General features: G+C 45.1%; 3 protein-coding genes, 1 long non-coding RNA gene and 1 pseudogene across 15 annotated transcripts; 2 read left to right on the forward strand and 3 right to left on the reverse strand.

Annotated features, from left to right (window-relative positions):
* Positions 1-2,946: 2,946 nt before the first annotated feature.
* Positions 2,947-4,464, reverse strand: LOC116366314 (E3 ubiquitin/ISG15 ligase TRIM25-like; annotated as a pseudogene). Its single transcript, XR_004208265.1, has 2 exons — positions 3,678-4,464; positions 2,947-3,254 (listed from the first exon to the last, which is right to left on the reverse strand). The product of XR_004208265.1 is annotated as an E3 ubiquitin/ISG15 ligase TRIM25-like (transcript).
* A 612-nt stretch (positions 4,465-5,076) lies between these two features.
* On the forward strand, positions 5,077-13,305 carry LOC116366312 (tripartite motif-containing protein 16-like). 2 transcript variants are annotated; one of them, XM_031818492.1, is made up of 6 exons: positions 5,077-5,757; positions 6,181-6,276; positions 8,268-8,501; positions 11,548-11,707; positions 11,833-11,892; positions 12,124-13,305. In XM_031818492.1, exons 1-6 carry the CDS (start codon positions 5,161-5,163, stop codon positions 12,639-12,641), a joined length of 1,665 nt encoding a protein of 554 aa, XP_031674352.1. In that variant the 5' UTR covers positions 5,077-5,160; the 3' UTR covers positions 12,642-13,305. The 2 variants fall into 2 exon arrangements, with proteins under 2 accessions (XP_031674352.1, XP_031674353.1); XM_031818493.1 differs by having other exon boundaries at positions 5,088-5,757; positions 11,617-11,707.
* A 6,264-nt stretch (positions 13,306-19,569) lies between these two features.
* On the reverse strand, positions 19,570-32,055 carry LOC116366311 (tripartite motif-containing protein 16-like). 9 transcript variants are annotated; one of them, XM_031818489.1, is made up of 8 exons: positions 31,763-32,055; positions 27,197-27,587; positions 26,678-26,773; positions 23,185-23,418; positions 21,598-21,757; positions 21,413-21,472; positions 20,679-21,181; positions 20,189-20,244 (listed from the first exon to the last, which is right to left on the reverse strand). In XM_031818489.1, the coding sequence occupies exons 1-8, from the start codon at positions 32,038-32,040 to the stop codon at positions 20,233-20,235; spliced, it is 1,734 nt and encodes a 577-aa protein (XP_031674349.1). In that variant the 5' UTR covers positions 32,041-32,055; the 3' UTR covers positions 20,189-20,232. The 9 variants fall into 9 exon arrangements, 3 of the variants coding, with proteins under 3 accessions (XP_031674350.1, XP_031674351.1, XP_031674349.1); XR_004208264.1 differs by lacking the exons at positions 26,678-26,773; positions 27,197-27,587; positions 31,763-32,055 and adding exons at positions 23,614-23,933; positions 24,317-24,563; positions 24,848-25,649 and having other exon boundaries at positions 19,570-21,181; XM_031818490.1 differs by having other exon boundaries at positions 19,570-21,181; positions 21,598-21,688.
* A 3,835-nt stretch (positions 32,056-35,890) lies between these two features.
* LOC116366313 (tripartite motif-containing protein 16-like) lies at positions 35,891-43,951 on the forward strand. The gene is made up of 6 exons (XM_031818494.1): positions 35,891-36,561; positions 36,985-37,080; positions 38,580-38,813; positions 42,209-42,368; positions 42,494-42,544; positions 42,776-43,951. The coding sequence occupies exons 1-6, from the start codon at positions 35,965-35,967 to the stop codon at positions 43,291-43,293; spliced, it is 1,656 nt and encodes a 551-aa protein (XP_031674354.1). The 5' UTR covers positions 35,891-35,964; the 3' UTR covers positions 43,294-43,951.
* Positions 43,952-57,321: 13,370 nt separating this feature from the next.
* LOC116366315 (uncharacterized) lies at positions 57,322-58,313 on the reverse strand. Of its 2 annotated transcripts, XR_004208267.1 has the most exons (4): positions 58,270-58,313; positions 57,980-58,137; positions 57,795-57,854; positions 57,322-57,563 (listed from the first exon to the last, which is right to left on the reverse strand). It is a non-coding gene; the product is annotated as an uncharacterized LOC116366315 (long non-coding RNA). The 2 variants fall into 2 exon arrangements; XR_004208266.1 differs by lacking the exon at positions 58,270-58,313 and having other exon boundaries at positions 57,980-58,159.
* Between the last annotated feature and the right edge of the window lie 1,819 nt (positions 58,314-60,132).

A 60,132-nucleotide genomic window follows, 5' to 3' on the forward strand; every position in this document is an offset into this window, starting at 1 on the left:
CTCTTTGGGACGTCCAGCCTGTTTGACAAAGATAAAGAAATATTTTTTTCTAATTTTTGCAGCCATTACTGGCAAAATATCAAAATGTAATGTTTTTTACCAAAAACTCCGACTGGAAGCAGAAAGCTGTGATCAATTAAATACAACGTTAACTAGATATTATCTGTGTCATTTATAGCCTGGCACAGATAGTAAAACTACATTAAATACAACGTTAACTAGATTTTATCTGTGTCATTTATAGCCTGGCACAGATAGTAAAACTACTGTAGCGACCCGCACAGACAGCTGTGTGTTATGTGTTCGGCTAGTAGCTGGTTGTGTTGTACTTACCAGTTCCCAGTGTTCGCGGGGTCCGACATGCCTCAACCTGCTATCTGCCAATCACAGGATGCCTGGATGTCTGATCCGGGCAATCCTGGTGGTTGGCGGAGTGGCGTGGAGGGGGCGGGGCATTGGAAGTTAAGGTTCAGCCTTTGTTCTCTCTCTTCCGCTGGGCTTCACAAAGAAGGTCCCGATTGGCTTGTGGGGTATCTTTCATTTATTTGGCGTGAGCTAAGGCCAAACAGTAGCCTGTGTAAAGTTGCTAATAAACCGTCAATTCGTAACTCAATCCTCTGTCTGGACAATTGTTCCTTTATGATCTAGTCAGGTCATTACACTACATTAAACAACGTAACTAGATATCATCGCCACATAACTTATGTCGAATTAAAAGACACCGTTACCGTTAGTACGTCTGTACACTGTAACTTACAGGCAGCCTCACATAAAACCTATTGGTTACAAAGCTTTGATTATGACAAAGTCTATAGTAGTGAAACTCTCTCTCTCTATTCTAACTTACCACACATTCACATCACTGCCTCGACATGAATGTGTCCTGTCAGAGCCGTTTCCTGTCCGTTTAACTGTTAACAGGCTCGAGCCCAGCTTAACCAATGAGCTACAAGGAGGACTGACAGTCACGAGCGGTGCAGCAGCCTCTGCAGCAGCAGCCTCCCCTGGGTCCTAGTGGCCGCCCGGTAAGAACGGTTAAGATGCGATGGAACGGTTGACGGAGAGAAAATAAATCACAGAGAAAATATATTGACTGATATATTGAATTGTTTAGGGAAGCTTTAGCTTGGCTTTAATAAATTCTGAAAATACTTGAAAACCAAAGAGAAAAGAATAGTAGCCCTCCTCAGGAACAACAAAACCCTCACAGACCAACTTCTTCTTCTATGATATAATGGAGGTCCTCAACCAACGTTAAAGGTGCATGGCGCCACCTACTGTTCTGGAGTGTGTTCAATCACACGGTTTCACCACTCTAATCCTCCTACCTAACTCAGTACTTCTGAGAAAATAAAGAGAGTCCTACTAACTTCTAATAGACCCTCCCCCATCCCCCAAATCCCTTCCAAACTCCCCCAACCCCGTCCAACCCCAATGACGCTTCAATCTTTCCCTCTCTTCAACATCCTGACAACAATATCACAACACATACAAGTCTTGATATGAAACTCAACTAACCGATGACCCCCGTGCATTGACTCTGTACCGGTTCCCGCCTGTATATAGTCTGTTTTTAGTCTCACTATTGTTACTTGCTGCTCTTTAATTACTTGTTACTTTAAGGTAAAAGGTATAAGGTAAAAACACCTGTTGTATTCAGCATTTCACTGTGAGGTAAAAACACCTGTTGTATTCAGCATTTCACTGTGAGGTAAAAACACCTGTTGTATTCAGCATTTCACTGTGAGGTAAAAACACCTGTTGTATTCAGCATTACACTGTCAGGTAAAAACACCTGTTGTATTCAGCATTTCACTGTGAGGTAAAAACACCTGTTGTATTCAGCATTTCACTGTGAGGTAAAAACACCTGTTGTATTCAGCATTTCACTGTGAGGTAAAAACACCTGTTGTATTCAGCATTTCACTGTAAGGTAAAAACACCTGTTGTATTCGGCATTTCACTGTAAGGTAAAAACACCTGTTGTATTCAGCATTTCACTGTGAGGTAAAAACACCTGTTGTATTCAGCATTTCACTGTAAGGTCTACCTACACCTGTTGTATTCAGCATTTCACTGTAAGGTCTACTACACCTGTTGTATTCAGCATTTCACTGTGAGGTAAAAACACCTGTTGTATTCAGCATTTCACTGTAAGGTCTACTACACCTGTTGTATTCAGCATTTCACTGTGAGGTAAAAACACCTGTTGTATTCAGCATTTCACTGTGAGGTAAAAACACCTGTTGTATTCAGCATTTCACTGTGAGGTAAAAACACCTGTTGTATTCAGCATTTCACTGTGAGGTAAAAACACCTGTTGTATTCAGCATTTCACTGTGAGGTAAAAACACCTGTTGTATTCAGCGCATGTGACTAACCTACACTCATTAAAACCCACTACTCCATTCCACTACTTTGACCCTATCTGCTCCTGCACCATGACAACTAACCCTACACTCATTAAAAACCCACTACCCCATTCCACTACTTTGACCCTATCTGCTCCTGCACCACGACAACTAACCTACACTCATTAAAAACCCACTACCCCATTCCACTACTTTGACCCTATCTGCTCCTGCACCATGCCAACGACCTGGGAGGACTGGACACCACCACTCAACACCCCCTGGAACTCTTCTGAAGTCAAATCTCATATGACCAAATACTTCTCTGGTTCTGAACTCTTCTCCACACCTTCTACCTCACTGAACTGAGTCGTCATGGTTACTCATGGTTATGTGATGAGGCAGCCCAGTCGGTTACATCCCCCAAATCCCTTCCAAGTGTAATGTTTAATCTACATTTCTGATTGTTTATTTCATTTTGTTTATTGTCTATTTCACTTGCTTTGGCAATGTAAACATATATTTCCATGCCAATAAAGCCCTATGAATTTAATTCAATTGAGAGAGAGAGACAGTTCCATGTTAATGTATAGGGGACATGAGTCGTCATGGTTACTCATGGTTATGTGATGAGGCAGCCCAGTCAGTTACATGAACCAGTCTATTCTCTGAAAGAGGTCCAGACAGCCTGTTCCCAACAGTGGGGTCAGTAGGATTGGATAGGGGCCCCTCTCTCTCTCTCTCTCTCTCTCTCTGACTGGAGGGGAGAAGTGAAATGGTGTGTCTCCTCTGGTCAACAATACTCACCTTGAAAGACTCCACAGCCTGTTGGAGCTCCTTCAGCTCCTTCTTTCTCTCCTGGAATCTCTGCTGGACCTTCTGCTGACTCATCCCCAGCTGCCTCTGTGGAGAATCACTCTTCAATGAGCTATCAAGCTTTATTAGTCCAGTAGATCAATAGTATAGTAATGTGACATAGGACCCATAGAGAGGAAGGTCGACAATCCTGACGAAGTCCCTTTACAATATTATATTATGTTGCTATGTGAATCATTATAGTTTTAATGGTAGGCCTACATGTATCAAGGTGTTGAGACTGAACTTTGGACTCATAAAAGGCCATTCAGAATGATAATAGTGTTTGACTTTAGAAAATGGTGATACATTTGTGGCAAACTCAATATACTCAAGGTTTGTGTTCATATTTGTGGATCCATTTCATATTGTATATAATATAATGATCTCATATTCAAACAGATTTAGTTCCTACTGTATCTTTAATTCTTTGTTTATCAGACAGCCACCAACAAGTTGTTCTGGTCTTACCTGTTTCTCAGTCCTCTCTGCTGCAGCTGACACTGTATCATGGCCTTTATGTTCATCCATCACACACAGCAGACAGATACACTGCTGATCGGTACGACAGTAAACCTCCAGCAGTTTGTCATGATGAGAGCAGATCTTCTCCTGTAGTTGTGCCGTGGCTTTGACCAGCTTGTGCTTCTTGAAAGCAGGAGATTCATAGTGAGGTTGGAGGTGAGTCTCACAGTAAGAGGCCAGACACACCAGACAGGACATGAGGGCTTTCTGCTTTCTGGTCCCAGTGCAGACATCACACGCCACATCTCCAGGTCCAGCATAGCACAGAGCAGGAGGGGGAGCAGCCTGGAGTCCTGTCTTCCTCAGTTTCTCCACCAGCTCAGCCAACATGTTATTTTTCCTCAGATTAGGCCTTGGAGTGAAGGTCTCTCTGCACTGAGGACAGCTATAGACCCCTTTCAGAACATCCTGGTCCCAGCAGCCGTCAATACAGATTCTACAGTAACTGTGTCCACAGATAGTAGTGACCGGCTCCTTCAGTAGATCCAGACAGACAGAACAACAGAACTGGTCCTGGTCCAGCAGAACTCCCTGTTGAGCCATTTGGACGGTTGTTCACTCTCACACAGACAGACGACAGACAGACTCAGATCAGTTTTGTTTCCTTAGAAGAGAGTTTGTGGGAAGGGGAGGGACTTCCTGGTTCTGCCAGAGGGCTGGGGTTAGAAGGAGGGAGGGGTTAGAGGAATGGAGGAAGAGAGAGAGGAACTGCATGCAACAGCAAGAGGGAGACAAATAGTTTTGTTCCAAGGTTAGAGCCCTTAACATGGAACAAATGACATAATGAATCTTAAAATGTGAGTTGTTAGAATATATGAAGGGTAACAGTTTCTATGAAGTACGTATGTATCATTATTTTAATGACCTTTATAATGCCTTATAATACACCTATGTGTTGTAATTAATCAATAAGGACTGAGGAGGTGTGGTATATAGTTAATATACAGTACCACAGATAAGGACTGAGGAGGTGTGGTATATAGTTAATATACAGTACCACAGATAAGGACTGAGGAGGTGTGGTATATAGTTAATATACAGTCCTACAGTCCTCAGTCCTTATTGATTAATTACAACATATAGGTGTATTATAAGGCATTATAAAGGTCATTAAAATAATGATACATACGTACTTCATAGAAACTGTTACCCTTCATATATTCTAACAACTCACATTTTAAGATTCATTATGTCATTTGTTCCATGTTAAGGGCTCTAACCTTGGAACAAAACTATTTGTCTCCCTCTTGCTGTTGCATGCAGTTCCTCTCTCTCTTCCTCCATTCCTCTAACCCCTCCCTCCTTTCTAACCCCACCCCTCTGGCAGAACCAGGAAGTCCCTCCCCTTCCCACAAACTCTCTTCCGAGGAAACGAAACTGATCTGAGTGTCTCTGTCGTCTGTCTGTGTGAGAGTGAACAACTGTTCAAATGGCTCAACAGGGAGTTCTGCTGGACCAGGACCAGTTCTGTTGTTCTGTCTGTCTGGATCTACTGAAGGAGCCGGTCACCATTCCCTGTGGACACAATTACTGTAGAATCTGTATTGAGGGCTGCTGGGATCAGGATGATCTGAAAGGGGTCTATAGATGTCCTCAGTGCAGACATACCTTCACTACAAGGCCTACGCTGATGAAAAATAACATGTTGGCTGAGCTGGTGGAGAAACTGAGGAAGACAGGACTCCAGGCTGCTCCCCCTCCTGCTCTGTGCTATGCTGGACCTGGGGATGTGGTGTGTGATTTCTGCACTGGGACCAGAAAGCAGAAAGCCCTCATGTCCTGTCTGGCGTGTCTGGCCTCTTACTGTGAGACTCACCTCCAATCTCACTATGAATTTCCTGCTTTGAAGAAGCACAAGCTGGTCAAAGCCACCGCACAACTACAGGAGAAGATCTGCTCTCATCATGACAAACTGCTGGAGGTTTACTGTCGTACTGATCAGCAGTGTATCTGTTATCAGTGTACAATGGATGAACATAAAGGCCATGATACAGTGTCAGCTGCAGCAGAGAGGACTGAGAAACAGGTAAGACCAGAACAACTTGTTGGTGGCTGTCTGATAAACAAAGAATTAAAGATACAGTAGGAACTAAATCTGTTTGAATATGAGATCATTATATTATATACAATATGAAATGGATCCACAAATATGAACACAAACCTTGAGTATATTGAGTTTGCTACAAATGTATCACCATTTTCTAAAGTCAAACACTATTATCATTCTGAATGGCCTTTTATGAGTCCAAAGTTCAGTCTCAACCCCTTGATACATGTAGGCCTACCATAAAAACTATAATCATTCACATAGCAACATAATATCATATTGTAAAGGGACTTCCTCAGGATTGTAGACCTTCCTCTCTATGGGTCCTATGTCACATTACTATACTATTGATCTACTGGACTAATAAAGCTTGATAGCTCATTGAAGAGTGATTCTCCACAGAGGCAGCTGGGGATGAGTCAGCAGAAGGTCCAGCAGAGATTCCAGGAGAGAAAGAAGGAGCTGAAGAAGCTCCAACAGGCTGTGAAGTCTTTCAAGGTGAGTATTGGTGACTAGAGGAGACACACCATTTCACTTCTCTCCTCCAGTCAGAGAGAGAGAGGGGGGCCCCTATCCAATCCCACTGACCCCACTGTTGGGAACAGGCTGTCTGGACCCCTTTCAGAGAATAGACTGGTTCATGTAACTGACTGGGCTGCCTCATCACATAACCATGAGTAACCATGACGACTCATGTCCCCTATAAATTAAAATGGAACTGTCTCTCTCTCAATTGAATTAAATTCATAGGGCTTTATTGGCATGGAAATATATGTTTACATTGCCAAAGCAAGTGAAATAGACAATAAACAAAAGTGAAATAAACAATCAGAAATGAACAGTAAACATTACACTTGGAAGTGATTTGGGGGAGGGTCTATTAGAAGTTAGTAGGACTCTTTTTATTTTCTCAGAAGTACTGAGTTAGGTAGGAGGATTTAGAGTGGTGTAAACCGTGATTGAACACACTCCAGAACAGTAGGTGGCGCCATGCACCTTTAACGTTTGATTGAGGACCTCCATTATATCATAGAAGAAGAAGTTGGTCTGTGAGGGTTTTGTTGTTCCTGATGAGGGCTACTATTCTTTTTTTATTCTGGTTTTCAAGTATTTTCAGAATGTATTAAAGCCAAAGCTTCTCTAAATAATTAAATATATCAGTCAATATATTTTCTCTGTGATTTATTTTCTCTCCGTCAACCGTTCCATCGCATCTTAACCGTCTTACCGGGCGGGCACTAGGACCCGGGGGAGGCTGCTGCTGCAGAGACTGCTGCACCGCTCGTGACTGTCAGTCCTCCTTGTAGCTCATTGGTTAAGCTGTGGCTCGAGCCTGTTAGCCTCCTGTTGTAATAAGTTGTATTTAATGTAGTTTTACTATCTGTGCCAGGCTATAAATGACACAGATAATATCTAGTTAACGTTGTATTTAATGTAGTTTTACTATCTGTGCCAGGCTAGAAATGACACAGATAATATCTAGTTAACGTTGTATTTAATGTAGTTTTACTATCTGTGCCAGGCTAGAAATGACACAGATAATATCTAGTTAATGTTGTATTTAATTGATCACAGCTTTCTGCTTTCCATGTAGAGTTTTTGGTAAAAAACATTACATTTGATTATTTTGTCAGCAAAAATTGGAAAAAATTTTTGTTTATCTTTGTCAAACAGGCTGGACGTCCTCCCAAGGATATGCTTAAAGTTCTGAATGATGATATGAGATATATATATATATATATATGATATACCAAGAGGTGTTCTGTACCTGTCTGTCCAGGAGGGAGGAGAGTAGAGCAGGACCAAGAGGTGTTCTGTACCTGTCTGTCCAGGAGGGAGGAGAGTAGAGCAGGACCAAGAGGTGTTCTGTACCTGTCTGTCCAGGAGGGAGGAGAGTAGAGCAGGACCAAGAGGTGTTCTGTACCTGTCTGTCCAGGAGGGAGGAGAGTAGAGCAGGACCAAGAGGTGTTCTGTACCTGTCTGTCCAGGAGGGAGGAGAGTAGAGCAGGACCAAGAGGTGTTCTGTACCTGTCTGTCCAGGAGGGAGGAGAGTAGAGCAGGACCAAGAGGTGTTCTGTACCTGTCTGTCCAGGAGGGAGGAGAGTAGAGCAGGACCAAGAGGTGTTCTGTACCTGTCTGTCCAGGAGGGAGGAGAGTAGAGCAGGACCAAGAGGTGTTCTGTACCTGTCTGTCCAGGAGGGAGGAGAGTAGAGCAGGACCAAGAGGTGTTCTGTACCTGTCTGTCCAGGAGGGGGGACAAGGCCTGGTGGTCCTGGAGAGCAGGGTGGCAGAGGTCTGACTCAATGAGGTGTGGAGAGACTACTGAACCTACTGTCTCTCTCTCTCTCTGTCTCTCTCTCTGTCTCTCTCTCTGTCTCTCTGTCGCTGTCTCTCTCTCTCTGTCTCTCTCTCTGTCTCTCTCTCTGTCTCTCTCTCTGTCTCTCTCTCTGTCTCTCTCTGTCTCTCTCTCTGTCTCTCTCTCTCTCCAGCGCTCTGCACAGTCAGCAGTGGAGGATAGTGATCAGATCTTTACTGAGCTGATCCGCTCCATTGAGAGAAGGAGCTCTGAGGTGAAGGAGCTGATCAGAGCCCAAGAGAAGGCTCAAGTGAGTCAAGCTGAAGGACTCCTGGAGCAACTGAAGCAGGAGATAGCTGAGCTGAGGAAGAGAAGCACTGAGCTGGAGCAGCTCTCACACACAGAGGATCACATCCATTTCCTCCAGGTAACTAAACTGTCTTGTTACATGTGATATGAAATTAACTTCATGTGAACCTATTCATCTCAATCATTATGTTGTCCTGTCTGTCTCTCTCTCTCTCTGTCTGTCTCTCTCTCTCTCTCTGTCTGTCTCTCTCTCTCTCTCTGTCTGTCCCTCTCTCTCTCTCTGTCTGTCCCTCTCTCTCTCTGTCTGTCCCTCTCTCTCTCTCTGTCTGTCCCTCTCTCTCTCTCTGTCTGCCCCTCTCTCTCCCTCTGTCTGCCCCTCTCTCTCTCTCTGTCTGCCCCTCTCTCTCTCTGTCTGTCCCTCTCTCTCTCTCTGTCTGTCCCTCTCTCTCTCTCTGTCTGTCCCTCTCTCTCTCTGTCCGTCCCCCTCTCTCTCTGTCCGTCCCCCCTCTCTCTCTCTCTGTCCGTCCCTCTCTCTGTCCATCCCTCTCTCCCTCTCTCTGTCTCTCCCCTCTCTCTCTCTGTCCCCCCGCCCCTCTCTCTCTCTCTCTCTGTCCCTCTCCCTCTCTCTCTCTCTGTCCTTCCCTCTCTCTCTGTCCGTCTCTCTCTCTCTCTGTCCGTCCCTCTCTCTCTCTCTCTCTCTCTGTCCGTCCCCTCTCTCTCTCTCTGTCCCTCTCTCTGTCCCTCTCTCTCTCTCTCTCTCTCTGTCCGTCCCTCTCTCTCTCTCTGTCCCTCTCTCTGTCCCTCTCTCTCTCTCTCTCTCTCTCTGTCCGCCCCTTTCTGTCTCTCTCTCTCTGTCCTTCCCTCTCTCTCTCGCTCCCTGTCCGTCCCTTTCTCTCTCTCTGTCCGTCCCTCTCTCTCTCTCTCTCTGTCTGTCCCTCTCTCTGTCCCTCGCTCTCTCTCGCTGTCTGTCCCTCGCTCTCTCTCACTGTCTGTCCCTCTCTCTCTCTCTCGCTGTCTGTCCCTCTCTCTCTCTCGCTGTCTGTCCCTCTCTCTCTCGTCTGTCCCTCTCTCTCTCTCGCTGTCTGTCCCTCTCTCTCTCTCGCTGTCTGTCCCTCTCTCTCTCTCGCTGTCTGTCCCTCCTCTCTCTCTCCTGTCTGTCCCTCTCTCTCTCTCTCGCTGTCCATCCCTCTCTCTCTCGCTGTCCGCCCCTTTCTCTCCCTCTCTGTCCCTGTCTCTCCCTCTCTGTCCCTGTCTCTGTCCCTGTCTCTCCCTCTCTGTCTCTCCCTCTCTGTCCCTGTCTCTCCCTCTCTGTCCCTCCCTCTCTGTCCCTGTCTCTCCCTCTCTGTCCCTGTCTCTCCCTCTCTGTCCCTGTCTCTGTCTCTCTCTGTCCCTGTCTCTCTCTGTCCCTGTCTCTCTCTGTCCCTGTCTCTATCTGTCCCTGTCTCTCTCTCTGTCCCTGTCTCTCTGTCCCTGTCTCTCTCTCTGTCCCTGTCTCTCTCTCTGTCCCTGTCTCTCTCTCTCTCACTGTCCCTGGTCTCTCCATCTCTGTCCCTGTCTCTCTGTCCCTGTCTCTCTGTCCCTGTCTCTCTGTCTCTCTCTGTCCCTGTCTCTGTCCCTGTCTTCTCTCTGTCCCTGTCTCTTCTCTCTCTGTCCCTGTCTCTCTCTCTCTGTCCCTGTCTCTCTCCTCTCTCTCTCTCTGTCCCTGTCTCTCTCTCTCTCTCTCTCTCTGTCCTGTCTCTCTCTCTCTCTCTGTACCTGTCTCTCTCTCTCTCTCTCTGTCCCTGTCTTCCATCTCTGTCCCTGTCTCTCCCTCTCTGTCCCTGTCTCTGTCTCTCTCTGTCCCTGTCTCTGTCTCTCTCTGTCCCTGTCTCTGTCCCCTGTCTCTCTCTGTCCTGTCTCTCTCTCTCTCTCTCTCTCTCTCTCTCTCTCGTCTCCTGTCTCTCTTCTCTCTCTCTGTCCCTGTCTCTCTCTCTCTTGTCCGTGTTCTCTGCTCCCTGTCTCCTCTCTCTCTCTGTCCCTGTCTCTCTCCTCTCTCTGTCTCTCTCTCTCTCTCTCTCTCTCTGTCCCTGTCTCTCTCTCTCTCTGTCCCTGTCTCTCTCTCTCTCTGTCCCTGTCTCTCTCTCTCTCTGTCCCTGTCTCTCTCTCTCTCTGTCCCTGTCTCTCTGTCCCTGTCTCTCCCTCTCTGTCCCTGTCCCTGTCTCTCCCTCTCTGTCCCTGTCTCTCTCTCTGTCCCTGTCTCTCTCTCTGTCCCTGTCTCTCCTCTCTCTCTGTCCCTGTCTCTCTCTCTCTCTCTGTCCCTGTCTCTCTCCATCTCTGTCCCTGTCTCTCTCCATCTCTGTCCCTGTCTCTCCCTCTCTGTCCCTGTCTCTCCCTCTCTGTCCCTGTCTCTCTCTCTGTCCCTGTCTCTCTCTCTGTCCCTGTCTCTCTCTCAATTCAATTCAATTCAAGGGCTTTATTGGCATGGGAAACATGTGTTAACATTGCCAAAGCAAGTGAGGTAGACAACATACAAAGTGAATATATAAAGTGAAAAACAACAAAAATGAACAGTAAACATTACACATACAGAAGTTTCAAAACAGTAAAGACATTACAAATGTCATATTATATATATATACAGTGTTTTAACAATGTACAAATGGCTAAAGGACACAAGATAAAATAAATAAGCATAAATATGGGTTGTATTTACAATGGTGTTTGTTCTTCACTGGTTGCCCTTTTCTCGTGGCAACAGGTCACAAATCTTGCTGCTGTGATGTCACACTGTGGTATTTCACCCAGTAGACATGGGAGTTTTTCAAAATTGGATTTGTTTTCGAATTCTTTGTGGATCTGTGTAATCTGAGGGAAATATGTCTCTCTAATATGGTCATACATTGGGCAGGAGGTTAGGAAGTGCAGCTCAGTTTCCACCTCATTTTGTGGGCAGTGAGCACATAGCCTGTCTTCTCTTGAGAGCCATGTCTGCCTACGGCGGCCTTTCTCAATAGCAAGGCTATGCTCACTGAGTCTGTACATAGTCAAGGCTTTCCTTAATTTATCTCTCTCTCTCCAGAGTTATCAGTCTCTCTCTATCTCTCTCTCTCTCTCTCTCTCTCCAGAGTTATCAGTCTCTCTCTCTCTCTCTCCAGAGTTATCAGTCTCTCTCTCTCTCTCTCCAGAGGTATCAGTCTCTCTCCAGTATCAGTATATCTTCAGACTTACCCAGCATCGTTGTCTGTCCTCTTCAGTACTTTGGAGATGTGAGTAAGACTGTGTCTGAACTGAGAGAGAAACTAGAAGACTTCCTTAAAGGAGAATGGACCAAGATCTCCACTACAGGTGTGTTGAAAACAATAAGAACATCAACTTTAGACCATTGAAAGTTCCCTACTAGTCATATACATGTGGAATATGGTCTGATGATAACATTCCCTCTCTCTGTCAATGTGTTTGTGTGTCTGTAGTGAATATAGTGGATGTTGTACTGCCTCCAGAGCCCAAGACCAGAGAACAGTTGTTACAATGTGAGTCTCTTTATTGTGAAGTAACTAACAGTCTCTTTTTACTGACACTCCTAACAATCCCTCTAGAAATATATAGCAATAGTAGATCTAATCAAAGACTGGGTATCTATCTGACTCCTCATATTTCTCTGATTTGATCTCTGCTGTGCTCTAATCAAAGACAGGGTAGATACAGTATCTGACTTAACTTATTGTTCTGACTCCCCTCATTGGTCTCTGCTCTTCTCCCAGATTCCTGTCAGCTCACACTGGACCCAAACACAGCACACACACACCTCTCTCTGTCTGAAGGGAACAGAAAGGTGACACGTACACGCCAAGGCCAACCATATCCTGACCATCCAGACAGATTCACCAACTACAGGCAGGTTCTGTGTAGAGAGGGTCTGTCTGGACGCTGTTACTGGGAGGTGGAGTGGACTGGTGGTGTTGTTACAGCAGTCTCATATAAAGACATCAGCAGAACAGGGGATGATAGTGCATTTGGATACAATAACAAGTCCTGGAGTTTAGAGTACTATATTGGTGGTTATTGTTTCAGTCACAATAATGTTGAGACTAAAGTATCAGGCCCTCAGTCCTCCAGAGTAGGAGTGTACCTGGATCACAAGGCAGGTACTCTGTCCTTCTACAGTGTCTCTGACACAATGACCCTCCTCCACAGAGTCCAGACCACATTCACTCAGCCCCTCTATCCTGGGTTTAGGCTCAATGGTTATAATGATACTGCTGAGCTGGTTAAACTGTAAACTGATTTGTTACTAATTAAAATTCAATACAATGTTTTAATCTTGTACATTTCCATGAATCATGATGTCTGGTGTTGATGTATATTGGTTGTCATTCAGAACCATTGATATGTTTTCTCAGTTGGTTCTCTGTCTCTATGTAATTCTCCTCAGTATCATTGATCAGCTTGTTGGCTCGGTCCTAATTGATGTGTTCTCTGTCACCTGGAGCTGCATGGAAAATGGTCCAGGAACTAAAGGACAATTCAGGACTAGTCAGCCCACTAAAAGCTGGTATCACTTACTTTCTACTAAACTATATGGTCTGGTTTCCCAGACACAGATGAATCCTAGTCCTGGACTAAACAGTATGTTCAATGTAGATGTCCAGGAAACCGGCCCTAAATGTGTCATCTTTCATCCTCCCATACTGCTCAGTCCAGCAACATTAAACCTGTCCAGCAGGTGGTGCTGTTGACCAAACAATAAAACCAGCAGATATCTTGACTTGCCACTCAGTATATCAGTAATGTTCAGAATAGTACTTTAATATCATTGGAGATTGATGGTCTTTTTAATCCACTATCCAGAGTCAGGAACAGATGAAGTTAGGTCTGCTACTGTTCAGTGATTAAATATGATTTATGGTGATGGGAAATAATAAAAAACACTCAACTTCATCTAGTAATAGTTTTCCTTTGTTATTTATTCCAAGGTGTGTCTTTAACTTGTAAATGTATTGTGTGGAGGTGAGCTAGTGGTGTGGCTGATAGAATAGAATGAAAAGGGAGGAGGGGAGGAAGAGGAGAGGAGTGAAGGGCTGTTCAAGAAACCAGATGAGGAAGAGGAAGATGTTCATGGGAATTACTGTCTCTGTTCCAAATGGTTCCCTATTCCCTACGTAGTGCACTACGGTGCTTCTGACCAGGTCTAAAGTAGTGTTCTACGTAGGGAATAGGGTGTTGATTTATTACAATATCATGTTTTAGTGTTTGGCACAAAAATATATTAGATCTCCACCCCCCCACTTCCTGTCTGTCATCCCCCAGTTCTGTTAAGACTTCCTCTCATTGAACTGGGCCTCATTCTAAATGGTCACTTTGTATTGATAGTCCATACTGGTCTTTACTATGGTTCTACATACAGTATCTGTATTGATAGTCCATACTGGTCTTTACTATGGTTCTACATACAGTATGTGTATTGATAGTCCATACTGGTCTTTACTATGGTTCTACATACAGTATCTGTATTGATAGTCCATACTGGTCTTTACTATGGTTCTACATACAGTACCTGTATTGATAGTCCATACTGGTCTTTACTATGGTTCTACATACAGTATCTGTATTGATAGTCCATACTGGTCTTTACTATGGTTCTACATACAGTATCTGTATTGATAGTCCATACTGGTCTTTACTATGGTTCTACATACAGTAACTGTATTGATGAGGGCCTCATCATCCGGCTGCACAAAGAAAGCCAGCAGGGGGCAGTAAAACCCTATGGACCTGAAAGGGAATGCAGTGTGCTCCAGTCTCCAGCAGGGGGCAGTAAAACCCTATGGACCTGAAAGGGAATGCAGTGTGCTCCAGTGTGAGGAGTAAAAATCAAAGGTGAATTAACTACATTCTGTTGCTAAATGTTTTGCTACAGTGTTCTCTAACGAATAATGCTTTGAGCATTTCCTTGAGTCCTCCAGGTGGGCGGGGTTTGTTCCATTACAACAAACTCAATCAAACACTGCTTATTAAGTATTCAACATTATTTTAACGCAGGTCTGTTTCCACATGCAATAAGCCTGTAACGTCTTGTATGATCTCATCAGGTAAAGGTGTGTCAAATAGAAGGGCAAGTCTCACCACTAAGAGGAAAACATCACTGGTCCACCTCGGCATCAGGTCAGCTATGTTGATCAGTACTGTCCCAGGGATGCTGGGAGCAGAGATGAACTCCCCTGACCTGGTACCACCTATGGAGTTGTCATTTTAATATCATTTTAACCCCATTACTGCTATAACACATGAACCATGTTAATAGAATGAAATGGATCCAGGTTCCATTTATTCTACATTAGATTTACTGCCTGTGGAACACTTCAAGATGACTGCAGGTCTGAATCCCAAACTAATGGGGGGAAATGGATCCATCTAATAAGATGGTATTTAGAGGTATGAACCTTCCTATTGGGGTGAACCATCCCCTTAACATACAGCACCAGTCAAAGGTTAGGACACACCTGCTCATTCAAGGGTTTTTCTTTATTTTTACTATTTTCCACATTGTAGAATAATAGTGAAGACATCAACAACTATGAAATAACACATATGGAATCATGTAGTAACCAACAACGTGTTCAACAAATCAAGTGGAGGCCAGGTCATCTGATGCAGCACTCCATCACTCTCCTTATTGGTCAAATAGCCCTTACAGCCTGGAGGGGTGTTGGGTCATTGTCCTGCTGAAAAACAAATGATAGTGCCACTAAACCCAAACCAGATGGGATGGTGTATCGCTGCAGAATGCTGTGGTAGCCATAATGGTTAAGTGTGCCTTGAATTCTAAATAAATCACTGACAGTGTCACCAGCAAAGCACCATCACACTTCCTCCTCCATGCTTCACGGTGGATAATACACATGCAGAGATCATCTGTTCACCTACTCTGCTTCTCACAAAGACACGTCGGTTGGAACCAAAAGTCTTACATTTGGACTCATCAGACCAAAGGACAGATTTCCACCGGTCTAATGTCCATTGCTCGTGTTTCTTGGCCCAAGCGAGTCTCTTCTTATGACTAATTATGTATACATTTCAATCAGGATGTACTAATCAGAATACTAAATGTTACTGTATATGTACTAATCAGAATACTATCATGTTACTGTATATGTACTAATCAGAATACTATCATGTTACTGTATATGTACTAATCAGAATACTAAATGTTACTGTATATGTACTAATCAGAATACTATTATGTTACTGTATATGTACTAATCAGAATACTATCATGTTACTGTATATGTACTAATCAGAATACTATTATGTTACTGTATATGTACTAATCAGAATACTATTATGTTACTGTATATGTACTAATCAGAATACTATTATGTTACTGTATATGTACTAATCAGAATACTATTATGTTACTGTATATGTACTAATCAGAATACTATTATGTTACTGTATATGTACTAATCAGAATACTATTATGTTACTGTATATGTACTAATCAGAATACTATTATGTTGCTGTATATGTACTAATCAGAATACTATTATGTTACTGTATATGTACTAATCAGAATACTATTATGTTACTGTATATGTACTAATCAGAATACTATTATGTTGCTGTATATGTACTAATCAGAATACTATTATGTTACTGTATATGTACTAATCAGAATACTATTATGTTACTGTATATGTATGAATTTTCTTTCTTGATCCCAGTACTGAATATAATGTGTGTGAATGTGGTCAAGAGTTAGAACAATGACTGTCTGTTCCTTGGTACAATTTAATCAGACTGGCTAGAATGCTTATCTACACGAGAAAACCTTGACTCGTAAATTATATTAAATTGGTAGGGAGACGGATGTGGGAAGGCTTGAGATACAGCCATTGTAGTGGAACGGAGATGGCACGGGGTGGTGTTGGAACTAATTACATAATTTCCAGTTTATAACCTGTGGTAACCTGTATTGTGGCAGTACTCTCGTGAATAAACTCTGTTGTTTGACGTTGAGACTGGGCTCTGTCTGTCATTATAGAATAAGGGTCTTACAAATCCTACTGTTTTCACCCTTGATTTGTGGGTTGAGAGAAGTTGATTGGTTATTCAAATTAGTTTATTTTTGATTTAACATGTTTTTGAATCATGTTGGAGACTGGAGCACACTGCAGCCCCTTTCAGGTCCATAGGGTTTTACTGCCCCCTGCTGGAGACTGGAGCACACTGCAGTCCCTTTCAGGTCCATAGGGTTTTACTGCCCCCTGCTGGAGACTGGAGCACACTGCAGTCCCTTTCAGGTCCATAGGGTTTTATTGCCCCCTGCTGGAGACTGGAGCACACTGCAGTCCCTTTCAGGTCCATAGGGTTTTATTGCCCCCTGCTGGAGACTGGAGCACACTGCAGTCCCTTTCAGGTCCATAGGGTTTTACTGCCCCCTGCTGGAGACTGGAGCACACTGCAGTCCCTTTCAGGTCCATAGGGTTTTATTGCCCCCTGCTGGAGACTGGAGCACACTGCAGTCCCTTTCAGGTCCATAGGGTTTTATTGCCCCCTGCTGGAGACTGGAGCACACTGCAGTCCCTTTCAGGTCCATAGGGTTTTACTGCCCCCTGCTGGAGACTGGAGCACACTGCAGTCCCTTTCAGGTCCATAGGGTTTTACTGCCCCCTGCTGGAGACTGGAGCACACTGCAGTCCCTTTCAGGTCCATAGGGTTTTACTGCCCCCTGCTGGAGACTGGAGCACACTGCAGTCCCTTTCAGGTCCATAGGGTTTTATTGCCCCTGCTGGAGACTGGAGCACATTTTTTTAAATTACTAAAAGACTGTGTCTGTCTTTATTGATTTGTTGAAGGCTTTTGACACTGTGGACCGTGCTGTGTTAGTGCAAAGGTTAAAATGTTGTGGAATGGAACCAGGTTTAAACACTGGTATACACTGATTTATAAGGCCATATTGTAGGTTTAAACACTGGTATACACTGATTTATAAGGCCATATTGTAGGTTTAAACACGGGTATACACTGATTTATAAGGCCATATTGTAGGCTTAAACACTGGTATACACTGATTTATAAGGTCATATTGTAGGCTTAAACACTGGTATAAACTGATTTAAGGTCATATTGTAGGCTTAAACACTGGTATACACTGATTTATAAGGTCATATTGTAGGCTTAAACACTGGTATACACTGATTTATAAGGTCATATTGTAGGCTTAAACACTGGTATACACTGATTTATATTGGGTAAAATGCCAAAGTAATTTTTTAGTCAGGTCAGTAAATAAATATAAATTACGGTCCCATTCTGATTTGCTTCTAACAGAACCAAGAGGTAGAACAGGTCCTGGTGGAAATAGTTCTAGTTACTAATGTAGAGAAATGCTATTTCTTATGTAGGAGACCAAACTATTGTTAAGGGGGGGCTACCACTCAGAGTTGAGCCTGTGGGGTCCCCTACAGGATAGCTCCCGCATTACACTAATGGCCAAAACCAGCGCACACACACATGATCTCCGTTGTAGCTGAACGTTGAATGCCCGAAGAGGATTCTACGATGACGGACAGACAACTGAGCCAATGGCGGAAGACTACAGACTACACCCCAGCTGAACCAATCCAAAGATCCGATCTTCCAGAATCAACCTACATTCTTTTCTATATAATAGTGGTGTACTGATTGTAACGGCCTCTTCTTCGTCTGCGCTTCCGTACGAACCAGCGGGAGAGCCGTAATTACGCTGTTCTAGATATCTTCACTCTGAATAAACTGTAGCTTGTCATACAATTTACCACCTTGTCTGAATCGATCCTTGACCGACTCGTCCGTCTACATATCCAATTACTAACACTAAGCAACGTGGTTCTGGAATTCTCTCCTGAACATTTTAAAATGTGATGATCTAGTTTCCTTGGTGGAGTTTAAACACTTGATCGATGTCTATATCATAGAAGAGTGTTATTGTCTTTAGGCCAGCTGTTATTAGTCAAGATGTTTGTGTTTGTAATGTAATATGTAATTGTTGTACTGTATGTGTGTTTATAGTGTTGTTTAATGTTGTGTTAAATAAAGGTAAAATAAAAACTATAATAGAAAATCAATACAGATACTGTATGTAGAACCATAGTAAAGACCAGTATGGACTATCAATACAGATACTGTATGTAGAACCATAGTAAAGACCAGTATGGACTATCAATACAGATACTGTATGTAGAACCATAGTAAAGACCAGTATGGACTATCAATACAGATACTGTATGTAGAACCATAGTAAAGACCAGTATGGACTATCAATACAGATACTGTATGTAGAACCATAGTAAAGACCAGTATGGACTATCAATACAGATACTGTATGTAGAACCATAGTAAAGACCAGTATGGACTATCAATACAGATACTGTATGTAGAACCATAGTAAAGACCAGTATGGACTATCAATACAGGTACTGTATGTAGAACCATAGTAAAGACCAGTATGGACTATCAATACAGATACTGTATGTAGAACCATAGTAAAGACCAGTATGGACTATCAATACAGATACTGTATGTAGAACCATAGTAAAGACCAGTATGGACTATCAATACAGGTACTGTATGTAGAACCATAGTATAGACCAGTATGGACTATCAATACAGGTACTGTATGTAGAACCATAGTAAAGACCAGTATGGACTATCAATACAGATACTGTATGTAGAACCATAGTAAAGACCAGTATGGACTATCAATACAGATACTGTATGTAGAACCATAGTAAAGACCAGTATGGACTATCAATACAAAGTGACCATTTAGAATGAGGCCCAGGTCAATGAGAGGAAGTCTTAACAGAACTGGGGGATGACAGACAGGAAGTGGGTGGGTGGAGATCTAATATATTTTTGTGCCAAACACTAAAGCATGATATTGTAATACATCTACACCCTTTTCCCTACGTAGAACACTACTTTAGACCTGGTCAGAAGCACCGTAGTGCACTACGTAGGGAATAGGGAACCATTTGGACCAGAGACAGTAATTCCCCTGAACATCTTCCTCATCTGGTTTCTTGAACAGCCCTTCACTCCTCCCCTCTTCCTCCCCTCCTCCCTTTTCATTCTATTCTATCAGCCACACCACTAGCTCACCTCCACACAATACATTTACAAGTTAAAGACACACCTTGGAATAAATAACAAAGGAAAACTATTACTAGATGAAGTTGAGTGTTTTTTATTATTTCCCATCACCATAAATCATATTTAATCACTGAACAGTAGCAGACCTAACTTCATCTGTTCCTGACTCTGGATAGTGGATTAAAAAGACCATCAATCTCCAATGATATTAAAGTACTATTCTGAACATTACTGATATACTGAGTGGCAAGTCAAGATATCTGCTGGTTTTATTGTTTGGTCAACAGCACCACCTGCTGGACAGGTTTAATGTTGCTGGACTGAGCAGTATGGGAGGATGAAAGATGACACATTTAGGGCCGGTTTCCTGGACATCTACATTGAACATACTGTTTAGTACAGGACTAGGATTAATCTGTGCCTGGGAAACCAGACCATATAGTTTAGTAGAAAGTAAGTGATACCAGCTTGTAGTGGGCTGACTAGTCCTGAATTGTCCTTTAGTTCCTGGACCATTTTCCATGCAGCTCCAGGTGACAGAGAACACATCAATTAGGACCGAGCCAACAAGCTGATCAATGATACTGAGGAGAATTACATAGAGACAGAGAACCAACTGAGAAAACATATCAATGGTTCTGAATGACAACCAATATACATCAACACCAGACATCATGATTCATGGAAATGTACAAGATTAAAACATTGTATTGAATTTTAATTAATAACAAATCAGTTTACAGTTTAACCAGCTCAGCTATAGACTACACCAGCATGACTAGTATCTATGTGGACCCTACTACAGTTATACCAGCTCAGCTATAGACTACACCAGCATGACTAGTATCTATGTGGACCCTACTACAGTTTAACCAGCTCAGCTATAGACTACACCAGCATGACTAGTATCTATGTGGACCCTACAACAGTTTAACCAGCTCAGCTATAGACTACACCAGCATGACTAGTATCTATGTGGACCCTACTATAGTTTAACCAGCTCAGCTATAGACTACACCAGCATGACTAGTATCTATGTGGACCCTACTACAGTTTAACCAGCTCAGCTATAGACTACACCAGCATGACTAGTATCTATGTGGACCCTACAACAGTTTAACCAGCTCAGCTATAGACTACACCAGCATGACTAGTATCTATGTGGACCCTACTACAGTTTAACCAGCTCAGCAGTACCTCCTAGATAGAGACTAAACCCAGGATAGAGGGGCTGAGTGAATGTGGTCTGGACTCTGTGGAGGAGGGTCATTGTGTCAGAGACACTGTAGAAGGACAGAGTACCTGCCTTGTGATCCAGGTACACTCCTACTCTGGAGGACAGAGGGCCTGATACTTCAGTCTCAACATTATTGTGTCTGAACCAATAATCACCACTAGAGCACAGTAAACTCCAGGACTTGTTATTGTATCCAAATCCACCATCTGTCCCTGTTCTGCTGATGTCTTTATATGAGACTGCTGTATAAACAACACCAGTCCTCTCCACCTCCCAGTAACAGCGTCCAGACAGACCCTCTCTACACAGAACCTGGTACCAGTAGGTGAATCTGTCTGGATGGTCAGGATATGGTTGGACTTGGCCTGTAAGTGTCACCTTTCTGTTCCCTTCAGACAGAGAGAGGTGTGTCTGTGCTGTGTTTGGGTCCAGTGTGAGCTGACAGGAATCTGGGAGAAGAGCAGAGACCAATGAGGGGAGTCAGAACAATAAGTTAAGTCAGATACTGTATCTACCCTGTATTTGATTAGAGCACAGCAGAGATCAAATCAGAGAAATATGAGGAGTCAGATAGATACCCAGTCTTTGATTAGATCTACTATTGCTATATATTTCTAGAAGGATTGTTAGGAGTGTCAGTAAAAAGAGACTGTTAGTTACTTCACAATAAAGAGACTCACATTGTAACAACTGTTCTCTGGTCTTGGGCTCTGGAGGCAGTACAACATCCACTATATTCACTACAGACACACAAACACATTGACAGAGAGAGGGAATGTTATCATCAGACCCTATTCCACATGTATATGACTAGTAGGGAACTTTCAATGGTCTAAAGTTGATGTTCTTATTGTTTTCAACACACCTGTAGTGGAGATCTTGGTCCATTCTCCTTTAAGGAAGTCTTCTAGTTTCTCTCTCAGTTCAGACACAGTCTTACTCACATCTCCAAAGTACTGAAGAGGACGGACAACGATGCTGGGTAAGTCTGAAGATATACTGATACTGGAGAGAGACTGATACCTCTGGAGAGAGAGAGCGAGAGAGACTGATAACTCTGGAGAGAGAGAGACTGATAACTCTGGAGAGAGAGAGGGAGAGAGAGACTGATAACTCTGGAGAGAGAGAGAGAGAGACTGATACCTCTGGAGAGAGAGAGAGAGAGAGAGAGAGAGACAGAGAGAGAGACAGAGACAGAGAGACTGATAACTTTGGAGAGAGAGAGGGAGAGAGAGACTGATAACTCTGGAGAGAGAGAGACTGATAACTCTGGAGAGAGAGAGAGAGAGACTGATAACTCTGGAGAGAGAGAGAGAGAGAGACTGATACCTCTGGAGAGAGAGAGAGAGAGAGACTGATACCTCTGGAGAGAGAGAGAGAGAGAGACTGATACCTCTGGAGAGAGAGAGAGAGAGAGACTGATACCTCTGGAGAGAGAGAGAGAGAGAGAGAGAGAGAGAGAGAGACAGAGAGAGAGACAGAGACAGAGAGACTGATAACTCTGGAGAGAGAGAGACTGATAACTCTGAGAGGGACAGAGAGAGAGAGAGAGAGAGAGACGGACAGAGAGAGAGAGAGATGGACAGAGAGAGAGAGAGAGAGACGGACAAACAGAGAGAGACGGACAGAGAGAGAGAGACGGACAGAGAGAGAGAGAGAGACGGAGAGAGAGAGAGACGGAGAGAGACGGACAGAGAGAGAGAGACGGACAGAGAGAGAGAGACGGACAGAGAGAGAGACGGACAGAGAGAGAGAGAGACGGACAGAGAGAGAGAGGGACAGAGAGAGAGAGAGAGAGAGACGGACAGAGAGAGAGAGAGAGAGAGAGAGAGAGAGAGACGGACAGAGAGAGACGGACAGAGAGAGAGAGAGAGACGGACAGAGAGACAGACAGACAGAGAGAGAGAGAGAGAGAGACGGACGAACAGAGAGAGAGACGGACAGAGAGAGACGGACAGAGAGAGAGAGAGAGAGACGGACAGAGAGACAGACAGAGAGAGAGAGAGAGAGAGAGAGAGAGAGAGAGACGGACAGAGAGAGACGGAGAGAGAGAGAGAGAGACGGACGAACAGAGAGAGAGAGACGGACAGAGAGAGAGGGACGGACGGACAGAGAGAGAGGGACGGACGGACAGAGAGAGAGAGAGGGACGGACGGACAGAGAGAGAGGGACGGACAGAGAGAGGGACGGACAGAGAGAGAGGGACGGACGGACAGAGAGAGAGGGACGGACGGACAGAGAGAGAGGGACGGACGGACAGAGAGAGAGGGACGGACAGAGAGAGAGGGACGGACGGACAGAGAGAGATGGACGGACAGAGAGAGAGAGAGTGACAGACAGACAGAGGGAGGGACGGACAGACAGAGAGACAGACAGGGCAACATAATGATTGAGATGAATAGTTTCACATGAAGTTAATTTCATATCACATGTAACAAGACAGTTTAGTTACCTGGAGGAAATGGATGTGATCCTCTGTGTGTGAGAGCTGCTCCAGCTCAGTGCTTCTCTTCCTCAGCTCAGCTATCTCCTGCTTCAGTTGCTCCAGGAGTCCTTCAGCTTGACTCACTTGAGCCTTCTCTTGGGCTCTGATCAGCTCCTTCACCTCAGAGCTCCTTCTCTCAATGGAGCGGATCAGCTCAGTAAAGATCTGATCACTGTCCTCCACTGCTGACTGTGCAGAGCGCTGGAGACAGAGAGAGAGAGAGAGAGAGAGACAGAGAGACAGAGAGAGAGACAGAGAGACAGAGAGAGAGAGGTTCAGTAGTATTGAGTCAGAACCCTGCTCTCCAGGTCCAGCAGGCAGAGAGACTGATAACTCTGGAGAGAAAGAGGGAGAGGAACAGACAGAGTGAGAGAGAGAGTAGGTTCCTCTCTGCACCTCATTGAGTCAGAACTCTGCCACCCTGCTCTCCAGGTACACCAGGCCTTGTCCTCCCTTGTGGACAGACTGGTACAGAACACCTCTTGGTCCTGCTCTACTCTCCTCCCTCCTGGACAGACAGGTACAGAACACCTCTTGGTCCTGCTCTACTCTCCTCCCTCCTGGACAGACAGGTACAGAACACCTCTTGGTCCTGCTCTACTCTCCTCCCTCCTGGACAGACAGGTAGAGAACACCTCTTGGTCCTGCTCTACTCTCCTCCCTCCTGGACAGACAGGTACAGAACACCTCTTGGTCCTGCTCTACTCTCCTCCCTCCTGGACAGACAGGTACAGAACACCTCTTGGTATATCATATATATATATATCATATCATATCATATATCATCATTCAGGAGACAACAAGCATTTCCTTGTCATTTATAGCCTGCTCTGTGTGTTTGTGTCATCTCATCCAATTTTTTGCAATATCATTTCTAGCCTGGCACAGATAGTAAAACTACATTAAATACAACGTTAACTAGATATTATCTGTGTCATTTATAGCCTGGTACAGATAGTAAAACTACATTAAATACAACGTTAACTAGATATTATCTGTGTCATTTATAGCCTGGCACAGATAGTAAAACTACTGTAGCGACCCGCACAGACAGCTGTGTGTTATGTGTTCGGCTAGTAGCTGGTTGTGTTGTACTTACCAGTTCCCAGTGTTCGCGGGGTCCGACATGCCAATCAACCTGCTATCTGCCAATCACAGGAATGCCTGGGATGTTCTGATGCCGGGCATCCTGGTGGTTGGCGGAGTGGCGTGGAGGGGGCGGGGCATTGGAAGTTAAGGTTCAGCCTTTGTTCTCTCTCTTCCGTCTGGGCTTCACAAGAGAAGGTCCCGATTGGCTTGTGGGGTATCTTTCATTTATTTGGCGTGAGCTAAGGCCAAACAGTAGCCTGTGTAAAGTTGCTAATAAACCGTCAATTCGTAACTCAATCCTCTGTCTGGACAATTGTTCCTTTATGATCTAGTCAGGTCATTACACTACATTAAATACAACGTTAACTAGATATCATCGCCACATAACTTATGTCGAATTTAAAAGACACCGTTACCCTTAGTAACGTCTGTTACACTGTAACTTACAGGCAGCCTCACATAAAAACCTATTGGTTAACAAAGCTTTGATTATGACCAAAGTCTATAGTAGTGAAAACTCTCTCTCTCTATTGTAACTTACCACACATTCACATCACTGCCTCCACATGAATGTGTCCTGTCAGAGCCGTTTCCTGTCCGTTAACTGTTAACAGGCTCGAGCCACAGCTTAACCAATGAGCTACAAGGAGGACTGACAGTCACGAGCGGTGCAGCAGCCTCTGCAGCAGCAGCCTCCCCCGGGTCCTAGTGCCCGCCCGGTAAGACGGTTAAGATGCGATGGAACGGTTGACGGAGAGAAAATAAATCACAGAGAACATATATTGACTGATATATTGAATTGTTTAGGGAAGCTTTAGCTTTGGCTTTAATAAATTCTGAAAATACTTGAAAACCAAAAGAGAAAAGAATAGTAGCCCTCCTCAGGAACAACAAAACCCTCACAGACCAACTTCTTCTTCTATGATATAATGGAGGTCCTCAAACCAACGTTAAAGGTGCATGGCGCCACCTACTGTTCTGGAGTGTGTTCAATCATGGTTTACACCACTCTAAATCCTCCTACCTAACTCAGTACTTCTGAGAAAATAAAAGAGTCCTACTAACTTCTAATAGACCCTCCCCATCCCCCAAATCCCTTCCAAACTCCCCCAACCCCGTCCAACCCCAATGACACTTCAATCTTTCCCTCTCTTCAACATCCTGACAACAATATCACAACACATACAAGTCTTGATATGAACTCAACTAACCGATGACCCCGTGCATTGACTCTGTACCGGTTCCCATCTGTATATAGTCTGTTTTTAGTCTCACTATTGTTACTGCTGCTCTTTAATTACTTGTTACTTTAAGGTAAAAGGTATAAGGTAAAAACACCTGTTGTATTCAGCATTTCACTGTGAGGTAAAAACACCTGTTGTATTCAGCATTTCACTGTGAGGTAAAAACACCTGTTGTATTCAGCATTTCACTGTGAGGTAAAAACACCTGTTGTATTCAGCATTTCACTGTGAGGTAAAAACACCTGTTGTATTCAGCATTTCACTGTGAGGTAAAAACACCTGTTGTATTCAGCATTTCACTGTGAGGTAAAAACACCTGTTGTATTCAGCGCATGTGACTAACCTACACTCATTAAAAACCCACTACCCCATTCCACTACTTTGACCCTATCTGCTCCTGCACCATGACAACTAACCCTACACTCATTAAAAACCCACTACCCCATTCCACTACTTTGACCCTATCTGCTCCTGCACCACGACAACTAACCTACACTCATTAAAAACCCACTACCCCATTCCACTACTTTGACCCTATCTGCTCCTGCACCATGCCAACGACCTGGGAGGACTGGACACCACCACTCAACACCCCCTGGAACTCTTCTGAAGTCAAATCTCATATGACCAAATACTTCTCTGGTTCTGAACTCTTCTCCACACCTTCTACCTCACTGAACTCTCCCTCATTCATTTCCATTTCACCTCCAGAACTCAGTCTGGGGCACGACTCTGTTTGCACTTGAATTATAACATTTGAAATGTCTCTATTAATTAGAAAATTATTGTTGTTTAATGTTTACTGTTCATTCATGATTGTTTATTATCTACTTCACTTGCTTTGGCATAGTAAAGATATGTTTCCCATGCCAATAAAGACCTTTGAATTGAATTGAGAGAGAAAGAGCTCCATATTAATGTATAGGGGACATGAGTCGTCATGGTTACTCATGGTTATGTGATGAGGCAGCCCAGTCAGTTACATGAACCAGTCTATTCTCTGAAAGAGGTCCAGACAGCCTGTTCCCAACAGTGGGGTCAGTAGGATTGGATAGGGGCCCCTCTCTCTCTCTCTGACTGGAGGAGAGAAGTGAAATGGTGTGTCTCCTCTGGTCAACAATACTCACCTTGAAAGACTCCACAGCCTGTTGGAGCTTCTTCAGCTCCTTCTCTCTCTCCTGGAATCTCTGCTGGACCTTCTGCTGACTCATCCCCAGCTGCCTCTGTGGAGAATCACTCTTCAATGAGCTATCAAGCTTTATTAGTCCAGTAGATCAATAGTATAGTAATGTGGCATAGGACCCATAGAGAGGAAGGTCTACAATCCTGAGGAAGTCCCTTTACAATATGATATTATGTTGCTATGTGAATGATTATAGTTTTAATGGTAGGCCTACATGTATCAAGGGGTTGAGACTGAACTTTGGACTCATAAAAGGCCATTCAGAATGATAATAGTGTTTGACTTTAGAAAATGGTGATACATTTGTAGCAAACTCAATATACTCAAGGTTTGTGTTCATATTTGTGGATCCATTTCATATTGTACATAATATAATGATCTCATATTCAAACAGATTTAGTTCCTACTGTATCTTTAATTCTTAGTTTATCAGACAGTCACCAACAAGTTGTTCTGGTCTTACCTGTTTCTCAGTCCTCTCTGCTGCAGCTGACACTGTATCATGGCCTTTATGTTCATCCATTGTACACTGATAACAGATACACTGCTGATCGGTACGACAGTAAACCTCCAGCAGTTTGTCATGATGAGAGCAGATCTTCTCCTGTAGTTGTGCCGTGGCTTTGACCAGCTTGTGCTTCTTCAAAGCAGGAGATTCATAGTGAGGTTGGAGGTGAGCCTCACAGTAAGAGGCCAGACACGCCAGACAGGACATGAGGGCTTTCTGCTTTCCGGTCCCAGTGCAGACATCACACACCACATCTCCAGGTCCAGCATAGCACAGAGCAGGAGGGGGAGCAGCCTGGAGTCCTGTCTTCTTCAGTTTCTCCACCACTTCAGTCAGCACAGTGCTCCTGTTCAGAACAGGCCTTGGGATAAAGATCTGTCTGCACTGTGGACAGCTGTAGACACCTTTCAGATCATCCTGATCCCAGCTTTCTTTAATACAGCCCATACAGTAACTGTGTCCACAGGCAGTAGTCACCGGATCCTTCAGTAGATCCAGACAGATGGAGCAACAGAACAGTTCCTGATTCTCTGCCATTTTGGTGCTCTCTCCCGTAGGTTAAGCAATGGCAGTGTGAAAGATGACTTTCTGTTTCATGGAACTCTACACCAGAGGAGGGGGAGTGGCTTCCTCCTGGACTGGGTTCCCTGTATGTAGAGGGGGAGTGGCTTCCTACTGGACTGGGTTCTCTGTATGTAGAGGGGGAGTGGCTTCCTACTGGACTGGGTTCTCTGTATGTAGAGGGGGTGTGGCTTCCTACTGGACTGGGTTCTCTGTATGTAGAGGGGGTGTGGCTTCCTACTGGACTGGGTTCTTTGTATGTAGAGGGGGAGTGGCTTCCTACTGGACTGGGTTCTCTGTATGTAGAGGGGGTGTGGCTTCCTACTGGACTGGGTTCTCTGTATGTAGAGGGGGTGTGGCTTCCTACTGGACTGGGTTCTTTGTATGTAGAGGGGGAGTGGCTTCCTACTGGACTGGGTTCTCTGTACGTAGAGGGGGAGTGGCTTCCTCCTGGACTGTGTTCTCTGTATGTAGAGGGGGAGTGGCTTCCTACTGGACTGCGTTCTCTGTATGTAGAGGGGGTTTGGCTTCCTACTGGACTGGGTTCTTTGTATGTAGAGGGGGAGTGGCTTCCTACTGGACTGGGTTCTCTGTACGTAGAGGGGGAGTGGCTTCCTACTGGACTGTGTTCTCTGTATGTAGAGGGGGAGTGGCTTCCTACTGGACTGGGGTCTCTGTATGTAGCGGGGGAGTGGCTTCCTACTGGACTGGGTTCTCTGTATGTAGAGGGGGTGTGGCTTCCTCCTGGACTGGGTTCTCTGTATGTAGAGGGGGTGTGGCTTCCTCCTGGACTGGGGGTGTGGTTTCTTTGAAAGGAAGTGTGACAGTGTGTTGGGTAGTAGACTGAGCTGGTCAGTATTTATGTTGTATGTATTTGAAATATATATTTTATTACTTCTGAGTATTTAGTCGTTTGAATTACACTGAACTGCTCTCCAATGTATTTTGTATTTTTTATATAAAATACGAAATAGTTGTATTTTTTACCCCTTTTTCCTAGTTTCCAATTGGTAGTTACAATCTCGTCCCATCGCTGAACCATCCATAAGGACTCGAGAGGCAAAGGTCGAGAGCCTTGCGTCCTCCCGAAACGCAACCCAACCAAGCCCCACTGCTTCTTGACACAATGCCCTCTTAACCCGGAAGCACCAATGTGTCGGAGGAAACACTGTACACCCGGCGACCGTGTCAGCGTGCACTGTACACCCGGCGACCGTGTCAGCGTGCACTGTACACCCGGCGACCGTGTCAGCGTGCACTGTACACCCGGCGACCGTGTCAGCGTGCACTGTACACCCGGCGACGGTGTCAGCGTGCACTGTACACCCGGCGACCGTGTCAGCGTGCACTGTACACCCGGCGACCGTGTCAGCGTGCACTGTACACCCGGCGACCGTGTCAATGTGCACTGTACACCCGGCGACCGTGTCAGCGTGCCCTGTACACCCGGCGACCGTGTCAGCGTGCACTGTACACCTGATGACCATGTCAGCATGCACTGTACACCCGGCGACGGTGTCAGCGTGCACTGTACACCCGGCGACCGTGTCAGCGTGCCCTGTACACCTGATGACCATGTCAGCGTGCCCTGTACACCCGGCGACCGTGTCAGCGTGCACTGTACACCCGGCGACCGTGTCAGCGTGCACTGCGCCCGGCCCGCCACAGGAGTCACTCGTGCGCATTGGCACAAGGACATCCCTGCCGGCCATACCCTCCCCAAACCCGGACAACGCTGGGCAAAATGTGGACCGCCCCATGGGTCTACCGGGTCAACAGAGTTTGGACTCAAACCAGGATCTCTAGTGGCACAGCAGTAAGATACAGTGCCTTAGGACACCGACCACTAGGAGGCCTGTCATGGAGATTGTAACCAATAGGGAGAGAGATTATTCAAACAACAACTTTATTATCAGATCAAATCTGGATCAGTTGACCATCACTCAACAGTGCAGAGTCTAAAGTTCAACAAACAGGGTGGAGTCTCATCTTTTCTAGAAAAGTACAACCTCTGTCTACATGGCAGGTAGCAGCTGTGTGAAGACATGGGTGGAGGCATAGAGTGCAGACAGTGATAACCACCAGTTTCATGACTCTTTTCTGATGATATTTAGGTGCTGCTGCTCCAGCTAGTTTCTGTTCTCTGGCATGTCTCCACCCAGCTGGGTCCTTTGCAGATACCAAAAAACAGGACATGTCACTTACAGTGGTCACACCCAAACAGCACTTGGCCGCATTCCTGAGGTACACAAAGACAGTTTGTTTCAGTGGAAACTTACTAGCTAATAACTATGCATCATTCTCTGAGTAGAAAACAGATTGACAGAGAAGACCTACAGGTAGTGGGTTACTGTGGGTTACTGATCCTAGACAGAGGAGACCTACAGGTAGTGGGTTACTGATCCTAGACAGAGGAGACATACAGGTAGTGGGTTAGTGTGGGTTACTGATCCTAGACAGAGGAGACATACAGGTAGTGGGTTAGTGTGGGTTACTGATCCTAGACAGAGGAGACATACAGGAAGTGGGTTAGTGTGGGTTACTGATCCTAGACAGAGGAGACATATAGGTAGTGGGTTACTGATCCTAGACAGAGGAGACATACAGGTAGTGGGTTACTGATACTAGACAGAGGAGACATACAGGTAGTGGGTTAGTGTGGGTTACTGATCCTAGACAGAGGAGACCTACAGGTAGTGGGTTACTGATCCTAGACAGAGGAGACATACAGGTAGTGGGTTAGTGTGGGTTACTGATCCTAGACAGAGGAGACATATAGGTAGTGGGTTACTGATCCTAGACAGAGGAGACATACAGGTAGTGGGTTACTGATACTAGACAGAGGAGACATACAGGTAGTGGGTTAGTGTGGGTTACTGATCCTAGACAGAGGAGACCTACAGGTAGTGGGTTACTGATCCTAGACAGAGGAGACATACAGGTAGTGGGTTAGTGTGGGTTACTGATCCTAGACAGAGGAGACATACAGGTAGTGGGTTAGTGTGGGTTACTGATCCTAGACAGAGGAGACATATAGGTAGTGGGTTACTGATCCTAGACAGAGGAGACATACAGGTAGTGGGTTACTGATCCTAGACAGAGGAGACATACAGGTAGTGGGTTAGTGTGGGTTACTGATCCTAGACAGAGGAGACATACAGGTAGTGGGTTAGTGTGGGTTACTGATCCTAGACAGAGGAGACATACAGGTAGTGGGTTACTGATCCTAGACAGAGGAGACATACAGGTAGTGTGTTAGTGTGTGTTTTTGTGGTGCAGTGTGAGTTGACTACAGAAATGATCCTAGGTGTCTGTAGCCTGGTCATAGATTTGTGTCCTGGCCAACTCTATTGATGTCATTGTCAAGCCAAACATTTGGCATCACCATGAGTGACAAGGAGTTGGCATGATGACACAAATAGACTGGGACTCAGGCTAAGGTCTGCAGCAGTGAGGAATGTCTGTCTACTCCCCCTCAGTCACATCAATGATTTATCTGACTAACCTACCCTCTACTATAAATCAGCCCACAAGGTGAAACATCTGCCGGTGTGCCCTTTAGCAAGGAACTTAACCCTAATTGCTCCTGTCAGTCTCTGGATAAGAGGGTCTGCTAAATGACTAAATGTAAGTCCCAGTCAGGATGGAAGGTAGAAGATCTGACTGTCTTATGGTAGTTGAAGACTGGTCGTCAACTTCAAACATGTTCTCAAAAGGGGGGCTGATCAAATAGTGCTATCATATCATTTCCCATGGAGCCTTGCGTTAATAAGTAAAGTGTGTGTGTGTGTGTGTGTTTGGAGAGGGGATGCTGAGCCTGCTTGTTGTAGTACAGTACTTTACCACATCTCTGTGTGTGTGTGTGTGTGTGTGTGTGTGTGTGTGTGTGTGTGTGTGTGTGTGTGTGTGTGTGTGTGTGTGTGTATCTCTGTGTGTCGTCTCCCCTCATCCATTCCTCACCTGTTTCTGGGTCTGTTGCCATTGCTGAGGCTGCCTCCTACCAGTGTCTCCAGGGAGGGCAGAGCAGAGCGGCCTCTGGGAATCTCCTCTGCCCTCTCTGGCCCCCAGGCATGGCCTGGCACGGGCACCACCTCAACACCCACAGTCACTCCTTCACTGTAGGCTCCTCCTGCCTCTGCCTCTCCACCTAGACCAGCACCCAGAGACCACCACCACCACCTCCCAGCCCGGCCCAACACAGCCAGACCACTGGGGGAAATAAGAACAGAGGACAACATGGTCAATACAACAACAACAACAACAACAACAGACCACTGGGGGAAATAAGAACAGAGGACAACATGGTCAATACAACAACAACAACAACAACAACAGACCACTGGGGGAAATAAGAACAGAGGACAACATGGTCATTACAACAACAACAACAGACCAGGTGGATGACAATATAGACACTGAAGTTAGTAGTTGGGGCGGCAGCCTAGTGGTTAGAGTGTAGAGGAGGTAGGGTAGCCTAGTGGTTAGAGTGTAGAGGAGGTAGGGTAGCCTAGTGGTTAGAGTGTAGAGGAGGTAGGGTAGCCTAGTGGTTAGAGTGTAGAGGAGGTAGGGTAGCCTAGCGGTTAGAGTGTAGAGGTGGTAGGTAGCCTAGTGGTTAGAGCGTTGGACTAGTAACCGGAAGGTTGCAAGTTCAAACCCCCGAGCTGACAAGGTACAAATCTGTCGTTCTGCCCCTGAACAGACCGTTAACCCACTGTTCCTAGACCAGTTAACCCACTGTTCCTAGACCAGTTAACCCACTGTTCCTAGACCGTCATTGAAAATAAGAATTTGTTCTTAACTGACTTGCCTGGTTAAATAAAGGTTAATTAAAATAAAGTAGGCTTAACGTAATGAGTAGAGATGATATGATTCATTGATAGACCTACTAGGCAGAGAGACACATTAAGTGGAAAACAACTGTTTACCGCTACTTCTAGGACAGACCAGGGACTGTGATTGGTCTCTGCAGTTTAACAAACTGTTCTTCATCCTGACAGCTCACAGGGCTGCAGGCCAGAAGGTTGAGGGTTCTCTGACAGCACACAGGGCTGCAGGCCAGAAGGTTGTGGCTTCTCTGACAGCTCACAGGACTGCAGGCCAGAAGGTTGTGGCTTCTCTGACAGCACACAGGGCTGCAGGCCAGAAGGTTGAGGGTTCTCTGACAGCACACAGGGCTGCAGGCCAGAAGGTTGAGGGTTCTCTGACCACACACCTGTCTATATATGGTCCAGCAGTTGACAGTGCATGTCAGAGCAAAAAGGAATTGTCCGCAGAGCTCCGAGACAGGATTGTGGACAGATCTGGGGAAAGGTACCAAAACATTTCTGCAGAATTGAAGGTCCCCAAGAACACAGTGGCCTCCATCATTTTTAAATGAAGAAATTTGGAATCACCAAGACTCTTCCTTCAAGCTGGCCACCCGAAAAACTGAGCATTCGGGAGAGAAGAGCCTTTGTCAGGGAGGTGACCAATAACCTGATGGCAACTCTAACAGAGCTCCAGAGTTCCTCTGTGGAGATGGGAGAACCTTCCAAAACGGACAACCATCTCTGCAGCACTCCCACAATCAGGCCTATATGTTTGCTTGGCCAGACGGAAGCCACTCCTCAGTAAAAGGCACATGACAGCCCGCTTGGAGTTTACCAAAAGGCACCTAACGAACTCTCAGACCATGAGAAATAAGATTCTCTGGTCTGATGAAACCAAGATTGAACTATATGGCCTGAATGCCAAGCATCACATCTGGATAAAACCTGGCACCATCCCTACGGTGAAGCAATGGGGTGGCAGCATCATGCTGTGGGGATGTTCTTCAGCGGCACAGACTGGGAGACTAGTCAGGATTGAGGGCAAGATGAACAGAGAAAAGTACAGATAGATCCAATATGAAAACCTGCTTCAGAGCGCTCAGGATCTCAGACAGACAGGATCTCAGACAGACAGGATCTCAGACAGACAGACAGACGGACGGACGGACGGACGGACGGACGGACGGACGGACGGACGGACGGACGGACGGACGGACGGACGGACGGACGGACGGACAGACAGACAGACAGACAGACAGACAGACAGACAGACAGACAGACAGACAGACAGACAGACAGACAGACAGACAGACAGACAGACAGACAGACAGACAGACAGACAGACAGACAGACAGACAGACAGACAGACAGACAGACAGACAGACAGACAGACAGTTTACTATGACTGGATGAAGGGATGCAGTGTTGAATGCTTCCTTTAGGTCTCCTGGTCTCTTGGGATTTAAACTGTGACTCCAGAGAGAGAGACCTAACCATTCAATCAATGTACACAACACACTGTCATTATTACACTGAGTGGATTCTATGGATGTAATATATCATCATATTATATAATACAATATCATATAATGACTAGAATAGAATAAGAGTTTGGACATGAAAGAACCAGATGTTTTGACTTGTCTCTATACCTCTCAGTCTCTAAACCACTAGGATACCTGTCACCTTGACAGTGTGTCTCTATACCTCTCAGTCTCTAAACCACTAGGATACCTGTCACCTTGACAGTGTGTCTCTGTACCTCGCATGTCTCTAAACCACTAGGATACCTGTCACCTTGACAGTGTGTCTCTGTACCTCTCAGTCTCTAAACCACTAGGATACATGTCACCTTGACAGTGTGTCTCTAAACCTCTCAGTCTCTAAACCACTAGGATACCTGTCACCTTGACAGCGTGTCTCTATACCTCTCAGTCTCTAAACCACTAGGATACCTGTCACCTTGACAGTGTGTCTTTGTACCTCAGTCTCTAAACCACTAGGATACCTGTCACCTTGACAGTGTGTCTCTATACCTCTCAGTCTCTAAACCACTAGGATACATGTCACCTTGACAGTGTGTCTCTGTACCTCTCAGTCTCTAAACCACTAGGATACCTGTCATCTTGACAGTGTGTCTCTATACCACTCAGTCTCTAAACCACTAGGATACCTGTCACCTTGACAGTGTGTCTCTATACCTCTCAGTCTCTAAACCACTAGGATACCTGTCACCTTGACAGTGTGTCTCTAAACCTCTCAGTCTCTAAACCACTAGGACACCTGTCACCTTGACAGTGTGTCTCTATAGCTCTCAGTCTCTAAACCACTAGGATACCTGTCACCTTGACAGTGTGTCTCTGTACCTCTCAGTCTCTAAACCACTAGGATACCTGTCACCTTGACAGTGTGTCTCTATACCTCTCAGTCTCTAAACCACTAGGATACCTGTCACCTTGACAGTGTGTCTCTAAACCTCTCAGTCTCTAAACCACTAGGACACCTGTCACCTTGACAGTGTGTCTCTGTAGCTCTCAGTCTCTAAACCACTAGGATACCTGTCACCTTGACAGTGTGTCTCTAAACCTCTCAGTCTCTAAACCACTAGGATACCTGTCATCTTGACAGTGTGTCTCTGTACCTCTCTGTCTCTAAACCACTAGGACACCTGTCACCTTGACAGTGTGTCTCTATAGCTCTCAGTCTCTAAACCACTAGGATACCTGTCACCTCTCTCTAACCCCTCCCTCTCTCTAACCCCTCCCTCCCTCTAACCCCTCCCTCTCTCTAACCCCTCCCTCTCTCTAACCCCTCCCTCCTTCCCTCTAACCCCTCCCTATCTCTAACCCCTCCCTCCCTCTAACCCCTCCCTCTCTCTAACCCCTCCCTCTCTCTAACCCCTCCCTCCCTCTAACCCCTCCCTCTCTCTAACCCCTCCCTCTCTCTAACCCCTCCCTCTCTCTAACCCCTCCCTCCTTCCCTCCTTCCCTCTAACCCCTCCCTCTCTCTAACCCCTCCCTCCCTCTAACCCCTCCCTCTCTCTAACCCCTCCCTCTCTCTAACCCCTCCTTCCCTCTAACCCCTCCCTCTCTCTAACCCCTCCTTCTCTCTAACCCCTCCCTCTCTCTAACCCCTCCCTCTCTCACTCCCTCCTTCTTCTCAACGTTGCCTGTAGTTCTCTCTCCCTTCCTCCTTCCCTCCCTCTAAACCCCTCCCTCCCTCCTTCCCTCCCTCTAAACTCACATATCTGGCAGAACCAGAAAGTCCATACCTCCCACAAACTATCTTCTGAGGAAACGAAACTGATCTGAGTCTCTGTGTCGTCTGTCTGTGTGCGAGTGAACAACCGTCCAAATGGCTCAACAGGGAGTTCTGCTGGACCAGGACCAGTTCTGTTGTTCTGTCTGTCTGGATCTACTGAAGGAGCCGGTCACTACTGCCTGTGGACACAGTTACTGTAGGAGCTGTATTGACGGCTGCTGGGACCAGGATGTTCTGAAAGGGGTCTATAGCTGTCCTCAGTGCAGAGAGACCTTCACTCCAAGGCCTAATCTGAGGAAAAATAACATGTTGGCTGAGCTGGTGGAGAAACTGAGGAAGACAGGCCTCCAGGCTGCTCCCCCTCCTGCTCTGTGCTATGCTGGACCTGGAGATTTGGTGTGTGATGTCTGCACTGGGACCAGAAAGCAGAAAGCCCTCATGTCCTGTCTAGCGTGTCTGGTGTCTTACTGTGAGACTCACCTCCAACCTCACTATGAATCTCCTGCTTTGAAGAAGCACAAGCTGGTCAAAGCCACGGCACAACTACAGGAGAAGATCTGCTCTCATCATGACAAACTGCTGGAGGTATACTGTCGTACCGATCAGCAGTGTATATGTTATCAGTGTGTGATGGAAGAACATAAAGGCCATGATACAGTGTCAGCTGCAGCAGAGAGGACTGAGAAACAGGTAAGACCAGAACAACTTGTTGGTGGCTGTCTGATAAACAAAGAATTAAAGATACAGTAGGAACTAAATCTGTTTGAATATGAGATCATTATATTATATACAATATGAAATGGATCCACAAATATGAACACAAACCTTGAGTATATTGAGTTTGCTACAAATGTATCACCATTTTCTAAAGTCAAACACTATTATCATTCTGAATGGCCTTTTATGAGTCCAAAGTTCAGTCTCAACCCCTTGATACATGTAGGCCTACCATTAAAACTATAATGATTCACATAGCAACATAATATAATATTGTAAAGGGACTTCCTCAGGATTGTCGACCTTCCTCTCTATGGGTCCTATGTCACATTACTATACTATTGATCTACTGGACTAATAAAGCTTGATAGCTCATTGAAGAGTGATTCTCCACAGAGGCAGCTGGGGATGAGTCAGCAGAAGGTCCAGCAGAGATTCCAGGAGAGAGAGAAGGAGCTGAAGGAGCTCCAACAGGCTGTGAAGTCTTTCAAGGTGAGTATTGTTGACCAGAGGAGACACACCATTTCACTTCTCTCCTCCAGTCAGAGAGAGAGAGAGGGGCCCCTATCCAATCCCACTGACCCCACTGTTGGGAACAGGCTGTCTGGACCCCTTTCAGAGAATAGACTGGTTCATGTAACTGACTGGGCTGCCTCATCACATAACCATGAGTAACCATGACGACTCATGTCCCCTATACATTAAAATGGAACTGTCTCTCTCTCAATTGAATTAAATTCATAGGGCTTTATTGGCATGGAAATATATGTTTACATTGCCAAAGCAAGTGAAATAGACAATAAACAAAAGTGAAAGAAACAATCAGAAATTAACAGTAAACATTACACTTGGAAGTGATTTGGGGGATGGGGGAGGGTCTATTAGAAGTTAGTAGGACTCTTTTATTTTCTCAGAAGTACTGAGTTAGGTAGGAGGATTTAGAGGTGTAAACCGTGATGAACACACTCCAGCACAGTAGGTGGCGCCATGCACCTTTAACGTTGGTTTGAGGACCTCCATTATATCATAGAAGAAGAAGTTGGTCTGTGAGGGTTTTGGGGTTCCTGAGGAGGGCTACTATTCTTTTCTCTTTTGGTTTTCAAGTATTTTCAGAATGTATTAAAGCCAAAGCTAAAGCTTCCCTAAACAATTCAATATATCAGTCAATATATTTTCTCTGTGATTTATTTTCTCTCCGTCAACCATCGCATCTTAAACCGTCTTACCGGGCGGGCACTAGGACCCGGGGGAGGCTGCTGCTGCAGAGGCTGCTGCACCGCTCGTGACTGTCAGTCCTCCTTGTAGCTCATTGGTTAAGCTGTGGCTCGAGCCTGTTAACAGTTAACGGACAGGTAACGGCTCTGACAGGACACATTCATGTCGAGGCAGTGATGTGAATGTGTGGTAAGTTACAATAGAGAGAGAGAGTTTTCACTACTATAGACTTTGGTCATAATCAAAGCTTTGTTAACCAATAGGTTTTTATGTGAGGCTGCCTGTAAGTTACAGTGTAACAGACGTTACTAACGACCTGTGACCTCTTTAATTGTGTTCTGTACCTGTCTGTCCAGGAGGGAGGAGAGTAGAGCAGGACCAAGAGGTGTTCTGTACCTGTCTGTCCAGGAGGGAGGAGAGTAGAGCAGGACCAATAGGTGTCCTGTACCTGTCTGTCCAGGAGGGAGGAGAGTAGAGCAGGACCAATAGGTGTTCTGTACCTGTCTGTCCAGGAGGGAGGAGAGTAGAGCAGGACCAAGAGGTGTTCTGTACCTGTCTGTCCAGGAGGGAGGACAAGGCCTGGTGGACCTGGAGAGCAGGGTGGCAGAGTTCTGACTCAATGAGGTGCAGAGAGGCTACTGAACCTACTCTCTCTCTCACTCTCTCTCTCTCTCTCTCTCTCTCTCTCTCTCTCTCTCTCTCTCTCTGTCTCTCTGTCTCTCTCTCTCTCTGTCTCTCTGTCTCTCTCTCTCTGTCCTCTCTCTCTCTCTCTCCAGCGCTCTGCACAGTCAGCAGTGGAGGACAGTGATCAGATCTTTACTGAGCTGATCCGCTCCATTGAGAGAAGTAGCTCTGAGGTGAAGGAGCTGATCAGAGCCCAAGAGAAGGCTCAAGTGAGTCAAGCTGAAGGACTCCTGGAGCAACTGAAGCAGGAGATAGCTGAGCTGAGGAAGAGAAGCACTGAGCTGGAGCAGCTCTCACACACAGAGGATCACATCCATTTCCTCCAGGTAACTAAACTGTCTTGTTACATGTGATATGAAATTAACTTCATGTGAAACTCTTAATCTCAATCATTATGTTGTCCTGTCTGTCTCTCTGTCCGTCCCTCTCTCTGTCTGTCCCTATCTCTCCCTCTCTGTCTTTATCTCCCACTCCCTGTCTGTCACTCTCTCTCTGTCTGTCCCTGTCTCTCCCTCTCTCTCTCTCTGTCTGTCACTCTCTCTGTTTGTCCCTGTCTCTCCCTCTCTGTCTCTCCGTCTCTGTCTGTTCCTGTCTCTCCCTCTCTGTCTGTCACTCTCTCCCTGTCTCTCCCTCTCTGTCTGTCACTCTCTCTCTGTCTGTCCCTGTCTCTTCCTCTCTGTCTCTCCCTCTCTGTCTGTCACTCTCTCTCTGTCTGTCCCTGTCTCTCCCTCGCTGTCTCTCTCTATGTCTGTCACTCTCTCTCTGTCCGTCCCTCTCTCTGTCTGTCGCTCTCTCTCCCTCTGTCCGTCGCTCTCTCTCCCTCTGTCCGTCCCTCTCTCTCTGTCTGTTCCTCTCTCTCTGTCCGTCCCTCTCTCTCTTTCTCTGTCCATCCCTCTCTCTCTGTCCGTCTCTCTCTCTCTTTCTCTGTCCGTCCCTCTCTCTGTCCGTCCCTCTCTCTCTCTGTCCGTCCCACTGTCCGTCCCTCTCTCTCTCTGTCCCTCTCTCTCTCTCTCTCTCTGTCCCTCTCTCTCTCTGTCCGTCCCTCTCTCTCTCTCTCTGTCCGTCCGTCTCTCTCTCCCTGTCCGTCCGTCTCTCTCTCTCTGTCCGTCTCTCTCTCTGTCTGTCCGTCCCTCTCTCTCTCTCTCTGTCTGTCCGGCCCTCTCTCTCTCTCTGTCTGTCCGTCCCTCTCTCTCTCTCTGTCTGTCCGTCCCTCTCTCTCTCTGTCCGTCTCCCTCTCTCTCTGTCCCCCTCTCTCTGTCTCTGTCCGACCCTCTCTCTCTCTGTCCTTCCTTCTCTCTCCCTCTCTCTGTCCCTCTCTCTCTGTTCGTCCGTCCCTCTCTCTCTTTCTCTGTCCGTCCCTCTCGCTCTGTCCGTCCCTCTCTCTCTGTCCGTCCCTGTCTCTCCCTCTCTCTCTGTCCATCTCTCTCTCTGTCCTTCTCTCTCTCTCTGTCCGTCCCTCTCTCTCTCTTTCCGTCCCTCTCTCTCTCTCTTTCCATCCCCCTCTCTCTCTCTTTCCATCCCTCTCTCTCTGTCCCTCTCTCTCTCTCTGTCTGTCCCTCTCTCTCTCTTTCCGTCCCTCTCTCTCTCTCTCTTTCCGTCCCTCTCCCTCTCTCTCTCTTTCCGTCCCTGTCTCTCTCTCTGTCCGTCCCTCTCTCTCTCTGTCCTTCCCTCTCTCTCTCTCTCTGTCCGTCCCTCTTTCTCCCTCTGTCCCTTTGTCTCTCTCTCTCTATCCCTCCCTCTCTCTCTATTCCTCCCTCTCTCTCTATCCCTCCCTCTCTCTCTGTCCCTCTCTCTCTGTCCTGTCCCTCTCTCTCTCTCTGTCCCTCTCTCTTACTGTCCCTCTCTCTCTCTATCCCTCCCTCTGTCTCTCTCTCTCTCTCTCCCTCTCTGTCTCTGTATCTTTCCCTCTCTCTCTCTCTGTCTCTCTCTGTCTCTCTCTGTCTCTCTCTCTCCAGAGTTATCAGTCTCACTCTCTTTCTCTCTCTCTCGCTCTCTCTCTCTCCAGAGTTATCAGTCTGTCTCTCTCTCTCCAGAGTTATCAGTCAATTCAATTCAATTCAAGGGCTTTATTGGCATGGGAAACATGTGTTAACATTGCCAAAGCAAGTGAGGTAGACAAAGTATAAGGTGAAAAACAACAAAAATTAACAGGAAACATTACACATACAGAGGTATACTTCAGTCTCTCTCTCTCTCTCCAGAGTTATCAGTCTCTCTCTCTCTCTCCAGAGTTCAGTCTCCCTCTCTCTCTCTCTCTCTCCAGAGTTATCAGTCTCTCTCTCTCTCCAGAGTTATCAGTCTCTCTCTCTCTCTCCAGAGTTATCAGTCTCTCTCTCTCTCTCTCTCTCTCTCCAGAGTTATCAGTCTCTCTCTCTCTCCAGAGTTATCAGTCTCTCTCTCTCTCTCTCTACAGAGTTCAGTCTCCCTCTCTCTCTCTCTCTCTCTCCAGAGTTATCAGTCTCTCTCTCTCTCCAGAGTTATCAGTCTCTCTCTCTCTCTCCAGAGTTATCAGTCTCTCTCTCTCTCTCTCTCTCTCTCTCTCTCTCCAGAGTTATCGGTCTCTCCCTCGCTCCAGAGTGATCAGTCTCTCTCTCTCTCTCTCTCCAGGGTGATCAGTCTCTCGCTCTCGCTCTCTCTCTCTCCAGAGTCATCAGTCGCTCTCTCTCTCTCCAGAGGTATCAGTCTCTCTCTCTCTCTCTCCAGTTATCAGTCTCTCTCTCTCTCTCTCTCTCCAGAGTTATCAGTCTCTCTCTCTCTCCAGATTTATCAGTCTCTCTCTCTCTCTCCAGAGTTCAGTCTCCGTCTCTCTCTCTCTCTCTCTCTCTCCAGAGTTATCAGTCTCTCTCTCTCTCTCCAGAGTTATCAGTCTCTCTCTCTCTCTCCAGAGTTATCAGTATCTCTCTCTCTCTCTCTCTCTCCAGAGTTATCAGTCTCTCTCTCGCTCCAGAGTGATCAGTCTCTCTCTCTCTCTCTCTCTCCAGAGTTATCAGTCTCTCTCTCTCTCTCTCTCTCCAGGGTGATCAGTCTCTCTCTCTCTCCAGAGTTATCAGTCTCTCTCTCTCTCTCTCCACAGTTATCAGTCTCTCTCTCTCTCTCTGTCTCTCTCTCTCTCTGTCTGTCCCTCTCTCTCTCTCTGTCCGTCCCTCTCTCTCTCTGTCTGTATCTCTCCCTCTGTCCGTCCCTCTCTCTCTCCGTCCGTACCTCTCTCTCTCTCTCTGTCTGTCTCTCTCTCTCTGTCCGTCCCTCTCTCTCTGTCTGTCTCTCTCTCTGTCCGTCCCTCCCTCTCTCTCTCTCTCTCTCTCTCCAGAGGTATAGGTCTCTCTCTCTCTCTCTCTCCAGAGTCATCAGTCTCTCTCTCTCCAGAGTTATCAGTCTCTCTCTCTCTCTCTCTCTCTCTCTCTCTCCACAGTTATCAGTCTCTCTCTCTGTCTCTCTCTCTCTGTCTGTCCCTCTCTCTCTGTCCGTCCCTCTCTCTCTCTCTGTATCTCTCTCTCTCTGTCTGTCCCTCATTCTCTCCGTCCGTACCTCTCTCTCTCTATATATCCGTCCCTCTCTCTCTCTCTCTCTGTCCGTCCCTCTCTCTCTCTGTCTGTCTCTCTCTCTCTCCGTCCGTCCGTCCGTCCCTCTCTCTCTCTCTCTCTCTCTCTCTCCAGAGTTATAGGTCTCTCTCTCTCTCTCTCTCTCCAGAGTTATCGGTCTCTCTCTCTCTCTCTCTCTCCAGAGTTATCAGTCTCTCTCCAGTATCAGTGTATCTTCAGACTTACCAAGCATCGTTGTCCGTCCTCTTCATTACTTTGGAGATGTTAGTAAGACTGTGTCTGAACTGACAGAGAAACTAGAAGACTTCCTTAAAGGAGAATGGACCAAGATCTCCACTACAGGTGTGTTGAAAACAATAAGAACATCAACTTTAGACCATTGAAAGTTCCCTACTGGTCATATACATGTGGAATGTGGTCTGATGATAACATTCCCTCTCTCTGTCAATGTGTTTGTGTGTCTGTAGTGAATATTGTACTGCCTCCAGAGCCCAAGACCAGAGAACAGTTGTTACAATGTGAGTCTCTTTATTGTGAAGTAACCAACAGTCTCTTTTTACTGACACTCCTAACAATCCCTCTAGAAATATATAGCAATAGTAGATCTAATCAAAGACTGGGTATCTACCTGACTCCTCATATTTCTCTGATTTGATCTCTGCTGTGCTCTAATCAAAGACAGGGTAGATACAGTATCTGACTTAACTTATTGTTCTGACTCCCCTCATTGGTCTCTGCTCTTCTCCCAGATTCCTGTCAGCTCACACTGGACCCAAACACAGCACACACAGACCTCTCTCTGTCTGAAGGGACCAGAAAGGTGACACGTACAGGCCAAGACAAACCATATCCTAACCATCCAGACAGATTCACCAACTGGTGTCAGGTTCTGTGTAGAGAGGGTCTGTCTGGACGCTGTTACTGGGAGGTGGAGTGGACTGGTGATGTTGATACAGCAGTCTCATATAAAGACATCAGCAGAACAGGGACAGATAGTGGATTTGGATTCAATAACCAGTCCTGGAGTTTAGAGTACTATAGTGGTGATTATTGTTTCAGACACAATAATGTTGAGACTGAAGTATCAGGCCCTCAGTCCTCCAGAGTAGGAGTGTACCTGGATCACAAGGCAGGTACTCTGTCCTTCTACAGTGTCTCTGACACAATGACCCTCCTCCACAGAGTCCAGACCACATTCACTCAGCCCCTCTATCCTGGGTTTTATCTCGATGATTATAATGGTACTGCTGAGCTGGTTAAACTGTAAACTGATTTGTTATTAATTAAAATTCAATACAATGTTTTAATCTTGTACATTTCCATGAATCATGATGTCTGGTGTTGATGTATATTGGTTGTCATTCAGAACCATTGATATGTTTTCTCAGTTGGTTCTCTGTCTCTATGTAATTCTCCTCAGTATCATTGATCAGCTTGTTGGCTCGGTCCTAATTGATGTGTTCTCTGTCACCTGGAGCTGCATGGAAAATGGTCCAGGAACTAAAGGACAATTCAGGACTAGTCAGCCCACTACAAGCTGGTATCACTTACTTTCTACTAAACTATATGGTCTGGTTTCCCAGACACAGATTAATCCTAGTCCTGGACTAAACAGTATGTTCAATGTAGATGTCCAGGAAACCGGCCCTAAATGTGTCATCTTTCATCCTCCCATACTGCTCAGTCCAGCAACATTAAACCTGTCCAGCAGGTGGTGCTGTTGACCAAACAATAAAACCAGCAGATATCTTGACTTGCCACTCAGTATATCAGTAATGTTCAGAATAGTACTTTAATATCATTGGAGATTGATGGTCTTTTTAATCCATATCCAGAGTCAGGAACAGATGAAGTTAGGTCTGCTTCTGTTCAGTGATTAAATATGATTTATGGTGATGGGAAATAATAAAAAACACTCAACTTCATCTAGTAATAGTTTTCCTTTGTTATTTATTCCAAGGTGTGTCTTTAACTTGTAAATGTATTGTGTGGAGGTGAGCTAGTGGTGTGGCTGATAGAATAGAATGAAAAGGGAGGAGGGGAGGAAGAGGGGAGGAGTGAAGGGCTGTTCAAGAAACCAGAAGAGGAAGATGTTCAGGGGAATTACTGTCTCTGTTCCAAATGGTTCCCTATTCCCTACGTAGTGCACTACGGTGCTTCTGACCAGGTCTAAAGTAGTGTTCTACGTAGGGAAAAGGGTGTAGATTTATTACAATATCATGCTTTAGTGTTTGGCACAAAAATATATTAGATCTCCACCCCCCCACTTCCTGTCTGTCATCCCCAGTTCTGTTAAGACTTCCTCTCATTGAACTGGGCCTCATTCTAAATGGTCACTTTGTATTGATAGTCCATACTGGTCTTTACTATGGTTCTACATACAGTATCTGTATTGATAGTCCATACTGGTCTTTACTATGGTTCTACATACAGTATCTGTATTGATAGTCCATACAGGTCTTTACTATGGTTCTACATACAGTATCTGTATTGATTTTTAATTATAGTTTTTATTTTACCTTTTATTTAACACAACATTAAACAACACTATAAACACACATACAGTACAACAATTACATATTACATTACAAACACAAACATCTTGACTAATAACAGCTGGCCTAAAGACAATAACACTCTTCTATGATATATACATCGATCAAGTGTTTAAACTCCACCAAGGAAACTAGATCATCACATTTTAAAATGTTCAGGAGAGAATTCCAGAACCACGTTGCTTAGTAACTAGAACTAGAACCAGGACCTGTTCTACCTCTTGGTTCTGTTAGAAGCAAATCAGAATGGGACCGTAATTTATATTTATTTACTGACCTGACTAAAAAATAACTATGGTATTTTACCCAATATAAATCAGTGTATACCAGTGTTTAAACCTACAATATGGCCTTATAAATCAGTGTATACCAGTGTTTAAGCCTACAATATGGCCTTATAAATCAGTGTATACCAGTGTTTAAACCTACAATATGGCCTTATAAATCAGTGTATACCAGTGTTTAAACCTACAATATGGCCTTATAAATCAGTGTATACCAGTGGTTAAACCTACAATATGGGCTTATAAATCACTGTATACCAGTGTTTAAACCTACAATATGGCCTTATAAATCAGTGCATACCAGTGTTTAAACCTACGCAAGGTAGATGACCACCAGCCACAAGCGCTGTAGAGATCACAATGATGTGTTAGACGTTTCTGATTTGTAATGAACCTGAGGGCTGCATGATACACTGAATCAAGTGCTCTCAGGGTCGTGGCTGAGGCCTGCATATATATAACATCACTAAAATCTAAAACCGCCAGTAATGTACATCATACCAGCTCCTTCCTGGCCTCCAGAGAACAAGCCTGATGCCAGTAATGTACATCATACCAGCTCCTTCCTGGCCTCCAGAGAAAAACAAGCCTGATGCCAGTAATGTACATCATACCTGCCGTCCATGTTGCTGAAACAGTGCTGTGGCCAGAACTAAAGCCTGACTGCATCCATGTAAAACCCTCCATGTTGCTGAAACAGTGCTGTATACAAAAAGGAACAACAGTGGTCCCAAAATAGAACCTTGCGGAACACCTGAGCACAACTCTATGGAGTTGTGTATGATTTGATAGGTAATTTATTAACCAATCTAGATCATGACTTGTAATTCCACAACATTTTAACCTTTGCACTAACACAGCATGTTCCAGTGTCAAAAGCCTTGGAAAAATCAATAAAGACAGACACACTTCTTGTCAAGAGCACAGTGGATGTCACTTAAAACCGTCCATGTTGCTGAAACAGTGCTGTGGCCAGACCTAAAGCCTGACTGCATCCATGTAAAACCCTCCATGTTGCTGAAACAGTGCTGTGTCCAGACCTAAAGCCTGACTGCATCCATGTAAAACCGTCCATGTTGCTGAAACAGTGCTGTGTCCAGACCTAAAGCCTGACTGCATCCATGTAAAACCGTCCATGTTGCTGAAACAGTGCTGTGTCCAGACCTAAAGCCTGACTGCATCCATGTAAAACCGTCCATGTTGCTGAAACAGTGCTGTGTCCAGACCTAAAGCCTAACTGCATCCATGTAAAACCGTCCATGTTGCTGAAACAGTGCTGTGTCCAGACCTAAAGCCTGACTGCATCCATGTAAAACCGTCCATGTTGCTGAAACAGTGCTGTGTCCAGACCTAAAGCCTAACTGCATCCATGTAAAACCGTCCATGTTGCTGAAACAGTGCTGTGTCCAGACCTAAAGCCTGACTGCATCCATGTAAAACCCTCCATGTTGCTGAAACAGTGCTGTGTCCAGACCTAAAGCCTGACTGCATCCATGTAAAACCCTCCATGTTGCTGAAACAGTGCTGTGTCCAGACCTAAAGCCTGACTGCATCCATGTAAAACCGTCCATGTTGCTGAAACAGTGCTGTATCCAGACCTAAAGCCTGACTGCATCCATGTAAAACCCTCCATGTAGCTGAAACAGTGCTGTGTCCAGACCTAAAGCCTGACTGCATCCATGTAAAACCCTCCATGTAGCTGAAACAGTGCTGTATCCAGACCTAAAGCCTGACTGCATCCATGTAAAACCCTCCATGTAGCTGAAACAGTGCTGTGTCCAGACCTAAAGCCTGACTGCATTAAAGAAGTTGTTTTCTTGGAGGCCTTTAGCTGCCTACTAACTAAGGACTCCAGGACCTACTAAGGACTCCAGGACCTACTAACTAAGGACTCCAGGACCTACTAACTAAGGACTCCAGGACCTACTAACTAAGGACTCCAGGACCTACTAACTAAGGACTCCAGGACCTACTAACTAAGGACTCCAGGACCTACTAACTAAGGACTCCAGGACCTACTAACTAAGGACTCCAGGACCTACTAACTAAGGACTCCAGGACCTACTAACTAAGGACTCCAGGACCTTTGACAGAACAGACGGTTTTGATTTGGGACGATAGTTGTCAAGTAGCGAAGGATCTCCACCTTTCAGGAGAGGCAGTACAAAAGCATTTTTAAATAAACTGCCTGCATCTATAAAATGCTGATTCAAGGCCTTCAGAATGGAGGTTCTCTCAGTTACTTCCTGAGTGTCGACCAACAATAGTTTGGGAAGCTGTGAATCTTCTTTTCACTCCAAACCTTTCACTACTTGTCAGAATGTGGAGGGATTATTTAAATGATCTGAAGTAGATTTCAGGTAGTGGTCTGCTTTCACTTTTCAGATCAAAGCCACACCCATATTTCAGACGTTTAAAAGCCATCCAATCATCTGCTGAACCAGACCCTCTTGCTTTATCCCACGTAGCATTTAGTTCCCTTATGATTTTAGTACGTTCCTCAGTAAACCAGGGATTCTCTCTGCCCTTCATCCTGAATTTATTTAAAGGGGCCTATTGCGTACATCCTGGAAAGCATTGTGGAAGTAAGAAAAGGCTCATTCAACATCAGGGATTAATTCCATTCTATTCCATTTAATTCTGGATACATCATGTAAAAAACCTGGAATATCAAACAGCTTCCTGTTTCTTTTCGTAATGACACGTGGAGGATGTTTAGGAATTTGACCATCTCTCACACAGGCAATAGCACAGTGATCAAATACCAGAAGCATTAAAACGATGAGGAGTTTTGGTTCAGATCAAATCAATCAAAGAGGATTTCAGAGGAGACTTTATGTTCAACCTCGTTACACTGTTGACAATCTGAGTGAGATTATAGGTATTGTATAGAATGTAGAGTTGATCAGAGCTAGATGTTAACCAGTCCTGATTCAGATCACCCATCAGGACAAACTCAGAGTTGACATGCTGTGATAATCTGAAAATACAATCCAGAGAGCCAACAGTATCGGATGGTCTATAACAACAAGATACAACCATATTTAAACAGTATCAGATGGTCTATAACAACAAGATACAACCATATTTAAACAGGAGCCAAGGTTAAGGTTCAAACACAGATATTCAACTTGCTGAGGTTTAGTAGAAGTCAGACCGCTGAGAACTTGTTTTACGTAAACAGCAACACCACCACCCTTAGATCGACCATCTGCACCTAAAACATTCTAACCATTTATGCCAATATTTTTGTCTTTAATAGATTTTTGTAGCCAGGTTTCAGAAAGCATCAATACATCAGGGTGGGCAGGTTTTATCCATATATCCACAGAATCATAATTCAGCAGCAGACTTATTACATTCACATGCAGAAACTACAGGCCGCTCTGACTACTTCATTGGACAGAATGTCAGGACCTGGGTCAGATCGCACATTTCCAGACCGTAGAAGCAGCAAGATAATGGCCAGTCTAGATGGATCCAACATGTGGATTTATAGACAGCACTTGAAGGACAATCCATAGTCACCAGAATCTTTAACGCCACAACATTCAGGAGATGTGGAAAGTCCAGGGACACGGTTCAGTACCAAGAAAACAGTCCTGACATGTCAGAGCAAGAGTCCCATTTCTCCCATGTTGTTTGGGAGAAATGTGCATAGATCTCACGTGCATTTATGGAGCAAGCGTGTGGTTTCTCCCAAAACTCAAGGGAGAAACAGTCAGCTATTTCCTCATTCACAGAGCAGGCGTGTAGTTTCTCCTACACCTTTGAACAGCAACATTATCCTTTATTGCCTCATCTTTGATCTGAGAGAAACACAGCATTAAGCAATCTAAGACATGTAGCCAACACAACGCTGAACCCTCATTAAATGAGCTAAAAACAATCCTAAATAATAATACAAACATAGTAACAATCACTAATCAAATAGTCCAACAGCACATCAGTCAACAAGTCATAAATGTGTGATGTAGGAGAGCAAAGCTACGGGGAGAGAGAGAGTGGAGAGGTCACCTGTACCAGACTGGGAGAGACAGACCAGAGCAGGAGAGGACACCTGTACCAGACTGGGAGAGACAGACCAGAGCAGGAGAGGACACCTGTACCAGACTGGGAGAGACAGATCAGAGCAGGAGAGGACACCTGTACCAGACTGGGAGAGACAGACCAGAGCAGGAGAGGACACCTGTACCAGACTGGGAGAGACAGACCAGAGCAGGAGAGGACACCTGTACCAGACTGGGAGAGACAGACCAGAGCAGGAGAGGACACCTGTACCAGACTGGGAGAGACAGACCAGAGCAGGAGAGGACACCTGTACCAGACTGGGAGAGACAGATCAGAGCAGGAGGGGACACCTGTACCAGACTGGGAGAGACAGACCAGAGCAGGAGAGGACACCTGTACCAGACTGGGAGAGACAGACCAGAGCAGGAGAGGACACCTGTACCAGACTGGGAGAGACAGACCAGAGCAGGAGAGGACACCTGTACCAGACTAGGAGAGACAGACCAGAGCAGGAGAGGACAACTGTACCAGACTGGGAGAGACAGACCAGAGCAGGAGAGGACACCTGTACCAGACTGGGAGAGACAGACCAGAGCAGGAGAGGACACCTGTACCAGACTGGGAGAGACAGATCAGAGCAGGAGGGGACACCTGTACCAGACTGGGAGAGACAGACCAGAGCAGGAGAGGACACCTGTACCAGACTGGGAGAGACAGACCAGAGCAGGAGAGGACACCTGTACCAGACTGGGAGAGACAGATCAGAGCAGGAGGGGACACCTGTACCAGACTGGGAGAGACAGACCAGAGCAGGAGAGGACACCTGTACCAGACTGGGAGAGACAGACCAGAGCAGGAGGGGACACCTGTACCAGACTGGGAGAGACAGACCAGAGCAGGAGAGGACACCTGTACCAGACTGGGAGAGACAGACCAGAGCAGGAGAGGACACCTGTACCAGACTGGGAGAAACAGACCAGAGCAGGAGAGGACACCTGTACCAGACTGGGAGAGACAGACCAGAGCAGGAGGGGACACCTGTACCAGACTGGGAGAGACAGACCAGAGCAGGAGAGGACACCTGTACCAGACTGGGAGAGACAGACCAGAGCAGGAGAGGACACCTGTACCAGACTGGGAGACACAGACCAGAGCAGGAGAGGACACCTGTACCAGACTGGGAGAGACAGACCAGAGCAGGTGGGGAGCAGTGCAGCAGGTAACAGGGTATGTGAGAGTGTCCAGAGATTAGTCTTTCCTTGGAGCAGGACACAGAGCAGAACTAGGACAGCATCTTACTTTCTGCACTACAGAAACTACAGAATCAGTCAAAAGTTGGGACACACCTGATACACCTCATAGACAATCAGGTGAGAACAAATGATAGTCCCACTAAACCCAAACCAGATGGGATGGCGTATCGCTGCAGAATGCTGTGGTAGCCATGCTGGTTAAATGTGCCTTGAATTCTAAATACATCATAGACAGTCTCACCAGCAAAGCACCCGACACCATCACACCACCTCAACATCAAGTGAAATGTGAATGACTTTCTATTTCTGCAAGGAAACCACAACTATGGAAATATGTCCTTTGGTTTAATGAGTCCAAACTTTTGGTTCCAACTGCTGTGTCTTTGTGAGAAGCAGAGTAGGTGAACAGATGATCTCTGCATGTGTATTTTCCCCCGTGAAGCATGGAGGAGGAGGTGTGATGGTGCTTTACCGGGGGCACCACCATGATAGTCACACTTAACCAGCATGGCTACCACAGCATTCTGCAGTGACACTGTCAGGAATCTATCATTTGACCCATCAAACCTCCAGGCTGTGTGAGGGCTACCTGACCAAGAAGGAGAGTGATGGAGTGCTGCATCAGATGACCTGGCCTCCACTTGATTTGTTGAACACGTTGTTGGTTACAACATGATTCCATATGTGTTATTTCATAGTTTTGATGTCTTCACTATTATTCTACAATGTGGAAAATAGTAAAAATAAAGAAAAACCCTTGAATGAGCAGGTGTGTCCTAACCTTTGACTGGTACTGTATGTTAAGGGGATGGTTCACCCCAATAGAAAGGTTCATACCTCTAAATACCATCTTATTAGATGGATCCATTTCCCCCCATTAGTTTGGGATTCAGACCTGCAGTCATCTTGATTTCAGACCACTTTGGAGTAGTGTTCCACAGGCAGTAAATCTAATGTAGAATAAATGGAACCTGGATCCATTTCATTCTATTAACATGGTTTATGTGTTATAGCAGTAATGGGGTTAAACTGATATTAAAATGACAACTCCATAGGTGGTACCAGGTCAGGGGAGTTCATCTCTGTTCCCAGCATCCCTGGGACAGTACTGATCAACATAGCTGACCTGATGCAGAGGGGGACCAGTGATGTTTTCCTCTCAGTGGTGAGACTTGCCCTTCTATTTGACACACCTTTACCTGATGAGATCATACAAGACGTTACAGGCTTATTGCATGTGGAAACAGACCTGCGTTAAAATAATGTTGAATACTTAATAAGCAGTGTCTGATTGAGTTTGTTGTAATGGAACCAAAAGAAACATCCTAAAAGTACAAACAAACCCCACCCACCTGGAGGACAAAGGAAATGCTCAAAGTATTTTGTAAAATTTCAAATAGTATTTGAATCCAGGGTCGTATTGATTAGAGAACACTGTAGCAAAACATTTAGCAACAGAAGACAAAAACACATTTTAGTTCAGTTAGTCCCTACCTGTTTCAGTTCATTTTCTTCAGTTTGGTGCCTCGTGGATATGATTCAGGTCTCTGTGGAAACATCAATGTAAATTCACCTATGATATTTACTCCTCACTTTCCCTTTCAGGTCCATAGGATTCTATTGCCCACTGCTGGAGACTGGAGCACACTGCAGTCCCTTTCAGGTCTATAGGGCTTTACTGCCCCCTGCTGGAGACTGGAGCACACTGCAGTCCCTTCCAGGTCCATAGGGTTTTACTGCCCCCTGCTGGAGACTGGAGCACACTGCAGTCCCTTTCAGGTCCATAGGGTTCTACTGCCCCCTGCTGGAGACTGGCGCACACTGCAGTCCCTTTCAGGTCCATAGGGTTTTACTGCCCCCTGCTGGAGACTGGCGCACACTGCAGTCCCTTTCAGGTCCATAGGGTTTTACTGCCCCCTGCTGGAGACTGGAGCACACTGCAGTCCCTTTCAGGTCCATAGGGTTTTACTGCCCCCTGCTGGAGACTGGAGCACACTGCAGTCCCTTTCAGGTCTATAGGGCTTTACTGCCCCCTGCTGGAGACTGGAGCACACTGCAGTCCCTTTTACTAAGCAACGCGGTCCTGGAATTCTCTCCTGAACATTTTAAAATGTGATGATCTAGTTTCCTTGGTGGAGTTTAAACACTTGATCGATGTATATATCATAGAAGAGTGTTATTGTCTTTAGGCCAGCTGTTATTAGTCAAGATGTTTGTGTTTGTAATGTAATATGTAATTGTTGTACTGTATGTGTGTTTATAGTGTTGTTTAATGTTGTGTTAAATAAAGGTAAAATATAAACTATAATAAAAAATCAATACAGATACTGTATGTAGAACCATAGTAAAGACCAGTATGGACTATCAATACAGATACTGTATGTAGAACCATAGTAAAGACCAGTATGGACTATCAATACAGGTACTGTATGTAGAACCATAGTAAAGACCAGTATGGACTATCAATACAGATACTGTATGTAGAACCATAGTAAAGACCTGTATGGACTATCAATACAGATACTGTATGTAGAACCATAGTAAAGACCAGTATGGACTATCAATACAGATACTGTATGTAGAACCATAGTAAAGACCAGTATGGACTATCAATACAGGTACTGTATGTAGAACCATAGTAAAGACCAGTATGGACTATCAATACAGGTACTGTATGTAGAACCATAGTAAAGACCAGTATGGACTATCAATACAGGTACTGTATGTAGAACCATAGTAAAGACCAGTATGGACTATCAATACAGATACTGTATGTAGAACCATAGTAAAGACCAGTATGGACTATCAATACAGATACTGTATGTAGAACCATAGTAAAGACCAGTATGGACTATCAATACAGATACTGTATGTAGAACCATAGTAAAGACCAGTATGGACTATCAATACAGATACTGTATGTAGAACCATAGTAAAGACCAGTATGGACTATCAATACAGATACTGTATGTAGAACCATAGTAAAGACCAGTATGGACTATCAATACAGATACTGTATGTAGAACCATAGTAAAGACCAGTATGGACTATCAATACAGATACTGTATGTAGAACCATAGTAAAGACCAGTATGGACTATCAATACAGGTACTGTATGTAGAACCATAGTAAAGACCAGTATGGACTATCAATACAGATACTGTATGTAGAACCATAGTAAAGACCAGTATGGACTATCAATACAGATACTGTATGTAGAACCATAGTAAAGACCAGTATGGACTATCAATACAGATACTGTATGTAGAACCATAGTAAAGACCAGTATGGACTATCAATACAGATACTGTATGTAGAACCATAGTAAAGACCAGTATGGACTATCAATACAGGTACTGTATGTAGAACCATAGTAAAGACCAGTATGGACTATCAATACAGGTACTGTATGTAGAACCATAGTAAAGACCAGTATGGACTATCAATACAGATACTGTATGTAGAACCATAGTAAAGACCAGTATGGACTATCAATACAGGTACTGTATGTAGAACCATAGTAAAGACCAGTATGGACTATCAATACAGATACTGTATGTAGAACCATAGTAAAGACCAGTATGGACTATCAATACAGATACTGTATGTAGAACCATAGTAAAGACCAGTATGGACTATCAATACAGATACTGTATGTAGAACCATAGTAAAGACCAGTATGGACTATCAATACAGATACTGTATGTAGAACCATAGTAAAGACCAGTATGGACTATCAATACAGATACTGTATGTAGAACCATAGTAAAGACCAGTATGGACTATCAATACAGATACTGTATGTAGAACCATAGTAAAGACCAGTATGGACTATCAATACAGATACTGTATGTAGAACCATAGTAAAGACCAGTATGGACTATCAATACAGATACTGTATGTAGAACCATAGTAAAGACCAGTATGGACTATCAATACAGATACTGTATGTAGAACCATAGTAAAGACCAGTATGGACTATCAATACAGATACTGTATGTAGAACCATAGTAAAGACCAGTATGGACTATCAATACAGATACTGTATGTAGAACCATAGTAAAGACCAGTATGGACCATCAATACAGATACTGTATGTAGAACCATAGTAAAGACCAGTATGGACTATCAATACAGATACTGTATGTAGAACCATAGTAAAGACCAGTATGGACTATCAATACAGATACTGTATGTAGAACCATAGTAAAGACCAGTATGGACTATCAATACAGATACTGTATGTAGAACCATAGTAAAGACCAGTATGGACTATCAATACAGGTACTGTATGTAGAACCATAGTAAAGACCAGTATGGACTATCAATACAGATACTGTATGTAGAACCATAGTAAAGACCAGTATGGACTATCAATACAGGTACTGTATGTAGAACCATAGTAAAGACCAGTATGGACTATCAATACAGGTACTGTATGTAGAACCATAGTAAAGACCAGTATGGACTATCAATACAGATACTGTATGTAGAACCATAGTAAAGACCAGTATGGACTATCAATACAGATACTGTATGTAGAACCATAGTAAAGACCAGTATGGACTATCAATACAGATACTGTATGTAGAACCATAGTAAAGACCAGTATGGACTATCAATACAGATACTGTATGTAGAACCATAGTAAAGACCAGTATGGACTATCAATACAGGTACTGTATGTAGAACCATAGTAAAGACCAGTATGGACTATCAATACAGGTACTGTATGTAGAACCATAGTAAAGACCAGTATGGACTATCAATACAGATACTGTATGTAGAACCATAGTAAAGACCAGTATGGACTATCAATACAGATACTGTATGTAGAACCATAGTAAAGACCAGTATGGACTATCAATTCAGATACTGTATGTAGAACCATAGTAAAGACCAGTATGGACCATCAATACAGATACTGTATGTAGAACCATAGTAAAGACCAGTATGGACTATCAATACAGGTACTGTATGTAGAACCATAGTAAAGACCAGTATGGACTATCAATACAGGTACTGTATGTAGAACCATAGTAAAGACCAGTATGGACTATCAATACAGGTACTGTATGTAGAACCATAGTAAAGACCAGTATGGACTATCAATACAGGTACTGTATGTAGAACCATAGTAAAGACCAGTATGGACTATCAATACAGATACTGTATGTAGAACCATAGTAAAGACCAGTATGGACTATCAATACAGATACTGTATGTAGAACCATAGTAAAGACCAGTATGGACTATCAATACAAAGTGACCATTTAGAATGAGGCCCAGGTCAATGAGAGGAAGTCTTAACAGAACTGGGGGATGACAGACAGGAAGTGGGGGGGTGGAGATCTAATATATTTTTGTGCCAAACACTAAAGCATGATATTGTAATAAATCTACACCCTTTTCCATACGTAGAACACTACTTTAGACCTGGTCAGAAGCACCGTAGTGCACTACGTAGGGAATAGGGAACCATTTGGACCAGAGACAGTAATTCCCCTGAACATCTTCCTCATCTGGTTTCTTGAACATCCCTTCACTCCTCCCCTCTTCCTCCCCTCCTCCCTTTTCATTCTATTCTATCAGCCACACCACTAGCTCACCTCCACACAATACATTTACAAGTTAAAGACACACCTTGGAATAAATAACAAAGGAAAACTATTACTAGATGAAGTTGAGTGTTTTTTATTATTTCCCATCACCATAAATCATATTTAATCACTGAACAGTAGCAGACCTAACTTCATCTGTTCCTGACTCTGGATAGTGGATTAAAAAGACCATCAATCTCCAATGATATTAAAGTACTATTCTGAACATTACTGATATACTGAGTGGCAAGTCAAGATATCTGCTGGTTTTATTGTTTGGTCAACAGCACCACCTGCTGGACAGGTTTAATGTTGCTGGACTGAGCAGTATGGGAGGATGAAAGATGACACATTTAGGGCCGGTTTCCTGGACATCTACATTGAACATACTGTTTAGTCCAGGACTAGGATTAATCTGTGTCTGGGAAACCAGACCATATAGTTTAGTAGAAAGTAAGTGATACCAGCTTGTAGTGGGCTGACTAGTCCTGAATTGTCCTTTAGTTCCTGGACCATTTTCCATGCAGCTCCAGGTGACAGAGAACACATCAATTAGGACCGAGCCAACAAGCTGATCAATGATACTGAGGAGAATTACATAGAGACAGAGAACCAACTGAGAAAACATATCAATGGTTCTGAATGACAACCAATATACATCAACACCAGACATCATGATTCATGGAAATGTACAAGATTAAAACATTGGATTGAATTTTAATTAATAACAAATCAGTTTACAGTTTAACCAGCTCAGCTATAGACTACACCAGCATGACTAGTATCTATGTGTACCCTACTACAGTTTAACCAGCTCAGCTATAGACTACACCAGCATGACTAGTATCTATGTGGACCCTACTACAGTTTAACCAGCTCAGCTATAGACTACACCAGCATGACTAGTATCTATGTGTACCCTACTACAGTTTAACCAGCTCAGCTATAGACTACACCAGCATGACTAGTATCTATGTGGACCCTACTACAGTTTAACCAGCTCAGCTATAGACTACACCAGCATGACTAGTATCTATGTGGACCCTACTACAGTTTAACCAGCTCAGCTATAGACTACACCAGCATGACTAGTATCTATGTGGACCCTACTACAGTTTAACCAGCTCAGCTATAGACTACACCAGCATGACTAGTATCTATGTGGACCCTACTACAGTTTAACCAGCTCAGCTATAGACAACACCAGCATGACTAGTATCTATGTGGACCCTACTACAGTTTAACCAGCTCAGCTATAGACTACACCAGCATGACTAGTATCTATGTGGACCCTACTACAGTTTAACCAGCTCAGCTATAGACTACACCAGCATGACTAGTATCTATGTGGACCCTACTACAGTTTAACCAGCTCAGCTATAGACAACACCAGCATGACTAGTATCTATGTGGACCCTACTACAGTTTAACCAGCTCAGCTATAGACTACACCAGCATGACTAGTATCTATGTGGACCCTACTACAGTTTAACCAGCTCAGCTATAGACTACACCAGCATGACTAGTATCTATGTGGACCCTACTACAGTTTAACCAGCTCAGCTATAGACAACACCAGCATGACTAGTATCTATGTGGACCCTACTACAGTTTAACCAGCTCAGCTATAGACTACACCAGCATGACTAGTATCTATGTGGACCCTACTACTACTACAGACCCTCTCTACACAGAACCTGGTACCAGTTGGTGAATCTGTCTGGATGGTCAGGATATGGTTGGACTTGGCCTGTAAGTGTCACCTTTCTGTTCCCTTCAGACAGAGAGAGGCGTGTCTGTGCTGTGTTTGGGTCCAGTGTGAGCTGACAGGAATCTGGGAGAAGAGCAGAGACCAATGAGGGGAGTCAGAACAATAAGTTAAGTCAGATACTGTATCTACCCTGTCTTTGATTAGAGCACAGCAGAGATCAAATCAGAGAAATATGAGGAGTCAGATAGATACCCAGTCTTTGATTAGATCTACTATTGCTATATATTTCTAGAGGGATTGTTAGGAGTGTCAGTAAAAAGAGACTGTTAGTTACTTCACAATAAAGAGACTCACATTGTAACAACTGTTCTCTGGTCTTGGGCTCTGGAGGCAGTACAACATCCACTATATTCACTACAGACACACAAACACATTGACAGAGAGAGGGAATGTTATCATCAGACCATATTCCACATGTATATGACTAGTAGGGAACTTTCAATGGTCTAAAGTTGATGTTCTTATTGTTTTCAACACACCTGTAGTGGAGATCTTGGTCCATTCTCCTTTAAGGAAGTCTTCTAGTTTCTCTCTCAGTTCAGACACAGTCTTACTCACATCTCCGAAGTACTGAAGAGGACGGACAACGATGCTGGGTAAGTCTGAAGATACACTGATACTGGAGAGAGACTGATACCTCTGGAGAGAGAGAGAGAGAGAGACTGATACCTCTGGAGAGAGAGAGACTGATACCTCTGGAGAGAGAGAGACTGATACCTCTGGAGAGAGAGAGAGAGAGAGAGAGAGAGAGAGAGAGAGAGACTGATACCTCTGGAGAGAGAGAGACTGATACCTCTGGAGAGAGAGAGAGAGAGACTGATAACTCTGGAGAGAGAGAGAGACAGACACAGAGAGACAGACAGAGAGGACACAGAGAGAGAGAGACAGACAGGAGGACACGACACAGACAGAGAGAGAGACAGACAGCAGACAGAGAGAGAGACAGACAGCAGACAGAGAGAGAGACAGACACAGACACGAGAGAGAGAACAGACACAGACAGAGAGAGAGGGACAGACAGAGGAGAGAGGGACAGACAGAGAGAGAGAGGGACAGACAGAGAGAGAGAGGGGACAGGACAGAGAGAGAGAGGGACAGACAGAGAGAGAGAGGGACAGAGCAGAGGAGAGAGAGGGAACAGACAGAGAGAGGAGGCGACAGACAGAGAGAAGGACAGACAGACCACAGACAGAGAGAGAGAGACAGACACAGAGAGAGACAGACACAGACAGAGAGAGACGACAGACAGACAGACAGAGAGAGACACAGACAGAGAGAGGGACATACAACAGCCAGACCGAGAGAGCAGGGACAGACCAGAGAGAGAGAGAGGGACAGACAGAGAAGAGGAGAGAGGGACAGACGAGAGAGAGAGAGAGAGAACAGACAGACAGGAGAGAGAAGGACAGACAGACAGAGAGAGAGAGAGGGACAGACACAGACAGAGAGAGAGGACAGACACAGAAAGAGAGAGAGGACACAGACAGAGAGAGAGGACAGACAGAGAGAGAGAGAGAGGGACAGACAGAGAGAGAAGGAGACAGACAGAGAGGGACAGACAGAGAGAGAGGGACAGAGAGAGAGAGGGACAGACAGAGAGGGACAGAGAGAGAGAGGGACAGACCACAGACAGAGAGAGAGGACAGAAGAGAGAGAGGGACAGAGAGAGAGAGAGGGACAGAGAGAGAGGGACAGACAGAGAGAGAGAAGACAGACAGAGAGAGAGAGGGACAGACAGACACAGACAGAGAGAGACAGACACAGAGAGAGACAGACACAGACAGAGAGAGAGACAGACAGACACAGACAGAGAGACAGACACAGAGAGAGACAGACACAGACAGAGAGAGAGACAGACACAGACAGAGAGAGACAGAACCAGACAGAGAGAGACAGACAGAGAGAGAGCAGACAGAGAGAGAGACAGACAGAGAGAGGGACGAGGGACAGACAGAGAGAGAGAGGGACAGACAGAGAGAGAGGGACAGACAGAGAGAGAGAGAGGGACAGAGAGAAGAGAGAGAGAGGGACAGACAGAGAGAGAGAGAGGGACAGACAGAGAGAGAGAGAGGGACAGACAGAGAGAGAGAGAGGGACAGACAGAGAGAGAGAGGGACAGACAGAGACAGACACAGAGACAGACAGACAGACAGACAGAGAGAGAGGGACAGACAGAGAGAAGAGAGGGACAGACACAGACTGAGAGACAGAACACACGACAGAGAGAGAGACAGACAGAGAGAGAGACAGACACAGACAGAGAGAGAGGACAGACACAGACAGAGAGAGAGACAGACACAGACAGAGAGAGAGACAGACACAGACAGAGAGAGACAGACACAGACAGAGAGGACAGAGAGAGAGAGAGGGACAGAGAGAGAGAGAGAGGGACAGAGAGAGAGGGACAGACAGAGAGAGAGAGGGACAGAGAGAGAGGGACAGAGAGAGAGAGAGAGGACAGAGAGAGAGAGAGAGGACAGACGACAGACAGAGAGAGAACAGACACAGACAGAGAGAGAGACAGACACAGACAGAGAGAGAGGGACAGAGAGAGAGGGACACAGAGAGAGAGAGGGACAGACAGAAGAGAGAGGGACAGACAGAGAGAGAGAGGGACAGACAGACAGAGAGA

Source organism: Oncorhynchus kisutch, unplaced genomic scaffold, assembly GCF_002021735.2.
Source record: "Oncorhynchus kisutch isolate 150728-3 unplaced genomic scaffold, Okis_V2 scaffold1426, whole genome shotgun sequence".
In the NCBI taxonomy this organism is placed as follows: Eukaryota; Metazoa; Chordata; class Actinopteri; order Salmoniformes; family Salmonidae; genus Oncorhynchus; species Oncorhynchus kisutch.

Bases quoted from the DNA above. Each gene is read 5' to 3' on its own strand.
- LOC116366312 (XM_031818492.1), top strand. From the start codon at position 5,161: ATGGCTCAACAGGGAGTTCTGCTGGACCAGGACCAGTTCTGTTGTTCT. The intron at 5,758-6,180 runs GTAAGACCAGAA...GATTCTCCACAG, and splicing joins CAGAGAGGACTGAGAAACAG to AGGCAGCTGGGGATGAGTCA. The intron at 11,893-12,123 runs GTGAGTCTCTTT...CTCTTCTCCCAG, and splicing joins CAGAGAACAGTTGTTACAAT to ATTCCTGTCAGCTCACACTG.
- LOC116366311 (XM_031818489.1), bottom strand. From the start codon at position 32,040: ATGTTGTCCTCTGTTCTTATTTCCCCCAGTGGTCTGGCTGTGTTGGGC. The intron at 23,419-26,677 runs GTGAGTATTGTT...CTCTGTCTCCAG, and splicing joins AGGCTGTGGAGTCTTTCAAG to CGCTCTGCACAGTCAGCAGT. The intron at 21,473-21,597 runs GTGTGTTGAAAA...GTGTGTCTGTAG, and splicing joins GACCAAGATCTCCACTACAG to TGAATATAGTGGATGTTGTA.
- LOC116366313 (XM_031818494.1), top strand. From the start codon at position 35,965: ATGGCTCAACAGGGAGTTCTGCTGGACCAGGACCAGTTCTGTTGTTCT. The intron at 36,562-36,984 runs GTAAGACCAGAA...GATTCTCCACAG, and splicing joins CAGAGAGGACTGAGAAACAG to AGGCAGCTGGGGATGAGTCA. The intron at 38,814-42,208 runs GTAACTAAACTG...CTCTCTCTCCAG, and splicing joins ATCACATCCATTTCCTCCAG to AGTTATCAGTCTCTCTCCAG.